The sequence below is a fragment of the Rhinolophus hipposideros genome (genome assembly GCF_964194185.1).
Source record: "Rhinolophus hipposideros genome assembly, chromosome: 9".
Taxonomy (NCBI): Eukaryota; Metazoa; Chordata; class Mammalia; order Chiroptera; family Rhinolophidae; genus Rhinolophus; species Rhinolophus hipposideros.
In genome coordinates this window covers 54,230,930-54,298,896 of record NC_138055.1, presented here as the reverse complement: position 1 = coordinate 54,298,896, position 67,967 = coordinate 54,230,930, and the positions used below count along the sequence as shown (strand labels likewise).

Below are 67,967 nucleotides of genomic sequence, written 5' to 3'. Positions count from 1 at the left end.
GAGGTCGGATTTATACAGGAGGGTAACACGAGGGGATTTTTTTTAGAATTTATTTTTTTTCTCCTACTGGCTAAACAAACGTCATTCACTTTTTTTCTCTTTTTGTAATTTTCCCTCTTTTTTTCCTTTTTAAGATGGGATTGGAACACGGACGGTGCTAAACATAAATATAAATACAGAGACCACAAATACAGCTAAAAATATTCACACAGAAACGGTCACAGTTTGTAATATGCCATAATGACCCCCAGGATTCTTTAAATACAATTCGCCTGGGCTGGGCATTTGTTGGGGCAGAGGGGCCGGGCAGGGGCTGCGGGGAGGCCCTGGGGGTTGCTGTGGGGCCACGACGCGCCCTCCTTGGGCCTCCCGCCCTCCCCGGCAGCCAGGCCGGGCCCTGAGGCCCCGGAGCAGAGGCCCCGGGCCCGGGAGCCGGCTCTCTGCGCGGGGGCAGGGGTAGGGGGCACAGAGGAGGTGGGAGGCCAAGTCCTCTTTTGCAGAAAGATCTGTGGACAGTGAAGCGAGGTTCAGGGCCGGAGCCCCCAAGGCCTGGGCGGGGAAAGGGCCTGCAGATCAGCCGAGCACGAGCTAGCGAGGGAGCAAGGAGGAGGAGACGCTTGGTGAGAGAGTTTGTGCGGTGAGGGGTGGGGGGTCCAGAGTTGAATTTCAGGTCCATATCTGACTCCCTAATTTTGTCTTAGGGAGTCAAAACACACCAATTGTGCCAGTGATAAATACAGAGTGTGTGATTAGGAGGGAGTTGGGGGAGCGAGGGAGAAGGAGAGAGAGGGGTGGCAGGGACAGTCCTGGTCACTCTTTCTGCTTCTCCTCTTCTGTCTCTTCCCGCTTTTCCTCTTTTCCTCCCAGGCTATCGGCTGCGGCCCCTCCGCCGCCCCCTGAGAGCGTAGACGTGAGATTAGATTCCTTTTTCCACTTCATCCGGCGGTTCTGGAACCAGATTTTGATCTGTCGCTCGGTCAGGCAGAGCGCGTTGGCGATCTCGATACGCCGGCGCCGCGTTAGGTAGCGGTTGAAGTGAAATTCCTTCTCCAGTTCCAGGGTCTGGTACCGCGAGTAGATCTGGCGACCGCGCCTCCGGTCTGCTCCATAGCCGACCCCTAGAGATCCAGGCACAAAACACACTAAAAACAATCAGCAAGGCTTCCTCCGCAGACGATTTAGTCTAGCAAAGTCCTGACCCTCCCAACTTGGCCAGCAGCTCAGGGCCCCCTCGAGCTCCAGCCTTCTCCCCTTTGCCCTGCCCCACCCCCTCTGGGGGTACAGCCAGGATCCCAACTTGGTTCAGTTTCCCCCATAGGTTGGGAGGTGTGTGTCCCAAAGAATGGTGTGTGTGTATGGGGGGGAGGGGGGCCAAGAATCAGGCAGTAAAGCTCTAATTCTAAAAGCTGGTTCTTGAAAAATCCCAAACATTGGGGATGAGGGCCCCATCCCTCAACGACTGGGCTTCCCCACCTCCCCAAGCACCTTAGCTTCTTGGAAACTTCTCCCCACTTCTCTGCCTCCTCCTCTCCCCCTCCCTTCTCCTCAGCCTGACTCGACTTTGGGGGTTCCCCTACCCCCTGTCCCCTCCCCTCATCCCCTGCCCTGTTCCTGCCCCCTCGGCTCGTCTTGGAGCCCTCCAATCCGTCAGGGGCCGAGGGGGCCAGGCCCCTGCGAGCAAGCGGGAGGCGAGCAGAGGGGGCAGAAGAGGGGGCCCTGTCTCGGCGTCGGCGAGGAGACGAGCGTGATTGTTTTTATGGGGCCATAAAAAACTCTCTCCGCCCGTTCTTCTAGGGAAGCCGGTCATAAAGCCAGTTCAGTTTATTTAATTTATATCTTGGAGCTGTAAAACTCACCACTGTGCGAATTCATTCGCTGCATCCAGGGGTAAATCTGGATACTGGCTTTCTGGTCCTGGGGCGCAGTCCTGCCCTGCTCAGAACTAAAATCCTGAGCGATTGAGGTCTGTGTGTTATGTCCTAAGGTGTTTTGTCTGCAGTTTGAGAGCATGTCTTTCTCCTGGTAAAAGGAATTAGATCCATAGTCATACGGCCCCCGGCTGGAACTGAACACGACATTCTCCTGTGGCGAATAAAAGGGAGTCGAGTAGATCCGGTTCTGGGCAACAGCCGCTCCATAGGTCGAGAAATGCCTCACTGGATCATAGGCGGTGGAATTGAGGGCGACGTTGGGGAGGACGTCCTGGCCCCCGGCGAGGTGGCAGGATAAGGAAGGGTTAGTGAAGTAGGAATTCATCCCTTTGCCTTTACCTGGTCGGGCTATGATTTCTTTAATATTTATTTCTGTCTCCAGTTTGTACTCGGAACTAGATGGTTATAGGGACGGCTCCAATCCAGGACAGACAAAATGACAAAGTCAGCTGACCCCCTTCCAGCCAATCGCAAGCCAGATGTCAAGAAGGGGGAAAAAAATCGCTTCTGCTTCTGTTGATTCCCTAGTTGAGACTAAGTGTGTGCTTTGAAAGTACGACTTGGATTTCTTTAAAATATATATACGTAAGGGAACTGATTTGGAGGTGAAGGAAGGGTGAATGTCCGTGAGCAGGGCCTTGGGGCCCAGGGAAGGAGAGCTGCACTCCAAGGAAATCCCTCAGCCCCAGCTAACTTTGCTGTGCAGTGGCCAGAGCCAGAACTGGAGAAATCCCTGTATTTTCAATCTGATTTCATCTTTTATATCTGCCCCCTTCTAAAATTACATCCTGATTTCTCAATGGGAGGAGCTCCCTCCCAGCTCAGGGGGGATCCCCAGAAATCCTACAGGAAATCCTGGTTTGACACTCCATGAAGTGAGTCCTCATCACCAAACGAGTACATTTTCCCCCCAATTTTTTAAAAAAATCAAAAGTAGGAAGAAATTGCAGAAAACATGATGTTCAGAGGAAGGAGAGTGTGACTGAGAGTCTTAAATGTAGGGGGAATGTGGGGAGCAAGGGGGAATGTAGGGGCATCAAGGAGTAAGGGTGAGACTTCAAGATAGATTGGCAGAGCTGAGGTGGGCAAAGGGGCCAGGCATCTGCTTTGCTGTTCCTCCTAGCCCCTCTCTGCCTCCTCCTCAGGACTCCCTTTTTGGGGGAACTCTTGCAGCATTTTTCCCTAAAAGGGAGAATATATAAAAATACAATAGAAAAGGGAGAGAAAGAAGCAAAAGGTGGGAGAGAGAAAAAGGAAGGAAGAAAGGAAGAAGAAAGAACTCGGAGAGTCTTTCTAGACACATCAACTCCTGTTTATGTTGGTGAGAATTTATGATTTGGAGCCAGCGAGGGCTGGTAGGATAATTCACATAAGATCCAACCAGAAAGAGAAGGTTAGTGGGGCTCTGATAGACAGTTAGCGTCTAGCAGGCTAAAGCCCGTGCACAGGTCAGAAGCCCCCTGCCCCCCTCCGGACTCTGCCCTGCCAAGAGAGGTGCCCGTGGACCTGAGCTCTGGGGCTTGGAGATTCCAGCAAAGGGCTCCTAAGGAGCTCTCACCCAAGGGCCACTCACACCTGGTGGGGCCCAGCCTCTCAGCAGCCCCCACCCCCATTTCTTTCCATCTTGGGGCTGGAAAAAAGAAGAGAAGGTTAGGAAAAGGCAGCTGAGTTCGAGGCTTCTGAGGAAGCCGGCAGTGGGTGAACTGAAGCAGCGGAAGGTGTGCAGATGGGGTTTTTCTCCTGATTAATCCAAACTTAATTTAATATGGTAACATAGGCTGAACATGCTTTGAGTTGACAAAGAAGGGGCAGTGGGGCAAGCGAAGGGAGCAGTGGAAGCTCATATTTTTCCCTCATCATTTTTTTGGGGGGGTGGCTATAACAAGGACCCGGATGTCGCTGGATTTTATGATCTTTTCCTTCTGTGTAACAAAGCGGAGTAATCAATGGGTAGCAATAAAGCCATAAACGGGACTACGCTGGGAAAAAACTCGTTTATTCATCTTCTGTAACGTTAAGGTTTCCCTGGAGTGTCGCTAGGGGGGAAAAATAAAGTTTCAAACCCAAAAGCAGACAGTGTGTATGAGCTGGTGGAGACAACATGTTAGTTAATACATGAACCTCGTTAGGGATTGAAGAGTCTTCCTGCCAGACAATTTGTGTTGGCTTTTTAAAAATACAGTCCCAATCCTTCAGAAAGGAAGGTAATTTGTTTGTATTTAGAAGGGTAGGGGAAAGACCCCTATAATTACAAAGATCTCCCCTCTTGGACCGTACTTTCTTCTCCTCAAGGAAATGAAGATGAAAGGATAGAGGAAGTTTCTTAAATTAAGAAAGAAATTTTGAGATGAGTTGTCTCATTTTGGGGTGACATGGCAGGTACACAAATACAGACACCAGCGTGAATTGCTTCCTGCTCTAGAATCCAGCTGTCCTCAAATTCATGGCATGCCTGGACAGAGGTTTCCAACAGCTGGCTGGGGCTCCAGGCCCCCTGGAGGGCAAAAGAGAGAGAGAGAGAGAGAGAGAGAGAGAGAGAGAGAGAGAGAGAGAGAGAGAGAGAACTAGGGGCGGGGAGACCCAGGGGGCTGAGCTAAGGAACAAGTCAGTGCACCCCTGGACACAAATAGCCACTCTCAGAGTTCCTAGCCTCATTTCTGCCCTAAGGGTAGTAGTGTAACACGTAGAATAGGCCAAAGAAAGAGTAAATTCCACCCCCTCCATCTCAGAGAGAGATTGCTAGAGGGATAAATCATGTCAGTGATATTTCCTTCAAGATATTAAATTGTTGCAATGTACAACAAATTGAATGATGGAAGATAGGATGTCTTAATGAGGTTTCGCTTTCAATGAGTGTTGATTTTCTATGTATTTTTAAATCTCTTTTATGGGTGGGTGCGGGAAGGAAGGACCTTGGAAGAAAGAAGGGGCTTCTGGGGAAGCATGTGCTGCAGCTCCCCAGCAAGGATGCCTGGGTTTCCTTGAGCCCCTCCTAAACCAAGTCTGGAGGGGAAAGGGGCCCCAAAGTTGGGGAGAGTCTCCTTTGGTGCCTAAAGGCGGTGGGCGCTGGGGGTGGGCGACTTGAGGAGTAGAATGTAAGTCTCAGCCCCGGAAAGTTAAGTGTTTTATTACGTCCCTAAACAGAGGGCAGAGACTGAAAGGTCTCGCCGATTTATAATGAACAGAAACCAGCTGCTGGGGGAAAAAGACAGAAATGCTGGAAGGGGGACAGAAGAGGAAGCAGAAACACAAATAATTTCCCCCCAAATTAATTTCCAACACACTCTCTTCCAATCACCTTCCATTCCTGAGGAAAGAAGCCTCCTTCTTTTAGTTAGATATTTAATTATGCAGCTGAAATTTGCTGGAAGGATTCGCTCCAAGGGGGGAGAGCAGGTCAGATGAACCCGATCTTCCCTCCATTGGATTAAATTTTCCTTTTCTCATTTCATGTTAATTTTATTTTATTTTATTTTTTTTGCGAAAGAACGACTGTCTATGGGGGGAAAGCTGGGACTTGGGTTTTTCTAAATATATTTATATTTTCCTGTTAAATTTGTCTGAAAACAATTATGGAAACTCATCAACAGAAGCAAGAACAGATGTTTTATTAAAACTGCAGTTGAGCTCTGTAAATATGCACAAGTGCTAGGAAGGGTGGGGGAGAACTTGTTCTTTGTTTCTATAAAACAAGCCTAGAGAATCAGAGAACACCCCCCATCAGGCCAGTAGGTCTCGGAGTCGCTCTGCCCCTTCCGCCTCCGGAATCAAGCATTCCGAAGGGGTTTGTCGGGCTAGAGCAGATTTTCGCTTTGGGAGCTGTAATTAGTGGATTCAAAAACAGAATTCAAAAAACACAGAACAAGAATAAAGGGGGAAAGTTGCCGCTCACAGCTCCAGTCCCCCCCAACCCAAAACACATGCTTTTCATGAGTGCTAATTATAGGAGGCGAACTTACTGCAGGCGTCCCATAGGCCTGAGTGGGAGGCAGTCACTGGCCTGGAGCCCCCAAGGATAAGGGTCGCATTGGAGGCTGGGCACTTGAGGGTTTCCCAGGGTGAGTCAAGCACTCCTACTGCAGCCTTACCCTGCTCCAGGCCACGGGCTAGGGGCCTGTGGACCTCTGAACTGGGAAGAGGGCGGGTGGGACTGGACTTTGGTCAGTGTTCGTGGGCAGGCTTCACCTTGCTTGCCTTTGCTTTCCATTCTGCTCTGGGAAATATATTAATTTCTTGGAGAAGGGTATCTGAAGTGAGAGGGATAAGATCCGGAATTTTTATTTGGGGACAATCTTTTCCAGAGGTCCTGCTTAGTTTGTGTTCTGCCGATCCTCTCTCTCTCCTCAGATCCCACAACTCTGCGCGGATGTCTGTGACCCACCCAGCCTTGCACACAGATACACATACTCCATTCCTGGCTGCCGGCACCACCAACTACAGCTTGGAGCCTACGGAGGCTGCTCAGGGACCTGGACATTAGAGCTGTAGGACTCAGGGCTCGGTCTGGGCACTGGACTGCCTGGAAGCCACTGCAGCTGCCCGACCCCCCTCCCCAATTCTGGATTTCCAGAGCGTGAGAGGAGCGGTTGCCCTACCGGCCCCTTTTGTGCCACTGGGCGAGGGCTGAAATCCCTCTTGCAGAGAAAGCCGAGTTTCAATAATTGTTCAGCTTACCTCACAATCGCACTGTTTGGTTAAGGCTTTGCTGTTCTAGAGCGACTGCTCAGTTGGCCCGACTGGCTTATGATTAGATTTTTTTATTTAAAAATTAAAAGAATAAATCCTGCTCTAAATGATTAGTGTTTTGTGCATAAAAAGGAACTTATGTTCCTTTGATCTCCACAGAATCCGGAGTAAAAAGGATTGCAGAGTCTCTCAATCCGCCAGAGAACCTGAACGCAGGGAACTGGGTCTGCTTGGGGACACTAAAGAATAGCTCGGCCTAGGAGCCCCCAGTTTCTCATAGTGGGGGAAGTTGTCTGAGCATGTACCTCCCCATACGCACATTGCATTCCCCGAAAGAATGCTCCTTCTCCTTTCAAAGTTCAGGCATGGAGACACTTGGAGAAAAGTGAAATTTGACACATCCAACCCGGAAATGGAATCCATTTGGGGGTACTGATATTCTGGGGACAGGGCCCAGGCTGGCCAGCTGAATGAAGTTGGGGGTCTGCAAAGGGGGGGGAAGGAGGAAGAGGCCAGATGGGGCATGTCAAACGCCTAAGAACTGCCCCAAACACTCCGAGGCCTGGGCTGGCGACTTCTCTTTCGAGCCAGGAGGTTTAGAGGCTGCCCAAGCTGCTTTTGTTTTATTTGCCATTAAACAGAGAAGAAAGGTACACGGAGGGCTTTGCTAACTCACATCATATTTTCTCTCCTCCCTCTCTCTTTCCAGACTGCTGCCTGACCTTTCCTTACTACCACTCCACTTAATGCTACTACCATCAGCAGACACCAACTCCCACTCCGGCATTTGTTTGGCTTCTCAATTCACTTTTCTGGCTGAAGGTTTTTAAAGTAAAATAGGTGCCCCATCACACTCAGTCCTGAGCCCCTGTTGGTTCCCTCTGGAAGAAATCATTTCTGACTTGGCCCCCAGGCCTCCCACTTCTATCCCAAGCAGCTGATTATCAGCTGAGGAGGGAGAATGCAGAGAGCCCTCGGACACAGTATCTCATCCCCACTGGGAATGGGGAGAGAACTCAGACCCCAGTGACATTTCAGGGAGGTAAAGCAAGTGGTCCTGCTTCATCCAGGAGGAAAAATTAAAAACTAGAATGTTCAGAAGATTTTTGGCCCCCAGAATGAGGCCAAAGGATCCCCAACCTCCTGGCTTCTCTTACACCCTTCCATACTGAGCAAGGACTGCTTAGACCCATGTTGGAGGTTTATGAGAATTGTAAAATTCAAGAACGCGGCATTTATGACGTCACAGTGAGTTGTCATGAGGAAATTGTAAGTGTCATAAAAGTTATATATAGCAGGAGTGTTTTGTGTTGGTGCTCTGCCTCCTCTCACTTGTTTTTCCTTTTCCCCTTCTTCTTCCCCTGGTCTAAGTTCTCCCACTTGCAAATAAAATGTTATTATGTTCTGGAACAATAAGCCAACAATGAAACATAGTCCTCATTTCCCTATAAATAATTTTATCCTTTATTGTTTGCAGATCTGAAAGAACCATTTAATCTGTACTGGTGAAAAGAGGGAAAGAGATGGGGAGGGAGAAATTAATTTCAGAAATGAGAATATTACTTACTTCGATGATACTCTTTTAGATTTGATAGCCAGGAGCAAAATTAGAAGCGAACAGCGGCCTCTCTGACTCTATACCTGGAGGCATTGGAGATTTATAGGATCTTTAGCAAAGGGGCAATTTAATTTTGTAGGATTTGCTTAAATTCACTGCTATTTTGGGGGGCTGAAAAGGGAGGGTGAGGGGAGAGCGACATGCTTTATCTGCCTCCATGAATCCGCCAACATTATCCTGATTTAAAATCCAACAACCTGTGTCTCAGGGAAAATTCCTGCAGAAACGAGTGGGGAGCGGGATGAGGAGGGCTCAACTTTCTCCGTGACTATGGCCCCCTTAACCAAGCAGTTGCCAGGGGGAAGGAAGAAAAGCTGAAGGCAAGGGGAGGGCTCCAAGTCTCTCCACCACCAGGACACTGGAGCTTTATGATGTCCCCATAATTCCCCTGACCCTATAAACAGCTGCCTTATTTTAGGACAATTTCTGCTTCCTCCCTTCAGAAAGGGAGAGTGAGGGAAGAGGTAATGGCGGGAGCAGGGTGCCGGAAAGGGGAGGGAGTTCGGGATAGCGCTGCACTTTGTTCTCCTCGTTGAGTTTGCTGGTTTGGCGGGTTTCTGACGCAGGGTGGCAGCAGACAAAACAAGTAAACAACTCACAGACACAATAAACAGGGGCGGCTACAGCACCATGGCAGAGGCCAGAGGCCAGGGGAGGAGCACAATTTGGGGGTAATGTCAGTCCAGCACCCCAGGGTGCCCTAGGCCCAAAAACCTGAGGCTGCTCTTGGTGCCAGTGGAGAGAAGGTAGAAGAAAGCTGCATGCCTCGGCACCCGCAGCATGTCTGGACAAGAAAGTCTTGGGAGGAACTTGATCGCCTAGGGAATGGAGGAAAACCCTGCCAGCCCCTCTCCTGTCCTTACTTTCTTTTGTGTTTTTTTCCACAGATATTTATATTTGCCCCATTGCTCTGTCTTTTCATGGCCCCACAAGGGAGAAAGGCTAGGAAAAGAGGCTGGTTGCTTCCCAGCGCCTTCCCACACTTAATGCTCCAGGCCCACAGGCGGCCAGACCCAGCTTCTCTTCTGGTACTGCCCTGTTAGCCTTCTCCCTGGCGTAGGTAGCAGACAGGATTAAAACGAAGTCCCATTGATAATCAGATGTCGGTATTTGGGGAAATTGGAGAGCCACTAATCTGCCCTATAGACAATGCAGGCCAAATCTTGGGTCCCCGTAAGTGGACAGACTGAGCACGGCCACCGGAAAGATGTTCACTGCACACCTACCCATTCTGGCACCTTCTCCACTGGCCTTTCCAAATATCCTAGCCGGCAGCCACCTGAGACCACTGCCCACAGGACACCTTATTAACCACTCCAATCCCCTTCACTGTCCTAGCAAGGCTTCAAGCACCAGGGCCCAGTCAACTGTTCCCAGGGCGACCTTACCCACGAGTTTCCCACAGAACTCACTTTCAACATAACTGCGTTCCCCTGATAAAACAGTCTCTGAGCTGGGGAGGTTTGAAGGGAAGCAGAAGGGATCAGTATTTCCCCCAGCCCAGTTGCTTGGACAGCGACGACGACGACGACGGCAATAAGGTCTGAGAAAGCCTTTGTAGCATCCGTGGGTTACTGGAACCCGCATACTCCGATTCCAGCATGCACACATTTCCAACAGAGTATGCACAGAGCTTTCTTGTTGCACCCAATGTCTCCTTGAGCCCATGCCCATCTAGTGAGGGCTAACAAAATTTCGCATGCACATAAAATGGTATTCAAGCAAATATAGGCATGGTAATATACAATTAACCACCGAGGAAATATCAGTCTGTATATATTCATGCAAAAATCTGAGTCTGTAAATTTAAGCCTGTATATAATAAGCGTATAAAGCTACCAAGCCTGGTTTTGGAACACAACGGCCAACCCAACAAGGCCACCTTCTCCAAACAAGGTCTCATTCTTCGTGGGGATCACAACTGTCAGACCAGGAGAGAATGGGTTTTCTCTGCCCATTTCTCCCTGGCTAGGAACTGGCGAAGCAAATATAGCTCATGGCAGGGCTGACACAGCCTGTTAAGGGCAGGCTTGAGGTGCCCAAAGAGTGGTCTCAGAGGGGAATGCTGAGGGCCCTGGCTCCAGGGAGTGTTGCCAGATGCTGACCCCCAGATTCAGTGCCTCTGCCCAACCTTAACCCTGGGTGTGCAGAGTCCTTGAGCCAGATTCTATTCTCAGCCTCCCTGGCTAGTATTCGGTAATCACAGCAGTGCTCTCCTGCACTAAGAACCACGTCTACAGGGAATTTGGCCTGCAAGGAGACTGAGGGTTGCCACTGGTGGCCCCTCTTGTACGTCTGTTTGAGCGCCAGAGAGGAAGAGAAAGAAGGGAAAGAAAATCGAAAGTAAGGAGGAAAGGAGGGGGCTGGCGTTTGGGGCCGGGTTTATCCCCTGGCCTGACTAGAAAACTGGAAAACCAGGGCCAGTCACTGCTGCTATATTTTCTCTGCACCCTTCTGTCTCATGAAGCGGAGGCTAGAGGTGAAGGGCTTGGGGGCCTGCAGAACCCTAGCCAGGAAGAGACATTAAATTCATTGATAAAAATATTATATAAAAACATCTCAGGATGGGGCTGTTAACCCGTCAACCACGAGCCCTAACACCCTGAAATCTCGCCAACAACACATTCGGTTACATCCCTGTAGGCCGAGAGAAATACTCCAGCCGTGCCCAGGCCCATCCCTCCGAAGGGAGGGGGGCCCAATAATATCCCAGGTGAATCCCCACTTGCTTGAATGGCCTTCTCCAGAAACTGTTTCCCTGGGGGTTAACAAAGGAGACTTGTGCCTCCCCCCCACCCAATACAGTGCGGCCATCCGCAGGGGCTAGGGGCAAATACGGCGGGAGTAGACAAAATACAGGCGAAAGAGAAATAGAGGCCTCACCGGTCCGAGGTTCCCACATTACGCCAGGAGAAAGGCTCCCATTTTCAGGCCTCCAGCGCCCCTCCACTGGCCCACTGTTCTCCCCTTGCCCTTTCCAGGTTCCACAGACTCGGGGGCTTGGTGGCCAGGCCCTGGCTCCCAGGTCGGCAGTCCCTGGGCCGCGCTGGAGCGGCGGGAGAGCGCGCGACAGCCGGAGCAGGCGGCGGGCTGGGCCCATTTGGGGAGAGCCAAGCGCTTTTCTTGATCGTAAACAAGGAACGCGAAATTAGCCCCTCGGCAGACGCCTCTGCCGACACACAAGTCCTACTGGGGGGGGGGGAGAAGGGGGAGAGAAAATGCCATTTCTTCCCCCGGGAGAATACCTCAGAGGCCTTTATGTCGGCTGCGAAAGGGAAATTTTGGGGGGGCAGGAGAGGAAGGCAAGGGGATTGTGGGGGGAGGGGAGGGAAGATTCACCGTCAACTCGGACCCAAGGGGTTTGATTTGAATGCAGTCGAACTATATTTTTAAGAATTGATAAAAACAGATTCTCTACCCCCAACCCCCAGCGACCGGTCAGGGTTTAAACAGGAAATCGAGGAGCGATCCCCTCCCCCACTCGGGCCAGGCGGAGAAACCCAGTCGCGCCTCTGGGAGAGGATGGGGTGGGGGCCGGACTTCTGGCTGGGACTGAAGGTGAGTCGAGCCCCCAGACTCTCGACCCTCTTCAGGAATATGCTCCCCCCTCTCCCAGCAATGGGGTGTGTCTGCCTGGAGGTGTAAACATTGCGTGTACGTCGCCCTTTATAAACAGAACCTCACACATATAGTGGCCACCTCGGACCCAGGCCAGGGAGCAGGGCGGGGTCATATGTCAAACTGCAACACATTCAGGGCCACGTACATTTGGAAGAAATTAAGCCACTGTGTTATGAAACCATATGTGTCGGGTTAAGACTATACAACACGCCATTAGCACCAATTATTAGGAGGATCCCGAGCGCCCGAGACCCTCCGGGCCGCCCGATTCTGACGTCCCTACTTCAAGAGCCAGCTGCGCCTTGAGTCCTCACTGCCTCCACTCACCCAGAAGGCCCCGCCAGGGAGGCCTGGGCCTGTCCCCACCCAGCCTGGGGCCTCCCCAATTCCCATCTCCGCCCAGGCAGATCAAATCCTAGCCAAGAGCAGCCAGGCCGATGTGAGTGAAGCACTCCAGTGCGTATCCTGGGTGGGGTCGCCGCGGATAGGGGTGGGGGACGCCGCGCCGGGGGAGAGAAAGCAATCTGGCCCTTTTTCTCCAAGCACAAGATGGCTTTTGAGTACCGCGTCCCCCACCCCCACCCATCCACCCGCAGTGCAGAGCACCTCCCATCTTTCCATCCGCCTGAGTGGGGGCGGGAGCAGGGGGTGGGCAGACGCTCTCTCCTCCGCTGACGCGCACCAGCCACCAGCCTCCCCCCTAATTGCCAATTAACAGGCCCCGCCGCGCGCCAAGCAGCGCTCTCTTCCTGCTCCGCGGCCCGGCCCTGGGCCCGCACTGCGCATGTGTGAGCTGTAGCAGTCGCGCTCTCGGGGAGGGAGGAGGGTGCGGAGCAAGGAGGGGGCGCTGGAAAGTTTGTTTGGGGGTTGTGGGGGCCGACTCTGCTCAGGGGGCAATGGTTACAGCCTATAGGTTATCTCTCCTGCCCTGGAGTTTGAGCTTCCCGGCCCCCTCCGTCCAATTCCCATCAGCCTAGGGGCCGCAAATCTATATAACAGGTAAGAACACGGTGGGCATCAGGCAGCCGGTCGGTGCACTAGACCCCGGCTTTGAGCCCCACAGGCGCAGTCCTCTTGTCCCCTCCGCCCTCAACTTCGGCGCACAGTGACATCAGGACAACACACTTCCCCCACTACCATATTCCGGCTTAACCCAATGTCTCCCCCCTTCACTTTTCCTCCCCATAATTGCCCACGCGCCCACCCTCTCGCCAGCCCCCTCTCCTCTCTAACCAAGACCAGCCGCTGCTGTCCTTATCTTGAAACCGCCACCCAGCTACGGACCATTAGTTACATATTTGAACCAATAAGGAAACACTTACCGGGCGCTGCTGTCACTCTCCCTCTCCCTCTCTCTCTGCCTCTCTCTCCCACTCTCTCTCTTTCTCGTCTTCCCTCATTCTGTGCCGCTGCCGAGCCTGTCTCAGCTCCACACACACATATATACTTTATATAAATTTAAAAATAAAAAGAATAGTCCCAATAATCAAAAAGCCAAATGAAAATAAGGAGAGTTGCAAGAAGGGGGCAGGAAGGAGAGCCTGGGAGAGGGGAGGGGGGAGGCATTTGCAGCTCCAAATCTCAACTGTTCCCGAATTCCCTCTGCCCCTTGGGGGGCTGGAGGGTCGGGAAGGGAGAGGTGCCCTCAACTCCTGCCTCTCCCCCTCCCCTCTCCCCAGGTGCCCCCAGCTTCCGGCAACTCCATCTGGGAGGAAAAAAATTAAATGGGGGAGAAAATAATTATGAATCAGATTAATAAAAAAAAATACTGGTAATGAAGGGAGCGCCCAGCGCAGGTTTCCCTGGCAATGGTTAGGCTCTTACAGGGAGGACTGTTCTGCGGAGCGCTCCGAACGGACAAACCACAATAAAAAGTTCACGTTCATGGATGGAATCCACATGACTTCTTGTGGCCAATCCAACTTGTGAGTCGATCGTAAACTTTTATTACTCAGCTGTAAATTTTCTGCAAACAACCGGGAATGCGATGCATTTGTGTAGCGTGTGCAAATGGGCGCCGCGGTCGCCATGTTTACCCAATTCTCTTGGAGAGGGAGCATCCCCCGACCCCCACCGCACCCCCACCCGCTGCCCACTCCCCACGGGCAGAGCTGCCCCTGGCTGGCGTAGAAAGGGCAAAGGGGGACGCGAGAGGAGGGAAGGAAAGATTCTGGTGCTGAGTGGGCTGCTTCCCTTTGCTATGCTGAATTTTAAATATTTTCCTTAATAAATGGGGTATTAAGGTTGGATCTGGGGGAACCGAAGCTTTGCAAAGGTTTGTGGCATTGGGGCAGTGAGGGCTGGTGGGGTGAAGGGACAGAGAACAGATGCGCTCTTTACCCCTCCTTTTTTTCCCCCTGGGAAGAGAACAACATCCTTCCCCATGGGTGTCCCAGCCGCCCCCCACTCCATCCCAGACAGGAATGGGAGGGGCAGGCCGCTGGTATGAGGCTCATAACCAAGCCTGACCTGACCATGGTCTGCGTAGCCGAGAGGGTTTAGACTGGCCCTGGGCAGTCAGTCCTTCCCAAGCAGGAGGGGTGAGAATTGGGGGCAGCCTCCAGAACCCCCAAAGCACCCCTCATCCCCAGGTTCCTTTTTCAGAGAAATTTACATTTTCCCCCCCAAGACCATTCCTAGTGTCGGGTCTCCTCAATTTCGAGGTTCATTTCATATGGCAGCTTACTCCCAATCTTTTTAGAATTAAAAAGGAAATTAAGGCTCAAGATCTTGGTTCCCCCTTCTTTTCCCTCGTGGTGCAAGGCAGTTTGAAGCCTTTTCTGTCTTGTCAGGTGGCGCACACCTGCCTGTCTTTTTCAGAAAAATTCTGGTGTCCAGGCAGCTGAAACACATATTGGAGGCCCTGAAACCTTACCCTTCCCTAAATTCCACCTTCCGTGCTAAATTCTGAGCACCCAAGGCACCCCCACCTCCTCCAGACCCTGAATTTCCGAGATGTGTCCAGTGTGGGAGAGCCCAGAAATATTCCCCCATAGAGACTCTTTGTCAATCAGTCGCAGCCCAGCTATTCTTCCCACCAGCTGGAGATTTGAAGGCCCAAAGCACTCCCTTAGGTCCCACGTGGAGCTGGCATTGGGGACTTCCAAGGCTGGGTGCCCCACCCCAACCAACAGGGGTCCCTCATCTCCTCCCTAAACTTCCTCCACAGTAAGCGAAGCAGTTCCCTCAGCCGGATGCAGAGACTTCGTTTCTTTTACAAACCCACCCATAAATTTTATAACAGGTAGTTAAAAATTACGACAAGGAAGGGCTGGCCCAGCTTTTCACAATGGACCACAGGGAGAAGGGGACAGCGCTGCAGGCAGTTCACCGGAAATTTTACTTCTAGTCTGTGGCACAACCTGTCCTGAGTTCGCTCTAATTGGGGTAGGGTAACTTTCTCCAGCCAGCTCCTAGGTAGGGGCATCTCATTTGGAGAAGAGGAGGCTGGGGAGGGCAATCCACTCTCCCATCCGAGGGTCGGCCAAGGTGCCCGTTAGGACACTTACTACCTCCCTCACCCTTCATGTCCCCGGCAATCCCGCATCTCCCCTGTTTTCTGCAATGAAGTGGGGAGAGAGAGAAAATGCTGAGAATTAAAAAAAAAATCCAGAGAAACGAATTTGCCCCCCAACTTAATAGCTGCATTATCCCGTCTCTATGGTTGAGATTAGAATAATAAATTCAAGGCGGAATGAGGGAGATGCTTCAACTCAGCATTTTGAAAGATACTATTTTTCACAAATCACAAATAGCTTTCGGAAGCCACTTTGATTGGCTAATAAAAAAGTAAAGAATGGGAGAGAGTCCTATCTGCTGCAGCCGAATGGTCCCCATTCCGGTAATGGGACGGCGGGAGCATTTGGGAGGACGCGATTCTAAAGAGAGCGCATCCCGCTCGCAATTAAGTTCCCCCATAAAACGGGTTTTACCTCCTTTTCTCTGCAAACGAGAAAACGGAGGCGGTAGGCAGAAGGGGTGGAGGAGCGGGTGCTGCAAGAGGGGGCGGCTGGAGCTTTCTTAGTCTGGCCCACCCCATGCTTCGCATCTCAAGCGATGCCCGGCGCCAGACGCACCCCGCCCTCCGACGCCGGGCTCGGGGCCACGGGCATTGCTGAGCAGGGCCAGGGATGAATGGGACGTTTGGTGTGGGGAAAATTCGGCCAGGTCCTTTGGAGCTACTTAGTATATACAGTTCAACCCACTCGGCTACTGGACCAGCGATTTTATTAATAGCAATCACAATTACACGTTTAAAAATGAAACGGCTCTCTGCCGGCCCTCGGCCCGTGGGAAGGCCTGAGGTCGGAGCGAAATGCTTTCTTTTCGGGCCTCCCCGGCGGGTAGCTGGTGTCTCCCCCAACAAACGGGGTTACCTGGCTGACGCCTCTGTCCTTCGTAGGGACCCCAGGTTCGGAAAGATACACCTCAAAGCTGCTCAAAGCTGTTCCCGGCTGCCTCCAGTCTGTGCTTCCAACCCGCAGCCTCTCTCCGGCTGCAGGACTCCCCATCCACCATACCTGACCCAATCCTGTTTTCAGAACCACTTTATGTGGGAACCAGGGACCCAGATGCGGGTGAATTTACGCAAAACAAGAGTCGGCCTGGGCCTAAGTCTGGGAAAATCACTGACCAGGAGAGAGAAAGAGAGAGAGAGAGAGAGAGAGAGAGAGAGAGAGAGAGAGAGAGAGAGAGATCTGGCCTCAAAAATATTTCAGCCTTTGGGGATCTGGTTTTTAAGACCAGAAGATCCCATCCCCTCCCCTTTCCCCCACTCCTGACTGAGTCAGATGACTTGTATCTCTGGAATTTGGTATTATTTGACCAGAATCTTACTGTTATAAACAGATTTCTGTCTAGGACCCTCCAGGGAGGACTGAAAGACCCATTTGCCCCCTGAGTGCCTTAGCCTTCGACCCTTTATTTTTGGGAATGAGGAGTCCAATGAAGACTCTCCTTACCCTGCTGTGGCTGGGGTGGAGGGACTGTCCACTTAGCGAGCCTGTTCCCTCTTCTCCAGGCCAATAACCCGCACTATGAGGGCAGGGCAGGGTGCCCAATTGCCAAGGTGAAGCTGGGAGCAGGCTTGAAACAGCCAGAAGAGAGGCTAGAGCAGATGTCAGTGGGCTGGGTGACAGTGATGGCTCTATGCTGGCTGAAAGTGAATTTCAGAATGTGGACCCAGGCTGCTTGGTGTACCAGCTCACTCACCTTCCCCTTCTTCTCTCCTTTCCCCCCAGGCTTAAGCTTCCTCATCCCCTACCCATAGCCATTTTCCAGCCAAGTCCTTCCAGACTGCCTTGAGCCCCACATTATTCCCACCTTATTCACTGTTCTAGTGCTGGGTGCCCAAGGTTGGCCATGAGGGGCATATGGAGATCAGAAAGAATCCCACTGTCTCATCCTCAGCCTCAGGCCCTGGGAGAAAAAGGCCTAGATGCAGGAGGGGTATGGGGGGAGATTCTTTGTCTGGGCTCAGCCCAGGGCTGGGGAAGAGAAAGGTGAGTAAGTGGGGAGATGCTTTCTCCCCATTGGAATCCTGGCATCCAAAATCTCACTTTGGAGCCAAGCGTCTCCTAAGAGTATACTGCTCTTCTTCCTCCTCTTCCCCTCCCCCCTGTTTCACCTGCCCTCCCAGCCCAGCCTGCCCTCTCAACTCCACATTGAGTTTCTCCCACCCCAAAGTCAGATCAGTGGAGGAGACCTTTTCCAGAGTGTTGGGAAAGAAGGATAAGGAGGGTAGAGGGGGTAGAGAATAGGGGGAGCACTGGAGTAAAAACAAGTAATTCCAGCTTCAAATATTTTTTCTCTCTCTCTCTTTTTTTTTATTATGACTCACGTATACAATACAAAGTACTTGGACCAGGAACAGGGCTGCCGGGACACAAAAATCTACATTCATAGCTGGACATAAAGACAAATGACCAAAAATTATTATTATAGATATATTTTTAACGTTTTTTTCTTTCGAGCACATTGCATAAACAGAGAATTCAAGACAGAGTTAACTATACATTCAGTGCAATTTAGTTCTACTCTACTGGGGTTAGAAGCACAATAAAAGCGCACAGGACCGGCGAGCTAGGCAGTCTCAGTTGTTGGGTTTTTCTTAGTGAAATAAGCAGCAACAAACGACAACAAAACCGCATTACGAATACTCTCAAAGCAGGATTTCTTTCTATAGGTAGTGATAAAATACGCTGGAAGTTTCTTTATTTTTTTTTTATTTAAAATTTTTCTCTTTTTTTCTCCCGTATTAGGATTTTTAAAAATTTCTTTTTTATTTTTTTCAAGGTTATTGCAGGTTCCCTTTAGGTAGTATGTTAAAGATTTATTATCAGTATTATTATCATTATTATTATTTTCATGATTATGGTGATTTCTGAGCACTAACACTAATGCAGCTCAGAGGAAGCTGGGCCCAACAACAGAAATCAGACAGCGAAGAGGAGGAAGGCATGGGCCCAAGTGACCATGGGATGACTAGGTAGGATTTTAGCGGTGACTGCAGACTCCTCTCTAACCCTCTGGAAAAGGGGGAGGGGGAAAGATGGCAGAGACCCGCATCTCCTTCAGGTTTCCATCAGGTTCCTAGAGAAAGTCAAGGGGTCTTTTCTAATGGGGAGCCCCAGGGAGGGAGAGGGAATATTCCTTGCTATCAAAATTTTTAAATTTCTTTTAACATTTTCCCTCTCCTTTCCTTCCTTCACTTTTTCTTTACTTTCCTTTGAAAAGGTGTAAATCTAATACACTAATTGTAGCATAAAAACAAAGCCACGAGTCTTCTTCCACATCTTAAGGGGGCTCCCCTCTAAAATAAATACCAGAGAAGCAGGGAGGTGGCAGTGTGGCAAGAAGGGGCTGAGAGAGGGGGCAAAGAGGCCAGGTCTCAGACCTTAAAATCCAGGCAGGACTCCAAAGGGTGGGGGTAGGGACAAGTGTGTGTGTCGGGGCAAGGACTGAGACAGAGACTCCGAACTTTCCACTGTGTCTCGGTCACCCCCTTTCAGTCCCCGAACAAATAAAGATCGGGGGAAGTCCAAAGGTAATAAAACCAGAGCTGCAAGTATCTGACAGGTAGTTAGAGTTGTGAGTGTCATTCTATTCTCTATAAAAGCAAATGACAGTCGTAAACTTCTCAATTTATCCGCTACCATAAAATGAAACTTCAAGGGAGTTGCTAAAGGGGTGGGGGGAATCTCTCTTTTTTGCTTAGTCCTTGTTTTCTTCCTTTTCCTCCTCTTCTTTCTCCTCTTCCTCATTTCCTTCTTCCTCCACCTTCTCCTCATCTCGGGCTCCGGGCAGTTTATCCTTGTTGTTCTCCTTTTTCCACTTCATCCTTCGGTTCTGGAACCAGATCTTCACTTGTCTCTCAGTCAGTCCCAGGGCGTGAGAGACTTCAATCCGGCGCTTTCGTGTCAAATAAGGATTAAAGAGAAACTCCTTTTCTAGTTCCAAGGTCTGATACCGGCTGTAAGTTTGCCTTCCGCTGCGCCGCCCAGGAGCTGGACAGAACAGAACCCCAGTCTTGTTATGTTTGGGTGGGGGCTCGGCTTTACCTTGTCACTCTTCCTCCCCTAAAGTCCCCCACCTCTGATCTCCCCAGCTTCCCCTCCCTCCTGCAGAAAAGGCAAGAGTGGAAAGCAGGCTACAGCAGGAAAGTTTGCGGGCTTGTTTTGGTTTGGTTTCACCTTGGGAGGTGGGGTGGAGGTGGGGGCAGGAACTGGGGTCTTTCTGGAAACTGGGGAATGGCAGGGGCCAGGGGAGCACTGCAGAGTCCCGTACTCCCCCCTCCCCCACCCGTCTGCAGTCCCAGGAAACTGGCCCTTGCAGCTTTGTTTACAAGTGCAGAGTGGCATTTGGTGAACAGGGTTGGGGACAGTCTGTTTCCAAAAGAAAGGAAAAAGGTCTGGGGGTAAAGAAGAGGGGCTTTGCTCGCTGCTCCCTCCTCAAATCTCTCTGCCTAATGCTTTGCCAGGAAGAAAAATAATTGATCTCCTGGAATGTATCACTGTTTGGCCTGATTGCTAACTGGAGACCAGCAAATAAATCACGGGCCATCCCCGCTGGAACTTGTCGCTTTCTCGCTTCCCCTTTTACTTCGAAATTGGGCCATGAGGGGCCACCCTTTGAGGGGCTCATGACCTGAGCCACTCTGAGGGTCTCAGGGAGACCCCACAAGCCTTTGAGTGGGGACAGTTTGGTTAGGGTCCCCAGGACCTCACAGCTCTCTAATCTGAATGGCCTCTCTCTTTTCCAGCACTCTTTTTTCTCTCTGGCTTCTTCTCTTCTCTCCAACTGAGGGAAGTACAGCAAAGTTGAGGCAATGGCCCTAAGGTTAGTTCTCTGAAAGGAGGCAATGGGTGTTCCAGAGAGCCAGAGCACCTGTTTTTGGGGTCTCACTGCCCTCTGACCCAGCTAGGAGAGGGAAACAGGGATCTCCCTTTCCTCCCAAGACAGCCTGGCCACTGTCCTGAACTAAGACTCTGTGCCTTATGGAGACACTGGTTTGCTCCAAAGGCTGATAACCCGTCCTCAGGCCCATTCCCAGCCACCTCCCCAACTCTGACTTTAGAGATGGCAAGAGGAAGAGACAGACAAACAGAAGTGGAGGAAATGATTTTTTAACCCTTTGCACCCAGACACCACCTTTCCCCCCACCTTCACCCCAGTCCCCAAAATATTCCAGGCGAGCCCCGTGCCCCATCCCCAGCTAAACCTCCCAACCTTGAGAAACCCACTCAGGCACAGAGGTGGGGCTGGGGAGACCCCAAAGCCAGGAGGGAAAGCCAGGGCAGACAAAAAGGAGGCAAGGGAGGGGGGGAAGACCCCGGAGCGCGGGAGACCAAGGGGGAAAGAGAAAAGACTTCTCACCGTGGGGTCTCATCCATGGAAACATGAGGCTGGGAGACGAGTTTTGATTTAAGTGGCCTTGTCCTTCGCTACTGTTAGTGTTGGCGGAGGATTTACAGTCGGGATATTGCACCACGCTCGCCTCTTGCTGAGCCCCATAAAGGGACTGTCTGGGGAGCGCCTCGTAGCCATAGAATTTGGAGGCGTCTCCGTGGCAGCTCAGCGAGCACGGGTTCTGCTGGTAGCCCGAGTTGGAGATGCCCGAGGTGCCGTGGTGGAAGAAGTCTTGGACGTGGTGCGAGGCGTGCTGGAAGCCCGGCGCCGAGCCGCCGGGCCCGTACACCAGCGCATGGCTCCTGCCCACGCTCTGGGGGAACCGGCAGTCGTAATAGGCCGGTTCCAGGGACTCGCCGCCTTTGTATTTGGAGAACAGGGGGTTGACGAAGTAGGAGCTCATGCTGGGCACATGAAAACCCGCCGCCCCCTCCCCTCTGGCTCGCGACTCCCCCGCCCGGTACCCCCGAAACTCCCCTCCCCCCGGGAGCGAACCCCCGGCCGGCTGGCTCCCCGGGGCTGGGCCGGGCTGGGCGGGTGGGGGGCGCCGGGTGCCGGCCGGCCGGCTCACGCAGCTCCCGGGCTGGGCGGGCGGCGGCGGCGGCAGCGGGCGCGGCGGCGGCGGCGGCTCTCTTCACTGTCGGTAGGTAGAGCTCGCGCTCCCTCACTTAGCTCTTTCCTTTAACAGCCCAGGCGAATTCCTCAGACTCCCGGCGGTGGCGGCGCTTACACGCGATTCGCGTTCATCAATCCACGACATGAAGACAGGCGAGAGAGAGAGCGAGAGAGAGAGAGCGAGAGAGAGAGAGAGAGAGAGAGAGAGAGAGAGAGAGAGAGAGATGGCGGGGGGTTGAGGGGTTCAGGACTGGGGGGACCTAGAGGAGGGGGAGAGGAGGAAGGGGTGGGATAGTGGGATGGGGGTGTGGTATATATGTGTGTGGGGGGGTGGCGAGCCAGCCCCAGCTAATGGCTGGGGCCAGTTTTTCCAAGGTGCGCACATTCAGATCTGAAGGTGTCTCTTCCCCCACTTCTTTTTTCCTTCTTCTCAGATAGAGATACCTGAGCCAGCAGGTCAACTCAGGTTACCTCAACAGGTATAAGAAACCCCCCAAGGGGGTTGAATGCCAGCAAGGGAGAGCAGATCCCCTAACCCAAAATATGGGATCCCAGGGGCGTCCTTAAGTCTAGGGACTTTGAGGAGGAACAAGCACATCATATCCCCAAATACTTCAGGCATCAGAACTCTCCACTGCCTGTTGCCCCTCTCCAGTGTGGGAAGCTGCCCTGTCTTCCCTAGGTCCTTAAGGCTCTCTTGCCTGCCTGCTGTGGGGTAGAGAAGAGGACCAGAGGTGGGGGGCACTGCATATACCCAGTCAGGGCTGCACTGTCCCTTCAGACACCAGCTCCTGCCTGAGGCACAAAGCCTAGGCAATGGCCAGGAGCTTGGCTGGGGGCTCTGAGAGCAAAGCTGCTTGTGGGACAGAGGAGAAGGCAGCTGGTGGGTTCCTGGCTCCTGGCAGAGCTGATTCAGGATGTTTCCTTTTAGGAGACTACCTGTATTTGGGTTGGAGGAGACTAGAGCAGGCCTCTTATGTGTTACCCTAACCCCATAGGAAATGCCAGCTTGGCCTCGAGGGGCCCCCTGGCTTCACCACACCCCTCACTTCTGCCGGCAGGCTGCCCAGGCCAGAATGTGTATGGGAACTGTCAACAGACACTCTTTAAATATTTACCCACACTTTCTCCGGGGGGTTCCCCCATCCCCAAGACTGGGTAAATTCAAGTTAATTCTAATGGATGAAAGAACCTTAGTCCATCAGCACCTTTCTCTGGCCATATGTGTGTACAGTTATGTGGGCTGAACAGACAGAGAGAAAAGGCAGAACGTGAAGAGTTGTGGATATGTGTGCTGTGTGCATACATGAATAAAAAAGAGGAATAAGAATGATTTTTCTGGTGAGGTCGTTACACGTAGGCAACACTGAGGCACACTCGGGATACACACACAGTATATGTGCTACCTTCCACCCTGAAAAACATCAGATGTGTGTTCACTAAACTATCACGCATGCCTGTCACCTCACAGACACTGCACACACGTGCACACCCAGGCACACAAGAAAATAATACTTGACAAACACATATGAAAAATTTGCTGCCCATTTTCCTTCCGTATCCTGGAGTTTCAGGGTTGGATAAGGAAGGAGGTGGTTAGAAACCAGATCTTCTTCTTCCCCATCGGGAGCCTAGCTCTGGGAATGGAGGAAGGAATGGCAGTGCAGGGGAGGATGGTGTTGATAGAATGAGCCCCCTCACACGCCCGGATCCCTCTATTATCTAAATAATTGCTGGGGAAATGGCCACCCTCAGCCAAATTCTCAAAGGAGATTCACTGGCGCCCCATCAAGAGACGCTTCTTCAATCCCCTGAATTTGGAGGAATGCACCTCCATCTGAGTTAGGGACTGCCCACTCTGCAAAACCCAGAACACGGGCCCTGGCGCAGCAGGAAGGGAGAAACAGAGGAGGGCTGTGCCAGGGCTGTAGGTCTCCCTAGGGTCCAGGATAGTGGGGAACACGATAGGGATCTCCTGCATTACCAGAGCATGCTCCAGCCTTGGTTCCAGCACTGCCTCCTCTGAGCCTGCTCTGCAGGTATCGAGTTGAACGAGATAGACTCTGGGTTCCCAGCATCGGGGTCACTGAAGACTGTCATAAATACTTTCCCTTCCCTGCCTGGAAAAAGGAGGCTCGGCAGGCCGGATCCGCTCTGGGGCCTGTGCCTTATCTTTTAGAGGGTAGGGGATATCTCGACAGTTTATGGTCCAACGAAAACCCTGCCACACAGCTATTCTTCCGGGCCTTTGTGTCTTGGAATGCGACTGTCCCGAGTGTGCCGCCACCACCGCCTGCTTGGAAAGCCCACCAGTACTGAAACCCCTGGCTGGACTTGGTTTCACCTTTTGGGGGTCCCTCGCCTTTTCTTTCTTTTAATTGTTTTTTTCTTTTACACGTATCTGGTTGATTTCGCTCCCGAAGCCTGGGAATAAAGGAACCGCCAGCATCCATCCTCGCTGGGGCGTCTCTGTCCCTCACCCCGAGGCCTGCACCTCCCTCCTAGGTACCACGGATTTATGTTCGTTTGTCCGGGTCATTCTGCCTTTTTGTGTTAATTACGAGCTGTCTGCTTCGTGCTTATCTCCTCCGCAAAGCGATTATTTTTGACGCCCGCCATCCTGAGCCTCCTGAGCCTGCTGCCAGAGCGAGGGCCCATCTCCAACCGCCGCTCACGATTTATTTACACCTTGCAGGTGAGATAATTGATTTGCTGAGAGCCAGTGGGGCCGGGCTGGGCAGGGGCGCGGGGTCTTCTCGCCACTACTCCTCGGAGCCCGGCCTTAAATGTCAGTGCGGCCAGGAGGACCGGGGACTACACTACCGCCTCTAACATTGAGCAACAGCGCCACCTCGCGTCCACTTGCTCCAATGCAGTCCGGCCGGGAAAAAAGTCAACAGACAGCAAGCAGGTCCCAGGCTTGGCCCAAAGGTGGGAAATGGGAGGAAGGAGTTTCCAAATGGGTGCGAGATGGGGGGGGAATCCCCGGAAGGGAGTTTCCCCAGGACCTCTGTTCTTTTGTTTTGTAAGTTCTCGAAATGCACTCTGTCAAAAGTTTTACACTATTTTCTCTTTTTGTCACCCTCTCTTCCCGCATTAAGAGAGACTGTACAAAGGAACTGCCGCGATCTGCCCCCCATTCAGGCGCATTCTGGACCGAAAACACCTCCACGCACGCAGATGCACGCTCCGAAGCCCCGGCGACCGCCTGCCCGCGGCGCGCTCCCTAAACTACTCGCTCCTCTTACCCTGCTGCTGATTCCGCACCGCCTATTCCGCCGCCGCCCGCAGGACTTTGGGGTGGGACTCTGACTTCTACCGGCTGTTTGCCCCCCGGTTTGTAGCCCATCCCTCTCTCTCATGCGTGCTCTCTCCACCTCTCCCTCCCAACCAGTGAGGTCCTGTTCTCCGTGGGCCATAGACAAAACATTCCTATAATCCGATTTCAAAGGAAAGAGTGTCCACCTTATTTAAACCATAAAACAATTAAGCCCAGACGTCTAGCCAGCTCCGCGCTGATGTTTTGTTCGGCCCCATTCAGAATCCAGAGCAGGGAGACAAACAGCACCATAAAAGTGGCATTTCGGGGCTGCGGAAATGTACCTATCCGCTGCCTTCCCAAGTGGAACAACCTTTGGGGTTTTGTGATTCTGACAAAGGAGCAGAGGTGGGAGGGGAAGATTAGGGCGGGAGGGCGTTTGCTAGCCTCTCTTTCCTCCCAGCTTTCGTTTCTTTCCCCAGATGTGCGTTGTGTTGTTGTGGTTTTAATTCACAAATTATAATAAATAAAAATCAAATCCAAACCTGACCTGCAGGCTGGAGCCTGAGCTGGCACTGAACAGTGGGCCTACCCTGGATCCCACACTCTCGTCAGGGACCTCGAGCCCTGCGGCCCTCCTTCCTGCCGGTATTAAGGCCAGCTCCGGGCAGGCTGCAGGAAGCAGGCCGCTCTGACAGACGAGGGAGGCCACTGGGCCTTGGAACAGGGGCGGGGTGGAAGTCCGGAAGGGCCGCTGAGCCCGGCTGGGAGAGAAGCCTGAGTCCCTGCCGTCAGGACGGAGGCACATGGGTGCCTTGTCCTGCACTGGCTTCGGAACTGAGGCCACGGTCGCAGAACAGCAAAATGGCCAAGGGGAGGAGTGAGGAAGGGAGAAAAGAGAGAAAACCACAAGCAAAGCACCTTTCAAAAAGACCAAGAGACACTCGCTTCTGGAACTGGGGAGGAGGTCTCTTAAGCGGGAAAGAGGAGAGGGTGCTTCAGCGACTGGGAAAACCACACCGTTGTTTGCGAGTTTTGTTTGTCCTTCTGAAAATATTAAACAAACAAAATGTTCACCCCTTCCTACCTTCTTCCAGACCCCCAAATTGGAGTGATTAATGGAAGGAGAGGGTAGGAGATTCAAATGATGGGGAGGGGCTGGTCCCTACAAGTGCCTCGTCAGTCCTGTAAGGCAATGCGATGAGGGGAGCTGCACATGGCCTGAAGTCCCCAATTATTTTCTTTTATGGTGGTATTCCCCAAGTATTCAGAGCAACACCCGGCACCCTCTCCAGCCTGAGATATTAAAGGACTATATTTCAGGCAGTCTGAGTTTAATAGTTTCCAGATTGGGGGATTTCCGAGAAAGGGGGCGCCCGGGTAGAGGCATACCCGGCAGCTTGTGTCTGCTTCTGATTAGCAGATGAAAACTGCCAGTTCTGGGGAAGGCGCTCTGGGGTACAGTGCAGCTGACCAGCTCCATAGGGCTATTATACACACCTCCTTACACCCTTGTGCCTGAGGTCCCGGAACCACCAGAGAACACCCCACTCTTGGCTAATCTCTGACCAGCTTCCTTGGGCCCTGGCCATGCCATCCCCCAGAAATGCTGCAACCAAACAGCGTAACCCCGTCACCCCCAGAGCAACATTCAAACTAAACATCAAAGAGAGAGAGATTGAGAAGGAAAAAGAGAACTAAGAGATAGAGAGAGAGATAGAGAAGCTGAGAATGCATTGGGAAGTAGACCTAAATCTAATTCTGATTGTATTGGCTTTGCCATCTTTCACCTCCCTTCCTTCCTTCTTTTCCTTCTTCCCTCCCTACTTCCTCCTTCCCTCTCTCTCCCCCCTCCCCACATCTTCCTTTTACTCTCCACACGGTCCCCAGTGCCTGTTCTGCTCCCCAAGGCCTGTTGGCTTTCCTCCTGCTCACCACACACCCTCCCTACCTGCCCCCCTCAGCCATCCCTCGAAGCACCAATGCAGCCAGGCAAGAATCCAGCCTGGGCCCTCACCCAGCACCCAACTTTCATCTTCACCTATCTCTTCCCTCCGATCTCATGTACTCATAAATTATTGCAATTAATTACAGCCAGGGAAAACCATTCATGCTGTGCCCCCACCCCTTGGACTCCATCGAGCTACCAGGAAACTCACAGGCAGTCAGCTGAGCAGGCACAAGCTATACCCTGGCCAAAGCAGCCTCCACCCCACCCCTGGAGACCTCATCCCCATCCCACCCTGCCTGGAGAGAAGTGGCAGGGCACTTGCCCTTCCGAGGTTGAGGGAACCCCTTCCTGGCTGCAGCCTCCCCCAAAGGATTTGAGCACTTGCCTCCTCCACGACAGCAGCCTGGGAGCCACAGGGAGGAGAAATAACGAGAACTGGATGCAGTTGGGTTTCTGGTTTTTTAAGTGACTTCGATATATTAACACAGAGCTGTTCTACCATAACAAACAGAAGCACATTACAGGACGGACGCTGGGGATGAGAGGAAACACTGCTATGTACACACCCGAGGCGCCGGCCTGCGCCAACGGACCCAGCCTGCGCCGTCCGGCTCTTGCCCCTCAGCTCCTGGGCTGGGAATCGTTATTGTGTATGTGTGTGTGTCTTTTTTGTACAAAATCTGCACGCAGAGCACCCAGGCCTGGGGAGGGATGGCCCGGACCAAATAAAACACAGGAAAAAAATCAGAAATATAGCGATTCAAGTACTGGCTTCTCTGAAGAAAGGAGGGGGAAAAATCACATTTGTGTGTGTCATTTATTTCAGTTGCGCTGGGAGAAGAGAACACGGCTTCTCTCCCCGCCTCCTGCTCCTCGATGGGTAGAACTAACTCTAAAACACCAATTTCTCAACACTGAACCCTCCCAAATCGCAAGTTTTCCTTTTCCCCTTCCTTTTTTTCCTTTTTAAGCTGATTGGCTTTTCTCTATCTTGCTTTTTCCTTTTCTTTTTCGTGCTCTCTCCCGCCTGGGTTAGGGTTTTTGTGGGGTTTTTTGTTTATCCCTTGGCTGTGCCGAGGCAGCAGGCCGGGGCAGGGTTTAGGATTGCTCCTTGTCGGTTTTCTCTTTATTCATCTTTTTCATCTTCATCCTCCGGTTCTGAAACCAGATTTTGACCTGCCGCTCGGTGAGGTTGAGAACCCGGGCCACCTCATACCGACGGTCCCTGGTTAAATACATATTGAAGAGAAACTCCTTCTCCAGTTCCAGCGTCTGGTACTTAGTGTAGGGGCAGCGCTTCTTCCTTGTGGAGCGGGCGTGGATCCAGTTGGCCACGGGGTTGCCTGGAGGGCCAGACACAAGCAGAGGTCAGTGGAGCCCCTTTCCAGCCCAGGATCCCAACCACCCCATCACCCAGGCTTAGCCAGGATCCCCAAACCCAATAATTGAACCTGAATTTGGACACGTTTTGCTTTAGGAATTTTCCTAAACACATACTCCTTTTGCGTTCTGCCCCCTCCCCATCCTCCCCCCTTCAGTTTCCAGCATCTAAAACTATAGGAAATCGAAGCTATCAAAGACCCTACAGTCTGGTCCTCAGCTTCAAGAGTAGTAATTCGAGAATATCCTCATAAAAAGTCCAAATTCCCGACCGTTTCATAGGCCCATAAACGCTTCTCTCTCTTGTTTTTTATTTTTATAGCGAGGTCTCTCTCCTCCCCACTTCCCTCCTCCTTTGCCCCCTCCCATCCTTCCAGCCCACAACCAAGTCCTGAAATTTCAGCAGTTCTGCTTCCTGACCCTGAGAGTACCTAAGCCCGTCACTACCCTCTCCAGTGCCTGTCTCCGCTGTATGAGTTCAACCCTGCTGAGGCGAATTCTCAGGGTGATTCTGGGCTGGGGAAAAGCCTTTTTCCTCTCCCTAGAGAGCTGCTGGCCTTGGGAACAGGCCCCCCTATATCTTAGCTTCCCTGTTTGGCTTCCAGTGCCCCCCTCCTGCCAGCCCCAGGACAGGCTCTGCAGGAGCCAAGCCTCCAATTTCAGGTTTATGGGAGTAGCTGAGGGCAAGGAGGGAAGGCTCAGAGAGGTATAATTAGGCCCTGGCCCCTTATGGGGCTGGAGGAAAGGATTTCCTGGAGCCCCCTCCTGGGACTCCCCCAGACACTTCCTCACACCCAGGGGGCTGCGCCCCCTCCCCTGCTGTTTCCCTTCTTTCTCCTTTCTCTGGCCCTGCAGCTCCCACCTGCCCCCCCCCCACCTACCCCTGCTCTTCTCTGCAACACTTAGAAGGCTCTCATCTCCCTGATTGGAGTGTGTGTGTGTGTGTGTGTGTGTGTGTGTGTGTGTGTGTAGTTCTCTAATCTGGGGACATGCCTCTCCCCATTCCTCAGCCCTGAACCTCCATTCTCAACCCTCTATCCTGCAGACCCTCAGAAAAGGGCTTTCAAGTTTAAAGAGACTGGGACCCCACTTCTCTCCCCCAAGTCTGAAGGTCCTGATCTCTCCAAGTTCCTAGGCTGTGAAATCCCCCAGACCCGTCACTCAGTGCTCCTGGGAGAGAGCCTTATGAATCTCTAGTGGGGTGAGGAGCCCCATGCTAGCTGGGAGGTAGTGGGGATTTTTCTCCCTGGGGTATCTCCTCTCTGCCCCCAGTGTCCTCCTCATCTCTACCCCATCCCACCTCAAACCATAAAATGAACCTCGCCCCCACCCCAATCCCTGGCCCTGTCTGCATTTCTGCATTTCTTCGAAAGTAGCGACTGAGCCAAAAAGCCTGGGCTGGGGATGTGGGGGTGGGGGTCTCTTATCAAAGCCAGCTCCTGGGAGAGGAGCCCCCTCAGCCCTCTCCCAACCTGGCTCCTTGGGCCCCCTTCTCAGACCTTCCTGCCCCTAAAAGCTCCCCAAGGTAATTCGCTTTTATTGAGTCCTCGCCCCCTCGCCCTCGCCCCTCTCCCGCGCTCCCTGCGCCGCTCCGAGGGGCTGTAATCTGGCTCCCCCCGCCTGGCCTCCCCTCCCCTCCCGCGCTGGTTGTAAAGGAAAATTGCTCCCAACTTACTGGGGTCCAGGTCGGCCTTCTCCTCTTTGTGCTTGCTGCCGGCGAGGGCGTCCGCCTCGGGCGAGGGCAGGGTCTGCGGGGCGCGGTCGCGCAGCTCCCCGGGCGAGCCGTACATGTAGTCCGGGTAGCTGCGGCCGTCTCCCGGGCCGCAGTCGGCGCGGCGCCCGGGGTAGGCGTCCGGCTTGAGGGCGTAGTGACGACCCCCGGCCGGGAAGCTGGGGAAGGAGACGGCGCCGGACAGCGGCTCGAGCCAAGTCCGCATGTAGCGCGTGTCGGCGCCGAGGTGGGGCTGGGGGCCGTACGGGTGGTACACCACGGACGACTGCGAGGGCACGGGTGCCCACGACGTGCTGAACACGGCCGGCTTGGGCGCGAAGCTACAGGACGGAAAATCGCTACAGTCCGGCACCAAGCCGCTGGGTCTGGCGGCGGCGGGGTGAGCCCCGGTGGCCGGAAACCTGGACGCTAGGAGGTCTTCATTGTCGTGAGAGATGAGCGAGTCCACGTAATAGTTACTGATGGGCCCCGTCGCCGACATCGTAACGGGGTTTTACATACATAAGATTATTGTATGAACTGTATATGTACTTTTTATCTGCTCACAGAACAATCAAGGCAGGTAATTATTTTTCCAGCCTTTTCCCCGCAGCTCATTGGCTCCCCGGCCCCCACGTGATCGTATTTACCCAAAAATACGGCGCGGATCAATGCGCAGGGGCTTTTTTTTTTTTCTTCCTTTCCACCCCCCCTTCTCCCACCCCCTTCTCTGCTGATCCCCGCGACCTGCGTTTTCCTGGGGGTCCAGAACTCTGGACCCAAGGCATCGGCCACCCCCTCAAGACAACTCGTATCTCATCAGAGAACCCCCTTGCCCATGTCCACCATAAGCTGATGGACTCCCGCCCCCAACCCCAGGAGGATTTCTTAATGGGGTGAAAATGCCAGTCCCCGAAGCCAGGGTTCCCGGACCCCCAGGGCTGAGCTGGGCGCGGGAGCCCCGCAGGGGTGCAGAGGCCGCCGAGGTAGGTGGAGGAACTATTTCTTGACGTAATCCGTCTCTGTCGGCCCCAACGCTCCCGCAGTCTCTGCGCGAGCCGAGATCAGCGATTGTCAGTTCGGAACGTGGCTTTTAAAAATGCGTTTTTAAATAGTGTGTATGTATGTATTTCTTTCCGGAGCAGCAGCAGCGGTGAGGGAGGGAGGGTGGGAGGGGACTGGGGAAGCTGTGAGGTGGAGGGAGGGAATGAGGAAAAGGGGAGAGTCCTTCTGCCACTGGCCAATTCAGCCCCCCAAATCTGGGGTAGGAGAAGCTTAGGGAAGGTGGTCCTCGGGTGGGAGGGGTAGGACCTCTGGACCTCATACACCTTTATCATCAGAAGTCTTCTCTTTGCTTTGGCACAGATAGTCAAGCGTCTTTATTTTAAATTTATTGTCTATCTATCTTTCTTTGCCAGCTTGAAGAAGTGGAAGAGATATCTACACAACTTAAGTGGGGCACCCCATCCCATCTTCCTGCTCACCCTCCTTTGGCCCCAACTCCATTTCTGCGACACTGCCCCCCCAAAAAAGAAGTCACCCCTGGGTTCAGTCTGCAGAGAGCCAGGGTGAAAGCGGGCAAGGCAAGAGAGCGACCTCGGTCGTGGGCAAGTAGCTTGTTTTTACGTCCTTCAATAAAATTTTTATGAGGATCATTTGATTGTTCATAAATGTGTCTTTCATTAAATAAAATTGTAGGCTGTTTTTGGAACGGGAAAAAAAGCAACTGAGGGATGGGAGAAAGCAGTTTCTTTGGGGTCGGATACAAGAATTCTGGAGGAGCAGTGTGATTGTAAGGAAGATCAGACAATTTGGATTCCTCCCCCAATAAGTTGGTTGCTACCCTCCTTCTTGAATTTGGGGTTCTGTGTCCAGCCCTCTGCTTTCCCTCAGACTGTCCCATTGGTGGTTTAGTAAAGGTGAGCTTTAGGCAAGCAGGAAATTCTCAGTGTGGGTGCAAGAGAGGGGGCAGGGAGGTTGGCTGGAAGGGTGAGGGGGAGGGCAGGTGATGTCCCTAGAGGGAGATGCATCCTAGGCATAGCAGAGTGAGTTCGAAGGAGGGGTGCAATTTCAGGGTCAGAAAGGAAGAATCCCAGTTTGCACTAGAGGAAACAAGCAGGAGCTGAGGCTGAGACAGGCTCTGAGGCAGCAGGGAAGGATGAGGCTTCCCAGACCCGAGATGCCTGCCCTTCTTTCCCACTTTTATCCCCAGAAGGGGACCAAATGCCAAGGGTGGGAACCCAGACTGGTTTTCTCCTGCACCTATGTGGACCTGTCTCTTCAGGCGTGGAGAAGGGCTAGAGAGAGGTGTCCCAGAGAGTGTAGTATGTGTGTGTGAGGGTGGAAAGTTGAGGGGGGAAGGGTAGATCTGAAGCCCGCAGCACTGACCCCAGCTTTCCAGGCCCCCTCCCCAATCCCTGCTCCTCCCCCTCTCTAGTTCTTTCCTTTTCGGTCAAGCGGGGCTGGGATTTCGACATACTGAGGGATGTGAGAAGTGCCTGGCTGGGGAAAGGAGACGCGGGGCCTCAGCCTCCTCACCCTCGGCTCCGATTATCTTCCCTTCTCTTAGGGAAAGGGAAGATTCCCTTTCCCTTGCTGTAAAATCCAAATTACAGCAAGAAACAGAATATCTCTTTGGCCTTGATGGAGTCGGGTTAGCTGTCAATCAAAAATTCTCCCTCACTAGTTCAAGGAAAAGACAGGAGGTTCCCGTTCCCCTGCCGAGGCTTTCTCCAAATCCCCAGCACCTTCAGCACCTCCGGCTGGGGACCCTGCCCAGCTCTTTGGCAGGCCTGGGGCAGACTGCAACCAACAGGACATCAGGGTACAGAGCCTGAGGGAGACTGAGCCCGAGGCAGCCTGAGATAGAAAAACTGAAACACAGCGCCAGGCCCATAGAGGGAAGGAAGGAAGGAAGGAAGGAAGGGAGGGAGGGAGGGAGGGAGGAAGGAAGGAAGGAAGGAAGGAAGGAAGGAAAGAAGGAAGGAAGGAAATGGAGGATTAGGATAAAAAGGAGAGAGGGGAGAATTAAAGAAAAGAAGGGAGGCAAGATGAAAAGAGGAGAGCAGGGAAAGGAAAGCATGCAGAGAGGAGATGGAGGAAGGGCGGTGATAGGCAGGCAGGACGGGGTAGGGTGAGAGCTGGCGGAGCAGTCGTGGCATTGTGCAGTCCGCTGCTTGCTGGGCCTTTGCCGGGGACCGGCTCAGGCGCAGCGGCCACTTCTGTCCGGACACAAAGGAGGAAGAGGCCTCCTCGCTTGCCCCTCCCGGGCAACCTGCTCCTGTGGGTACACTAGGCCTCAGGGGTGTAGAACCCCATCTCAGCCCAGGCAGCCATCCAGCAGCTGGGACTGAGCCATGCTCTAGTCAAAGAGCAAAGAAGACACGACTGAAGGAGAAGGTTTTATGTCCTGCTCCACTTTTAAGTCTTCCCCAGGCAACAGGGCCCATCTGCCCCAGTCATAGTTTTACTAGAAGAAAGATACCCCTTAAAGACCCTCTTCTATGGGCCTCTACTATTTGGGAGAGCCCCTCAGACACAGTGACTGTAAAGAGATGCCCCTTTCTCTCCTTTGGTCACTGCCTTCTTTTCAACTCTTGAGCAGCCTGCCCACTCGGTCTGCCCACCCAGCAGAGGCAACAGCAGCAGGGCAGCCAGTATCACTCAGCCCACACTCCCTGCTGCCATCAAATTCTCCGTGAAACTGAGGGGAGATTGTCACCTTCATTTCAGAGGGTGAACTCAGACCCTCCCCACCCCAGCACAGGCACAGCTGTGGATCAGGAAGTAGGCCTCGCCCACAATCCCCTCCCCATCCATGCCCCATTTTGCCAAGGCCTTGCTGAGAGAGGCGGCCTTGGGGAGGGGGGCTAGAAGAGGCTGGGAGCCCTTGAGTTCAGCAGGCCAAGGTCCCTGGGGTTCCACAACTACATGTGGTTTGTACCCCCATTCTCTGCATTTGGAGGTGGGGTAACAGGTCAGGGCTCTGAAGCAGACCTTCAGGCTCCCCCCAGATCCGGCCCTGTATGTATGGGGGCGCACGGATGTGGAGGCACCGAGGTACACCTTGTCTTCCCAGGTTCAGTTACTCCTGCTGACTCTCCCGCCACATTTCGAGACTCCCTCTCAGCCCCACCACTTCCTTCAATTTTCCTCAGCGAGGATTGGGAAAACCGGAGAGACTAGAGGCCACTGGGAGCCCCTGTTAGGAAGGGGGGAGCCCCAGTTTTAGCTAGCAGCTCTGCATTTACTCTGGTTCTTAGAGCTCCCCTCCACCCCCAAAAGATTTCACTGGGCACAGGAGAGCCCCCTAAAGGAGAGGAACACCCTTACTCCATCACCTCAAACCTGGGCAGCTGTGACCATTACCAAGCTAGCACCACCATGGGAAGGACAGACAGAAAGACTGACAGGTTACAGTCATCCCCTCCCCTTGCCCCGCGCCTCCTTTTTAGTGATTTAAATTCCCTTCGGTTCAATCCACACCGTCAAGTTCGGATTAAATTTAAAACAGGCTTTCCCGGGTGCCCCCAGTGGGCCATCCCAGCCGCCGCAGGCAGGGAGCCCGCTCCGGGGCTCGTCTGCACCCGCCCGCGCGGAGGAGGCCGTGCTCCATTTGCTTTCATTTTCCTTCTCCCCCTGAAATGGGCTCATTTCACCCCTCCGCTGCCCTCTCCCCCTCCCCGCCCCCTCCCCGGTTCCCCTCTACTTTCCCCCCTTCTCTCTCCTGATCCCTCTTTGTTGGGAAAAACACACCCACACACAACTCCTCCTTGCAAAGGCCTGCGCTGGAAGCAGAAACTGAATTCTCCTGGCCTGCCGCGAGGAGACCCGCGTCCTGCCCCCACCCCAGGTGGGTATCCGGGATCCCTATACACCAGGAGTCAGGCCCCTAAGCCCAGCAGGAGTGAAACCCCTAGGGCCTGTGAACGTGGCCCTCTCAACGCCACGGCCTGCATTCCCGCCGACCCCCTGCCCTGCCGCCCGGCAGCAAACGGGGCTATTTCCGGCTCCCCCAACCGGTCTTGTTTCCCAGCCTGGGGAGTGGCTGGAGGGGGAGGGCCCCAGAGCTAGGGGTGCTCTTTGCATGGAGCCCCCATGGCCCTGGGCGCCTTATTACCTGATCTTTGTGTGTTGTGTGTGTCGCAAGGAAATTTGCAGTGACTTTGGAGCCCAGACTGAGGAAGCGGAGGTGGCGAAAGGAGAGACAATAAGGTTCCGAAGTACAATTAAGGAGCCAGAGCCGCTAGTCTCTCCCCCGCCCTCCTTGCGCGACTGGAAGCTGTCTGGCCTCCAACCTCAGGGCAACCCGCGAACCTGGAGCGGGAACTCAGCCCATGGCGGAGGAAATCAGAATCAGTCTTCCAGGAGGCTGGAGCCAAGCTACCTTCCAACTTGGGGGCGCAGCAACCAGCCCCGCTGAGTTGCATAGAAGCCAATGAATGAAAGTGCACATTCCGACGAATTTTCTCGATTTTTAAAAGCCTTTGGAAGGAGAGCTTAGGGTTTGGGACGTCTCAGACAGACAGACAGACAGACAGACAGGAAACCGCATCTCTAGAGGCAGACTCACAACATGAGTGTGAGCCTGAAATCAAACACAGGTTCAACATTCCCCGAGGCCTCTCTGCCAAGCCGGCGGGCGCGGATCTCCCTACCTTCTCTCCCCTCCAAGGCGTTGGGCAGAGACCCGGAAGACTCGGTCCCTCTGGCTTGGTCCAATCCCGCCTCGGGAAGCGCCTTCATTACCTGCTCCTCGGCTCCCCACGGCCACAGATGCAGGGCAGCCGCCTCCCTCCGGGGGAGGGAAGCCCCGGCCACCGCAGCCGCCGCTGCCCGCCCTCCTTCCCTCCCTCCCTCTGTCTCACCCTCCCTCCCTCTCTCCCTCCCTCGCGCGCTGCCGCTCGCGGGGCCCTCCCGCGGGCAACCTGTTCTGGACCAAATCCAGGTATCTCCGAAAAAAGAAAGGATCTCTTATGTGGAAAAGAAAGAAAGACCTTTAACTGCTTTTCTTTTTCATGCTCTGAGCCTGGGTGGGCCTCGCTTCCCACGTCCTGGCCTCGGCTCTGCCCCTGCAGAGGTGTGCGGGGCCTGTCGCCTCGCCCACGCGGACCGCCGCGCCCCGCGCACTGCATGCTGCACACTCTGGGCCGTCACCCCCGGCGGCCCAAACACCACTCAGACTCAAGGTCCTTCCTACAGACTCAACATCCGGTTGCCCGCCACGCTGCGGGCCTCCGCCCGCAGCCCGCTCGGCTCCGCCCGCAACCAAAGTCCACAGGCAATCCACCTTGTCCGTGCTCTCGTGCCCGGCCCGGACACCCCTACCCGCCAAGGCGCCCGCCGGGCCACACTCGGGTTGCGGTCCTGCCGGGGGCTACCAACCTCCTCCCCAGCATGGAACCCACACAAAGCCCCGTGCCCTGACACTCCCACCCGCAGCCCCAAGTCCCCGCCGCCGCTGCCCTTCACCTGTTCCTGAGAAGGGCTGCATCTCCGTGCCGAGGCCAGGCCGTGGGCCCAGGAGGAGGGTGCTGGGGAGCCGAGCTCCCAGGGAGGCCATAGAACCTTAGAAGATTGGCCGGTTTCAGCCGGAGCCCCCGCAGCCGGCGAGATATCTCAGAGACCAAGGCTCCCCTTGGCGAGCTCTTGCCTTTTCCTCCTTCTCCCACAAGTCTTAAACACTCACACGCCGAGAGTTCAGCTCTATAAATCCTGCTCCTCTTTCTCTCATATCATAATTAAAAAAAACCAGTAGGGGAGGTTTTAACTTTTATTGCGATTTCTGGAGTTGGGCTGCGGAGCATATATTAAGTTTACGCTTATGCGCTCTCGGCGGGGAGGGTCCTTTAAGAAATAAAAATCCATCTTAATATCCACAGACGAGAGAGATAATTTTTCCCTCCTCTTCACGCTGTTTCTTTTGAAGACTCCCTTCCAGCGAAGCGAATAAATAATCACCACTGCCTTTGCTATGATCCGTGGCCCCAGAACCCCAGGGTGGACGCTGGCCACCAGACTGGCCCTCACCTTGGCCCTATGAGAATTCGCCCCATTCCCCAGGGTTTGGGGGGGACACCCAGACCCATGGCTCTGTGGACACCCCCCTCCCATAAGCTCTCGGGCTCTGAAAAGGAAATGGGGGCAGAGAGACCCAAAGAGCAGAAGTCGTTCATTGGTGAATTTCGGCCCACCAGGGACCCTGTCTCCAAGCCAGGCACTTCTAAGCACCCCGCCCCTGCCTGGGACTCCCTTCACTCCAACTGGCCCCTTGCTTCTGATAGCATTAAAACTCAGAGACTGCAAGGGGCTCCAAAACCTGGGGGTGCCCCTGCCTGTCTTGCACCAGCTGGCCTTCTTCTCTGAAAACCTCTCCATTTTCTGGGGAGCCATAGAAAGATATGAGAACTTCCATTGAAAGGAAGAGATTTTTTTTCCCCTACAAAAGGATGAGGGACAGACAGAAAGACAAACTGACAAATTCAACTGGGAGAAAAGCTCTATTCCCATTTTCTCCTCTAGCCTCCTTGGAGGCAAAAGAAATCTCTTTATGTAAAAGAGAGAAAAATAAATGAGTACGGGGGCAAATACATACAGGGGATTTGAGAGATACTGGAGGAAACAGAGATGTAGAAATAGAGAGCCATACTCATACAAGGTTACATATAGCCCCCAGTAGACAACTGTAAGAACATAGAACTCGATGTATATATTTTGTTACATGATTTTATTTCCTTGTCTGAAAGTTTATAATGTTTTAATAATCATAATGATTCCATAGAGAATCAAGAACCTGTCCTCCTTTTGGCTTTCTCTTTCCCAGTCTCTCTGAGAACAGAGGTGTATCTCCCAACTCTCCTTGACACCCCCCTGCCCCCCACTTTTCTCCGCAGGCAGAGAAACCTCTTTTGAGAGCTTTTCCCTAACAACCAGGGCCAGAATTGAGGGACCAGGGGGTGGGGAAGGAGAGGAAGAAGCTTTGCAAATTTTCACATTGCTCATATTTCTCCTCACCCCATTATCATTCCCTCCTCCCCCCGGCATCAGCCAACAACCATCCCAACAATATGGTAGTGGTGAGCGCTGGCAGCCTCAATTCACCCAGACATTTCCACATTGCGCAAAGACAAGCAGCTGCCTGACAGCCACAGACACAACAGACCAAGGCCTATGGGCCACAGACAGCTAGACAGAGACCAGAGCCAGGTTCTTGCCTTGATGTTTCCCAGTAGGGTGTGTGTGGGGTGGTGGTATTTCTACTTGGACTTGATGGCTTTCCTCTAACCTACTAACACCATAAATATGCCCTTCTCCTGGGGATGGAGCTATAGAAGGGGAAGGGGATGTGGCTGAGCTGGAACTCAGAGTTCCCTAACTCATGGGAACCCCAGGCACCCCACTTTTCTAAGGGAAAGCTTCAGCCTCAGCCGTCTGGAGGCATAGTTTTTCCTTGGAGGTGGCAGGTGAGAGAAACCAACGCTTCCAGAGATTCCCTTATCTTTCTGTGCTCTTCTTTCTCCAAATGATCCTGCCCCACCCTGGCCGGCCAGGCCACCTCTTACACAAATTCCTGAATTTCCTTGGAATTGGCTAGAGACCTTCTTTGTCTGTCTCCATCAGCTGAGTTCAGGAAACAATGGCTGTAGGAGAAACTCCTCTCCCAGAGCCATAGCGAGTAGGACAGGCTGAGGAGTGGACAGTACAAAGAGGGTTTCTCCAGACTTGTCCTATGGCCCCACTCACAGCTTGCCCTCCTCACTCTGTACCCACTGTGCCCTATCGGGAAGGGGGCTGTGGGGCAGTCCCACTGTGGAGGGACATAGCAGGAGAGGTGGGTTGGGGCCCTCGACGAAAACCGACTGATGTAACTCAGGCAGTTTCTTGTTGCCGAGTTCAAAACTCAATCCCAACAACATGAAACTACCTAAGCCACAGATCAGCTGAGCAAGCAGGGCGGGAGATTCGGCTTTGCATCTATCGGGAGGAGAAGGGAAAGGGGTTGGTGAAGGAAGAAATTCAGCCCCGTCCCCCTTTCCACCCCCACAACCTCCCTAAGGACTAGAGAGTAGATTTTGGGTGGCTGGGTGGGTAGGGGTTCTGACTGCCTCTTCAGCTTCTGGTCTAAGCAAATTGCTCAGGAAAACTCTGGTGAAATGGGACCTCCAGCCGCCAACCCCCCGCCCCGCCCCCCAGCACCGCAGTGGACTTATTCCCCTGCCTCTGGCCCTGGGCGAAGCTGAAGTGTCCTTCCACTCTTGAGCTGGGTCCTCTGTCCTATCCAGCTGGCTCTCTTGCACTCCTCCTAGATTCCCTCTGCTCCTTTCCCTCTCTCAGCTCGACTCCGGCTTCCCTGCGTCTATGGGTGGCCGAACCGCAGAGCCTGAGCTTCAGAGCCTCTTCCAGTCAGGCCACTTGCCTGGTAAAGCCCCACAGCCAGGGAGCATGGGGACCAAGAACCTGGATAAGGCTTGCATCCAAACTAGCAGAAAGCAGAAAAACCTAAGCTTCAAGCTCCAACCCTCTCGAACCCACCCTCCCTCTGCTCCCCCAGGCAGACAACCAGACTAAGCAACAACTAGACCCATGTGTCAACGTCGAGGCGACCCTAAGAGCCCGTGTAGAGAAAGAAGCCAAAAACCACCAATTTACCCTTTTAATCGCCAAACCCCACGGCAACGGGCCGATGAGGGGAGGAGAGGGAGCTCACAGCCACTGCCCTCCACTGCGAGCGGCCACAGGCAAGCCTGGGCTCTCAGCAAGCTCCCATGTCCAAAACACCTTCCTTCCTGTTCTGCCCGCTGCGCCGCCGGGCACCTGGGGACGCCGCTACTCCCCACTCTGCCGCCAAGAGAAGAACAAGAAACCGCTTCTCTTACCTTGTCGCCGCTGCCTCCTCCTGCCACTGCCCGCGCTTCTGCTGCTGCTGTTCAGGGGAGGTGGCTGAGCTCCTCGTCCCCCTCCGGTGGTTAAGTTTATTCCTCTCTTTGGATAGGTGGGGAGCTCTTGGGGTTCCCCCCAGCAGTGGTGGGGGTGCGCCTGGCCCAGCACCCCAGGCAATCAGATCCGTCTGCTCCTCAAGATTGCAGTTTGCTCTCTGCCTCTTTCCCTCCTCCAGTCACCTTTAAATGCATCTTTTACTGCAGCACCACATTATATTTGCAGATCATAAAATCCACCTCTCGCGCGCACCAAGACCGTCCTGACATTACTGTTTTATGACCTTGACTTATTGTGGTCACCTGGATAATATTTAAATCAACGTTATGGTCTCTCACTTACATTAAACCCGCCAAGAGACGTTCTAGAAAGGCTCTAGGAGATGAGTCAAACACAAAACACACACATCCACACACTCAGCCTCTTGGGGGGTGGTGTCGCTAAAAAACACTAAAAACAAAAAACCACCCATTTGAGGATTATGATTTTGGAAATTTATTAGGATTTTTTTTCTCCATTAAGGAAGCTACATGCAAAAGATACAACATACAGAATATCTTTAAATAACACAACTGCCAGACAGGAACAGGATGATATTGGGGGTGGGGGTCTGTCTTTGCTGCACTATGTTCTATTTTTAATTTTAATTTTTTAGTTCCTCTGGATGGAATTTCTGAGATGTCAGTGAATGGGGGTGTGGGGGTGCTGGGAGGTTGGGAGAAAAGCAGAAAGCAGTACAAATACGAGACTTCAAGCAGATTCTTAGAGCAACTGGGAGGTGAAGACACGGAGAGGGTTTGGTTCGAGGCGCTGGGCGCTACGACAAACACACAAACACTAGCCGAACTTTCCAAAACGTCTATTTTTCTAAGGAGGAAATGTAGCAAGGAAGAAGTATTCTGACTGTGCTCTGCGAGATTACAGACCTACTCTGGTTGATTTTTATCCTCTTTTTCCCCCCTGTAATCGGGTGGATTCAACCTTAACTTTGCATGGAGAACAGGGTGTTGTGAATGAGTGCCTGCGTGAGTGAAGGGTTGACACACACACCAGCCATACTCCCACCCTTGTCTATGAGAGCACACCACACCCAAACTCCGGCACCCCATTTCTCATGCTTTAGGTGGACGCATCTTCGCAGCATGAGCCATTGGTCCCTTGGAAGGAGAGTATGAGGTCTTTGCCTTTTTTTTGCAGGCGCGTTGCATTTATACTCAGGGAGGAAAAAATATATACCACCAGGCACAAAGGGAGGAGGGGCGGGGAAAGGAAGGAGGGGGAGAGAGGTGAGGGGGAGGGGAAACCCCGCGCTCAGGTGAAATTAAAATTGGAGGTCAGTTCCCGGATCCGATTCTCTCGGTTCATTTTCTTGAGTTTCATTCTGCGATTTTGAAACCAGATTTTGACTTGTCTGTCTGTAAGGTTAATGGTCTTGCTAATCTCCAGGCGGCGCTCTCGCGTCAAATACATATTGAACAGAAATTCTTTCTCCAATTCCAGCGTCTGGTGTTTAGTATAGGGGCACCTCTTCTTCCTTCCGCTCTTTGCTGTCAGCCAATTTCCTGTGGTGTTTTCTGCCTTTATCTCCTCTGTTAAAAATAACATTATTTACATAAGTATCGCTGAAGAGGCAAACCCTCCAGCTTGCTGCAGCCTTTGCTAGCCTGCTGTTGGGAGGCTGACCCAGCACAGGGGAGCTGCTCTCGCCCCCACAGGCCTCGCTCGTGGGGGTCCTCTCGGGCTCAGGGCTCTTAGAACTCTTTGGGGTCTAGACTTACAGGGGAGAAGGACAGAAGGTTGTTGCTTCCAAAGCATTATTAAACTGAAATTACCCCAATCCACCTTGACCTAGCAGATTCTAAGTACTCCCTGCTCTCCCTCAGCTTGCTGACCCTGGTGGGCACTCAAAACCTCACCAGGCCCTCCCAACTTTCTGCTCCATTGCAGTTTTGGAAAACTCCAGAGGAAACGCATTTTCCAGGCCCCAGACTGGGTTGCAGAGTCCGCCCCGCTGTCTAGAGCAATTCCCAGAGAGCTCTGACTTCTTTCAACTCAGTGGAGGGATGCCGCCCCGGTCTCTGCAGCCAGAGGGCCATTGCAGTTGTCCCTGCACCAGATCTCCAGCCCTTGCTCACACCTGAAGTGCCACAGAGCAACACTACCCCCTTATCTCCCATAGCCAGCTCTTTCTCATTGCCACTTCCCCCAAGTGTGAGTAGCTGAGGTAGGGGAGCTTGTGCAAGCAGCAGAGGTCAGTGGCAACAGCTGAGCGGTCCTCAGACATCTGCCCTAGCCATAATACCGAAGGTCAAGGGAGAGAGATCTCCTGAGGAAATGGAGGAATTTTCCTTTGGGAAATTTCCTGCCTAGTCTATGTAGACATGTATGCCTGCATGTATGCGTGTATTCTTGCGGATGCACGCTCCTACACACGGGCACACACAGATAGATATGCACACGTTTATATAAGGATATAAGTATAGTGTGTGTTTCCCATTATCTTATTGACAGTTTCTCTCCCTGGACCACATTCTTGCTGAAATGGACCAGTCTTGCTCCTTAAGCAGCAGAAGAGACCTTGGCCGTCTTTTCTAAGGAAAAACCCCAGAGTCCAGAGACCGGAGAGGGGCATCCAGCAAAGAACTCTGCTGATGGCTCTGTGCTCTATCTCCCTCCTGTGCCAAATGAAACTTCCAGGTTCCTGGATCTTATTTTGAGGAATGGGATGGGGGCTCTAGGGGAACCAAGAAGCACAAGAAAAATGCAAACTTGAGTCCGCAGTTTAAAACATCCAAATGTCCTTAATTCTGCTCTCACCTCTGCACCTGCAGCCTCCTGCCAAATTGCTTAAAGGCTGTCCACATCTAACTGTAACTCTGTCTCATTTATTTTCTTATTAGGGTTTTAGGTTTTGGGGGAAAGGAGAAATTACACCTGAGGAAGCCTGGCCTGGTGGAGACACCAAAATGGGAGAGGGGGAGGCAAGAAGGGCACAGGCAAAGTGCAGACTGAGAGGGATTAGTTGGGGGTGGGAAGGCTTAGGTTGTTGTGGGGAGGGCATGAGAGAAAGGGGAGCCTACCATGGGGGGCAGCAGATCAGTTAGGAGGTAGACTTGTTAACCTTGACTTTGCTTTGGTGGGGCTTTTCCTACCCTAAATCTGCACCCTAACCAAGCCCAGGGTCTGGGGAAAGGGCATAAAATTAAACTTTCATGTTGCACCTATGCCATAATGAAGGCTTTGTGGTTTTGTGTGCCTTACTCTCTCCCTCACCCTTATGAACACACCTCATCTTCTGGCTAGGGTCTCCATGAGCTGATTTGCCAAGGCCAACTTTGCAGAGGAGATCCAAGAGGGTGAGGCTCTGCCCTTGCCCGCCAAAAGAATGCATGTGCATGTGTGAGTGGGCATATGCGAGTGTGCGCAGAGCATGTAAGAGAGGTGTGTGTGAGTGTGACACAGGTCGCTGCCAGGCATGCGTGTGCCCGCATCCATATACAAAGCACCAAAGACCCAGGCTGCCCCCAGTCCTCTCAGCTCTCACTAGTCCATCTGCCTCTATATCCACTGAGCCCCTCTCAGATACAGCTTCCAGTAGCCAGTGCCAAGGGGAGCAGCTTTATTCTTCCCCTTTTCTGATGTTTTTGGCTCCAACTTTTCAGGGAAAGTCAGTCCCCCTCAGCTTCAGTCCAGTCACTCCTGTTTCCTCCACATTATTTCTCCAGGTGTCAGAGAGAGGTATTGAAGGCCCCCAGTTCCTCCAGCAGAAATGAATCTTGAACCCTGAGCTTGAATTCTGGTTAGGTTTTCTCTCTCCAACCAAAATCACAATCAAATCCAATTAAAGCCACACTCCGGTTCAGGAGAAAACCGCTTGCCATGCACACAGAAATTTCCCAACCACTCATTTGTAAGCTGCTTTTGGAAACCAACGAAAAAAACATTTTAAAAAATTTAATTAGAAAAAAAAGAAAAGAAAAAAATGTTTAAAGGGAGACAAAAAAAACTTACAACATTTCCAAATGCCCCTTTCCAACGCCATACCCAAGCTAGGCGTCTTAGGGAGGGAGGGACGTGGCGGGCAACCCTTCACCTCCACCTCTTCCGGCCCCTGCCCCGCAGCCTGAGGCCCCTGGCCAAGCCAAAAACCGCAGGAGCCCAAACCAAACGCACAAATAAGACCCACAAACAACAAATCGCGCTTTGCAGGAAACAATTTCAACTGGGAGAATGCAGTAAAGCGAAATTTCCTTTTTCCGCAGCCTTCCCTGGTCCCTGGCCCAAGATCGCCATTTTAAGCTTTTTTCAAGCTTCGAACCTGAGCGGGGGACATCAGCCCCCCAGGACAACAGCGTAGAGCAAGCAAACCAAGGCCAGCACGCGCCCAGGAGCGGTCACCCGCCCTGGACAGCACAAGGCGCCTGCAGGCTGTCCGCGGTGCGCACCGCCCCCGGATCTCGGCGCCCACGGCTGCAGCCTGCCCCGCACCTCCACTTCGCCGCTTACCTTCCCTAGCCCAATAACGCTGCACCAGCCTGGCGCTCAGCAGACACGAGACGCAAGCAGCGGTTGCATTCCCAGGACAGTCCAGGCCTCCTCGGCCCAACCCTCTCCCTTCCCCCGCCCCGGCCAGGAAGACCCAGCCGGGCCACGGCCCAGGCGGCCTTACCTTTCGCTTCGGTATCGGAGGTGTCTGGGCTGCAGTCGGTGGTTTTGGCCCGCTCCTTTTCACTCTCCAAGGGGCTGCCTTTTGGGCCCGCCAGGCTCTGCTCGGTCTTGATTTCACTGGGGCTGGGAGTCTGGCTGTCGGACTTGGGGGTCTCAGGGAAACTCACTTTGCCACCGAGCTGGGGCGACTCCAGATGTTCTGCGCGCGGGTTGAGACTGGCCCGCTGCTCAAAAGGGGCTTCGAAGTCGTTGGCCCCGGCACAGTGGGGAGGCTTATCCAGAGCGGAGTAGCTTGGGCTGGCGCGGTAGTAGCTGGGCACCGGCACCTCGTGCTCCCCGAGGCAGGACTCTTGCAGGGGGTGGGAGTAGAGAGCTGCCTCGGGGCCACTTTTCGCCCGCTTCTCTGCGCTGTACATGCAGCAGACATTCTCCTCCTTGACACTAGGTGGGTAGGAGCAGGAGGACAGCGGCCTGCCAACAGGTTGTTCCAGACGGTAGGCGGCTTTGGGGTCGCCCCAGGAGTCCAGCTGCGAGAGGTAGGACGGGTAGGTGTTGAGGGTGAGATTGGGGCTGCTGCCCTCGTCCCTCTTGGAGAGCGAGGGCGCGAGCCCGCAGCCCCTCATCACCCCGCAGTTGAAGTCACTCCCAGACTGCATATACATGCCTGCGCTCCGACTATAGCGCTCTCCTCCGCCCGGCGCAGCCAAGGGCTCCGCGTAGGAGTTCGGAGTTACATTGCGAGGGCATGTCATTTTCAGAGAGAGGGGTTTTTAAGGAGCAATACTACATCGGAGGAGCTGACATCTTTTTTTTCCCCATCCGGGGGGGGGGGCGGTTGGAGGGGCGGGAGGGAGAAGAAGGGGAGGGGGGAAATATCAGCTCCATAATTATCCGCGCATTCAGTCCTCACCATGTGACGGCTAGACCAATGGGATTTGAAAATGGCCTTGATGATTCAGACGGCCGTGACGTCAGCGGGGTCAAGTTGTCGGCAGGCGGAGCGCGCAGCGTGGAGTAACAGCGCCACCTAGCAGCCACCTCGGGGTAGGGGCGCCAGAGCCCTTCCCTGCGAACAAAGGAAGCGCCCCAGGGGCGGCAGGGGCGGCAGGGGCAGGAGGGAGGTGGAGAGGGATGGAGGTGGGGAGTTATAGGGAGAATGGGGTTTGTTTATCTGAGAACCAGACTGTAACTCCTGGGGAGAGGGGCCTAGAGAGGGGGAAAATGCGAGAGAGAGGGAGAGAGAGAGGCAACTCGGGGCTCAAAACAGTCAAATTCAAATTAAAAGGTCAAGAGACGATTCAGGTACTTCTTCCCCTCTCCTCATCTCCCCTTTACTCTCCTTGGCCCTCGCCCTCGCTTCTTCCCTTGGGTTGGGAGTGGGGTAAGGTTTGAAGGGGAGGGCTCCCGTGGGCAGAGGAGGGAAGAAAAGTTAAGGAATCCCAAACAGAACTAAAGTTTCTACTCTCCTGCGTCCTCGTTCGTTCGTCAGGCTTGGCCCTTGGGGCTGAGAGCTCAGTTCGGGGACGCCGGTCATGGAAGTTAGTTGAATTGCAAGTTCCCTGTGGCGGTTAACGGGGTGGGGGGCGGAATATCCAGTGTATGGTGTGGGCCAAGGAGGGGGTCAGGATCACTTCAGGGCTGCTGGGGGAAAGGAGGTTCTGAGGGGATCTAGGGGTCAGGAGAGGAGGAAGCCAGCGACCAGAGGCACGGGTTCCCCGACCTGGGAGTGCAGCCTGGGCCTGGTTGGGGGGGGGGGTCCTGGGTTACTATCTCAGGATCAGGAAGGCTTTGGCCTTGGGGTCCATTCAGCTACTTTGCTCCAGGCCCTAGTGGCCCTTGCTTCCCAATTGACCTTGCTCCCACTAAAACAGGTAATATTCCCAGAGAAAAAGAGGGAACCCGCTGGGCCTCAGCCGATTTGGGGGAGTCACGTATCATACGGGAAACCAGGACACCATACGCGACAAAATCTGGCCCAGAGAACTTACAGAATGAATGAGTTGGGGGCATTGTTGAAAGGAGAAAAGGGACGAGTCTATTTTTGTGGTTATTTTCTAATAAAGGGAAACGAGAAATAAGAAGCAAGGTATGTCTCAAATAGTTCTTTCCATTTCTCCATCGCCTTTCTCCCAAAGCGAACTAAACTCTCCACGCCTTCCTTAGGAAACGGAATTAGGAGAATAACTTGTTTTTCCGGTCGCCCCACATTTTCCCCTGGATGAAGCCTCGGTTTTGACTTTCGGAAGGGCTGAAGCATGGCGGGCAAAGGGCTGGAGCTCCGGGCGCCCTGGCGTGGAGGAGTGAAGAGGCTGGATCGCTTCTAGGAAGGCCCGCGGCTGCTAGAAGGGGACTTCAGAAAGAAATCCGCCGGATTCTCTAATGCAGGGGGCCAGAGAGAAGGAACAGAGGTCCCCGAACCCCGGAAAAACTGGAAGAACATCTGTAATGTGTGACTTTCTTGCCGGGCCAGCCAGGGGAGATTTGAAATGGTTTTGTGTTTTCATTTGCAGGGGTCGCCGTGGGCTCGGCACAGGGGTTGGCCCAGGCAAGGTTAGGCTGTTTAGGCCCCAGAGGAGACTTGGGACAGCCTGGGCAGCAGTCAATCCAGGGAGCCATTTGTCCCACCGCCCACCCGAGAGACTTTATGGCCACTCTGTTTGTATTATCTGCATAAGTCTTCCCCCACCAGTTTGATCGAAATTGTTCGCTTTTACGAGGACCAACGAAAATTCTTCGTCATATTTATCAGTCGGGGATAAAAATTTAGTATGGGAACTGATATTTCCTCATTTATGGGGCGATGAAATTAAAGACCAAAGCAATTGAGAATTATATGGCTTAGGGGGGTTCCCTCCCCCTTTCACATCTCTTATTTTCCTGCTTGGTGTGCCTGTCCCTGGAGTTAGGCGTCCCAGTCCCCTGCCCTTGCCCCCTGTTTTGGGGTCTGCTGGGCCCTCTCCCCCATGCCCAGGTGCCCCTGGGTCACCAGCCTTTCCTGGTTTTTCTCTCAGTGTTAGTAGTTGGGGGCCAGGACAGCGCTACCAGAGCCTCTGTCAGGTCAGACTTGGATCTGGCTGGGGCGGCAGAAAGATTTCGAAGAGACTCACAGAGGAAGGGTCGGAGCGCAGCCTGGGGGTGTGTGAGGGAGGCAGAGGCAGAGGGTGAAGGAGACAAACTCCAGATTACCTCTCAAAACCAGCGAGCCCCTAGGCTTAACCTGGGGGAACCTGCGGGAGCGGAGTGGAGGCGCTGGCCTTAGGACCTGTCTCCTCATACCAGCCTGACCCCCATCCCAAACTCACTCCTTACCTCAGACGTGGGAGGGAAATGGAGATGCTTCAGAATCCTTGCCATTATTAATGGAAGTAATCCTCGAGGGAGAAGAAACCTCCCGCCTCGACTCCCACTTCCTCACAAGAACGAATAGTGTTTAAAGTTGAAATAATTAGAAGTATGATAAACACGGCCCATTAATGAAAAAAGAAACCGAATTCATCAGCCTAAGTGGGACCCCCGGTGGGACAAATGTTTGCCTTTAATTACGCAATATAAACGCAAACCCGGAGCTGTTAAACAAGAGCCTGTGCGGACGCAGACTTGCATCACTTGTTGGGTTTTTGCAGACTTTGGGATTCTGCCCCAGTGGGGGCGAAGAAGAAAACTATGCGAGGGTGAGGACGGGGCAAAGGGAGCATTTGTGCGGGTCCGGGAAAGTACAGTCGGAGGTGGGTCCCAGCCCTGCCCCCTTGGGCTCGGTCGTTCCCGAGGCCAGGAGCAAAGGCTGTTTCTGTCTTATTGTTCGGGCCTGGCGTTCAAAGGCACTCGAGCTGCCACGGCCGTCCCGCCTGCTGCCGCTGCCAGGCGCCCACCAGCCCTGCTTCACAGGGCCAAGATCCTCAGGCCTATGCCCCTGGGGAACTACACTGGGGTCCAAGAAAAGTCTATGGCTAGAATCGCCCTGTGAAGCCATTTCACCAACTTTCTGGGAGTGCCGAGAGACCTGAACCTATGCCTGACTCGGGGGCTCCCCCTTTTTGCCTTAACTAGGGGATGTGAAAATCCAGAGGCTGCAGGCCAGAGGGCGACTCAGACTATGCCCACGTCTAGACAAATCCCACCTACCCCAAGAGCCCTTGCCTCTTGTGCCCTTCTTCCCGGTACCCAGAGCCTGGAATGGCAGCAGGGATAGGCGGCTGGGCCTCCTGCCATCCCGGGGGACTGTGAGCTCGGCGATGGAGGAAAATGCTCCTTACATACTCCAGCACGAGCGGGTGGGCTCCAGAGGGCAGGCGGAGGGCTGGGGAACTGGGGGCTCCCATGTGAAAACAGAAGGAAAATGGAGTGCTCAACAAACAGAAAGGAATCTCGGCTGTTTGCTGGGCTCTAGCCCTGGAAAACGCCCCAGAAACACTCTAATTTCTCCAAGGAAAATTAGCGAAGTTTCCCCCAAGAGGTTAGAGGAGTCCTGGGGCAATTCCAAAGGTGAAGAGAAAAAAGGAAGAGTGTCTCTCCCTTTGGGGTAAAATAATAAAGTGTGTGTATTGAAATCTCATCAAACGAAATGGAAAACAAAATCACACAAACAAGAAAATTGCAGGCTCTTTTCCTCTTATGTTGGAGGCTGAGATCAATCATTCTCTTTTCAAAACTTAAAGGAAAAAATTTGCTTTTCTTTTCGCTAACATCGGGCTCTGCCCTGTTTAATTGGGAGCAGGGAAGTCCCAGACAAAATGCAAAATTCCCAGAAGCCCAGAAAAGAGCTTTTCAGACAGGTACGAGAGCGAGGTGGAAGACCAAGGACGCTTGGAGGGGCCTCTGGTTTCCTCGGGTCTCGCAGCCACCCCGGCAGCCCAGCTGTCAGAGTCGATCTCCCGTCTGGACGATGTACACAGATTTGCACCCAGATGCTATGAAGTATACCATCTACACCCATGTCTAAATTGTGCTTAATTGTGTGTACAGAGCCACAAATATTCACCTTTACCCCAAAAGTGCTCCCTGCGATCCCTGCATCCCGAAGTCTGATAACCTGAGCCAGCACAACTGCTTTCTTGCCTTTTGGAAGCCGACCAGTTATTTAACTTTGCCTCCTGAATCGAAACCAGAGACCAAATACATCTGAGAGAAGCTTTGGGAGGAGGAGATGGATGGGAGGATGTCTTAGGGGGAAGGCCTTGCTCCCCACTTTAATGGTTTTCTTCCAAGTTGCCCCAGTAGGTCAGATTTCCAGCCAGAGCCAGGGCTGTAGTTGGGCCGGCTTACTCGTGAGAAAACGCCCGCTCCTTCCTTACCGGCTAAATTCTTTTTCCAAGAGCTCTGTTTTCCACCGGTCTTTCTCTCTTTCATTCTCCTTCCTTCCTTCCTTTTCTCCTTTCTTCCCTCTCTTTATTTGCTCATTTCTCTTTTTCTCTCCTTCTCTTTTTTCTGCAATTTATTTTTCCTTCTCTTTTTCTGATCCTTTCTCTTTCGTCCTTAATTCGTTACCTTCATTTCCCCTTTTCCTTCTTTCTTTCCGTATTACACAGTTTATTCCTTGCTTTTTTCTTTCCTCCTCAATCCTTTCCTTCCCCCTTGACCTTCTTCCCTAGCCTTTCTTGTTTGTCTCTGTTGAGCTATTCTCAGTGAGGGGAGAGCACCAGGCTCGGTCGCATCCCTCCCCAGTCCAGCTGCTCAGGCTTGGAGTTGACCTTCTTCCGCCTTCTGTCTTAACTCGGCTCCTCACAAGGCGAAGTGTAGGACTGCCAACAGCCAGAGACCAGGCCTCAGCAGTCGCCATTAGAAAAGGAGTAGCAGGCGCTGGGGCACGTCTCTACTGACTCGGATAGCTCCCTGCAGTGCCGGTTCCAGAGCTCAGGTATTTTCATTTCCATCGCTCCAAAGGACCTGTGTCCACCAGGCCATCTTTGGAAAAGTCACTCCATCCAGACCTCCAGAGCTGAACATTAAAATAGCCCCAATTTGAGCTCTATTGATTTCTCCAAGGCTGGAGTCATGGGAAATAAAGGAGACGGGTTCTGTTAGTTTCAGGTGGGGGGCAGATCCAATGGGTCAGCGGTGGGCTTAGCAGCCCAAGGCCATGTCCCCATTTGGGCACCTTTGTTCTCCGAGCTCCAGGACCACAGCTCTGCTTGCCGTCCTTCTCCTTTGGTCCTCCAACCACTGCAAACTCTGGGCAGGAATTTCTTGGCGTTTAGAATTCTGTCTTTCTTCAAACCCATTGTGGACTTTGCAAAAGGCAGAGATCCAGGGCTGTGTGTGCAGCGACCCTCTCAAATCTCAAGTTAGCGGTCTGAGTCAAGGTTATGGGTCTCCACTTTATGCAGTGGGTTGAGGGTTTGTACAGGGTTTTGTGTGTGTGTGTGTGTGTGTGTGTGTGTGTGTGAGAGAGAGAGAGAGAGAGAGAGAGAGAGAGAGAGAGAGAGAGAGAGAGAACGGTGCCTGCATGCAGGAGAACAAGGGGGCGTGATGGGGGAGGTCTCCTGCTGACATTGTCTAAACTTTGGGGGTCTTTAAGGGTGTATCTCAAGATTATAGTGGACAGGTCTCTCCTGGAGACCTGCAGTCTCTGTTGACTAGCAGCCCCCAAAGCTGGGTCCAACGAGGGCTTCAGGAAGGATTGACCCCAAACTCTACGCCTTGTTTTGCCTTAGGTAAGTGAGGCAGCTCCAGACACCCCCCCCTACACAGAGACCCCAGAGCCTCTCTCCCTCCAGCCAACCTACCCAAAATCCTAAGATTTCATTCCATGGCAAAATAAAAACTTTAAGTTTTTTAAAAAGGGAGGAGGAATCTTGTAAAATTTTTATGCCAAACAAAGTTATAAAAACTTCCCAGGCGTTGCCTTTTCCAAAGGTTTATATGAATAATAAAGAGTGTAGTCGCGTGCACGGGGCTCGGGCAGACTCTGAGAAGGGAGGGTTCAACAAACAGTATTAGCCAGCCCTGGGGCACTAGGAAACCCCAGGGGCTGCCCCCTTGAGGAAATATTGGCCCAGAAGCGAATTGCCCTACAGATTCCTGAAAGGGGCGGGGAGAGGGAAGGGGTGGCGCCCTTGACTTCCTTGAAGTTCAAAGTTCTTTGCCTTGGTAGGAAAAGCCCTCTCTGCCTTCAGCCCACTCGAGAAATTATTCCAAGGTAGTTCCTCCCTCTCATGTTAAAAACTAGCTCCAGGTATCCCCAATTCTGTTCACCTTTCAGACATCTGATTTGCACCTTTCTTGTTCCCCCAAAGCAGAGCTTCCCATCCTCTCCACCTGGGACGCCTAGCACCTATGGGCTTTCTCTCAGGGGTGCTTGATAGGGCTTGTGTGAATCATCTTCCAAGGGACCCTTGCATTGCCATTCCCCAGCAACCTAGAGGCCTGAGTGACAAAGAAACCCCAAATTCAAGGCTGGCCCCAACCCATTTCTCCTTTCAAGTCCCCCAGGTTCACCCTGCACCCCCAAAACCCATAGTAGGAGGGGGAGGGGCCCAGAATGCTCTCTCTCTCTCTCAGCCCACACCACTTAATACCCTTGTAAACTCCCACGTGCGCTATAAACTTGGATTTTTACAACCAACATTCCTCCTTAGCTCCGGGAAACTTTGAACTCGGCCTCGGGTTTATTTACTGGGGTGGGGGGGAGACGGGAGGCGGGAAAGGGGGTTGGGGAGCAGGGAGCTGAGAAAAGCTAGAGAAGAGGGGAAAATGAGGAGCAAGGGGGTGATAGAGTTGGGGTCTGGGGAGTGTTGGGGGTGCCAAGACAGTCCACTGCAGGTTTGTTTACTATTTAGGGCGGAAGCGTTTTCGAACACAGGCCAGACTGGGTCGTTAAGAGCGAAATGAAACTGGGTTTAGAGGCACGCGGGGGGGTTGGGGGGCGCTTTATGGCGGCGTCTAGACCAGGATCTTTTGTTCCCGGGCAGTACCACGGCTGGAGGGGATTACCCGGAGAGGTTGAGCCCCGAATGCCCCTGACCGGCGAAGAGGGTTGGATATACTCAGGGGCCCAAAGGTGGGTTTGTTTGGGGGACAGAGACCCCTTTTTTCTCATTTTAGAGGGTCAACAAAGACTGGCAGGTTCCTGGGCCTGGGTCACAGAAATCTTTGTTTTTCTTTCACTATGACCACCCCTCAACCCATCTTTCAAAATTCCCTTCTGGAGCTGGGGATCTTTTCTGGGCCGCACATTGCAGGGAAAGTGGTAGCTGTGGATTTAAAATATTTTTCTTCGAAATCAGGAACCATTTGGAGATTAATATTTTGCTTTATAACAGGGTCATTATACAGAGTTATCTTCATCTTATTTTATTGGAAACATGGCCGGCAGGCAAATATTCTTTGATATGACTGATGGATAAACATCACATATCTAGAGAAGTCTCGCACACATACATGCACACACACACACACAATCACACACACAGAGGACCCTCAGTTGCATTTCTGCCAACATTGAACACTACTAGTGGTTACACACCACAGAGAACACAAGCCCTAAATGTGCAAGTGGTCAGGTTTACTCCATACAACAGGAAAAGCTTACAAGTAATATTCCTTATCATGTCACCATAGGCACACTGACTTAAAGAAAACATTTGTGTGGGCACATGGTGAAACTGTGGGGCTGCACATACAGCTCCGTTTGCAAATTTTGTCTCAAAACCACATTTACAAGTTCGAGGTTCAGATACCTAAGCTACAGGGATTTTTGTCATCAGAAACAATGACGGAGCCTAGATACAGTAGTCCATGGTCTTTCCTCCAACAGAATTGTATTGACAAAAAACCATTTTCTTTGAATTACATAAGAACAGTTCCAAAGAGAGGGGAAAGATGAGATAATTAACCCCAAATCTCTGCCCCCAAATAACGAATTTGGATCAGAGACTGCCAAAATGGTCTCACTGAAAGCGCAGAAAAGGCTATAGTTATCTTTCTAGAGAAGAAACATGCAACAAATATTGATGGGTGTGGTGACTGTCCCCACAGGTCATCTTCTTCCTCGGTGCCCCACCCCATGCCAACCTCTTAGAGAACAAATCTCTGGGGCTTTCTCCTCTGGGACACACAGTGTATAAACATCAGGGTGGCCCCAGCCTAAGGTCTTGTTGTGTCTGGAGGAGCCAAGCCATTTGTGCTTGAGGAGGGGGCCCAGCCCCACCTTCCCACCCTCCAGTATGGCCAAGATGAGGAAAGGGAGGGGGCTAGTTTTTCCTCCTCTCCCCTCCCACCTTCAAAATTGTATATTAAAATTCCAATACAGTCTTCTCATAGAGAAAAAAACGAAAGTCCTACCCTCAATCCTACACATTTAACTGCAACAGACGGAGACATCTGGCGGGAGGGCGGCGGAGCCAAGAAAATTCCTATAAATTTAAATTCGATGATGGTTACAATTAACTCCATAACAAACGTGTACTTAAACGGAAAGCATTGCTGGGTGTTTGGACGCAGCTTGGGCTGCACGTGAGAAAGGAGAGCTTTAAGAGGAGACTTAGAATGTCCTCAGCTTGAGAGCAGGAGGAAGCTATCGCCACACTCTTGCCCCTGCCAGTGGAGTGGGGGTGCAGGCCCACAAGCTCTGGTCTACCTCACCTTCATGCACCCCCTGTGCTCTGCCCATCTGCCTCCTCCTCTGCCTTGGGAGCATTGAGTGTTTTAAGAAGAGAGGGGCTAATAAAAAGGTCAAATAAAATAATAATATTGAACAGAATGAAATATCTTTATTTGCCACCAAAAAAAAATTTCACAGCAATCCCTCTGGGACAGGAGTACGGTGGGGATTGCACATGTACACGCACTCACGCACATGGAGAGATGGGTGACTCGAATCTCATTCCAGGCGAGGACTCCCCCCATCCCCTCCAGGTAAAAAGAAACGCTTGTGAAATTTATTTACAAAAATTCAGGCCCCAGCATGGGGGAGGCGCCCAATCCCATCTCCCTACTGCCTCATCCATCCCAATCTTTTTTTTTTCCTTAAAAAAAAAAAAGGGAGGTAACAACTGCAAAGACGATAGCTGTAAATCCATAGAGTGGGTCACGACTTGGAAAAAGGTTGAGAAACCTCAATGCACCAGTTAAGAAATTTCAAATGAGGGCTCTACACATTCAAGAACGAACAGCTAGGCTCGGGCAGCGCCTGGGCACAGACGGAGGTAGGACACGGACTTTGCACACCTAACACCAGGTCGAAGGGACAGAAATTTCACAGCAAGGCAGGATCACATTTAGCTGCCCCCTAGCAGTGGGGCAGGTGGGGTAGGGGAGGGGAGCCCGCGAAGTCTCCCCTCGCAGACATGGTGTCTTAGCAGATCTTTTCACTTGGGCAAGGGAAAGCTTTTAGTTCGAGGATTGTTCGGCTCAGGCGCCCACGACTCTCGCCCCTCCCCCACCCAATCCGAGCAGCAAGACATTGTCGCGAGGTGTGTTTTCTTTTAAATAAACAGTCTTGGCCTCGGCGCCAACGGAATCCACTCACTGTGGGTCAGACATTTCCCTTTACCCTCCCCCCCTTGCAGGCCCGGTGCCTATCCCACAGTGAGAGTCAGACCGAAGGTGAAGGAGGTTCCGGAGAGAAGTTCGGGCAACGGCAGTGGGGGCCAGCCCTGGCCACAGTCCAGTTTTCCACCCGCGGAAAGAAGGCGAGTTAGGAAATAAAAAATTAAAATAAAATAAAATAATTTCCCCCTTTTCCCCCTCCCCCCAAAGGGCCCGGTCTGCGGTTACAGCAGAGGATTTCCCGAGAAATACTGCAGCCGGTCTCTGCTTAGTTTTTTTTCTTTCATCCTTCTGTTCTGAAACCAAATTTTCACTTGTCGGTCAGTCAGGTTCAGCATCCGGGACAGCTGCAGCCGCTTCTCTTTGTTGATATATACGTTGAAGAAAAACTCTCGCTCCAGTTCCCGGATCTGGAATTTCGAATAAGGGCAGCGCTTCTTGCGGGTGCGGGGGGCGTCTGGAGGGGAGGGGGGCAAGTGCGAGGAGGGGGGGGAAAGAGACACGTGAGACCCGGGCGACCCCTGCCCGCTGAGCGCTCAGCGGTCCTTCCCGCAGACCCACAGCCCTCCCGCCAGGCCGGCCGGCGTCTCGGCGCGGGCCGCAGCGCGGGGGCCAGCCACGAATTCCCTGCCAGGTCTAGCTCGTCCCAATCCCAGGCCAACGCAGGACCCGCTCCCCTCAGGCGAGAACCCTAGTTGATGGAGTCTGGAGAAGAAGGAAGCCAGCCGGGGCCAAGTGCGTCCCCGCCGCCCCCTCCCCCGCTTGCTCAGCCGCCGGCCTCTGCCCTTGCTCGCGGCCCTCCTAGTGGCTCTGGAAACCCACCACCCTTCCCCCAGAAATCAGGGGGTAACCACGGAAAACAAGCGCGCAGAAGATAGCAGGCGAGAGCAGGGGGAGGAGGGGAGGAAGCGAGCGAGCAGGCACCAGAGACACCCGAGAGCCGTTTCCGGGGGCCCTGGCGCCCCGGGACGCCCGGAGGGCCGCGCTTTCCCTGCCGCCGGGCTAGGCCGGCGCCGAGGCCGCGGAGCGCAGAGAAACGCCGAGACTCAGGCCTGGAGCAGAGTGGCGTCCCGAGCCGCCTCTCTCCAACCCCCCGTCGCTGCTGACCCCGGGTTCTGCTCAAGGACCCAAGTTCTGCTCAAGGACCCGCGAACACACTAGTTTGAACATTTCAAAAATAGTTTTTAAAAGAAGCAGAGCGGCCCTGGCTGGCCTCTCGGATCTGAGGTTCTGCTCCATTGCCTCTCTCCCCCACCACTCCCCCTCTCTGAGTTTCTCCCTGTCTTTTCCTCGCCCTCCCCTTTCTCCCCCTCCACCCCTCCCCTCCCTCCCACCCCCCAGCAGCCCGGTTCCCCATCCTTCCTTAAATGCTTCTCTAAGTTCACGATCAAAGTTAATATCGCCCGCGATGGTGGCGCTTTTAAAAATTTCACAGACAGAGGGAGATAACGGGGAGGGGGGTTCACCCAGCTTTTGCAAAGAGCCCTTTTCCCTCCCTCCCCACCCCTTCTCCATCGTAAAAAGTCGAGTCGTTGGGAGAGAGGGCTTTGTAGGTTATAATAAAATCCTTTGAATGCTTATAAAACTCCACATAAAATCGGACTGACCCAAAACACGAGGCCGTCCGCGCTCCTCTCGCCTCCCCCCTACTCTCGCCCTCCCTCTCTCGCTCCCTCCCTCGCTGCCCGCGGGTTTCCCCGCCGCTGCTACCTACTGGGGGCGGCTCCCTTGGCCGTCTCCTTGGCCGCGGAGTGGGCTGAACCGGACGAGCTGGGATTTGTGTTTTCCTCCTCCGCCTCGGCCTCGGCACCCGCCTCAGCCCGGGACGCTAGTCCCGAGGCCGGGGGCGCCTCGGGCTCCCCCTTGGCCTCACCCTTGCCTGGGCAGGGGGGCTCGGCAGGCGCGTCGCCACCACCGCAGTAGGCGTTGTCGAAGAAGCGGTCGAAGGCTTGAGGCAGGACGCTGTTCTTGTTGACTGAGGAGTAGAAGCCGGCAGGGGCTGCGTGCGGGGCGCTGGGGTGGTGGTGGCCGCCGTAGGAGCCTTCGTTTTTCATGAGGATCTCGGTGACGGTGGAAGGAGGCAGGCACTCCCGGTGCATAAGCTCGTCGGCCGCCGCATAGCAGGAGGAGTAGCTGTTCCGGTGGTGCCACTTGCCGGATGGCTCCAGGCCGTAGGAGACCTCTCGGACCGGGGGCACTTGGGCCGAGTAGGGATAGGAGATCTGACGAGAGGGGGCCTGGGGCAGGAAGGAGGAGACCGTGGAGAATTCGGGCACGTAGTAAGTGCAACTGGGCAGATAGAGGTTGGAGGCACAGCTCCCTCGCTCGCCGAAATCAGCGCCTCTCTCCTTGCGCGACGGCGAGCAGAAGTTGCCCAGGTTGACCGAGTTAAACATCGTTCTCTTCTCCTGCCGGCTCCAGATGGAGGTTTTGGACCCGGTCTAGCGAGGGGGGAAAATTTGGGAAGGCGAGATGACGCGTTATCCGTCTTAGTCTCTCTCCCCGAGCACGTGATCCAAAGTAGATATTGTCATATATCAGTTCGGAGCACTTCGCAGACGTAGGAGGGGTTCTCTCTTAGGTAAGATGGGGACGTTCAGGCGATTGGTTTGCAAACACCGCAGAAACATTATGAAAATCAATTGCAGATTTGTATTCGTTTTTCTCTCGTCACTCCCCTCCTCTCCATTCCACAGAGCGAGCAAAGGAGGAGAGAGAGAGTTGGGGTGGGGTGGTTGGTGGGATGGGCGGGGGCGGTGGCGGTGGCTGGGAGGGGGTAATTGTATTTTTTTTAGCTGCCGCTTTCTTTTTCCCCAGGATTGGGTGAAGGAGGAGGGCTCTCAAGTGTGGGGAGGGGGGTCTTGCCTCCTCCCCGTGATCAGCCCGAGACTAGGGTGGGGACGAAGACCTCTTTCCCCACTGCCTGATTTGCCAGAGAAGTGAATCCTTTTCCCCAACTCTCAGAGTGTCTTACCCAGGCAACCCGCAGAGGGGCCAGCGCCTGTTTAGAAGAGTTTGAAGAAGTCTATTCTTTTCCTGGCCAGGGCTGGGTGTCACGACTCCCTTGCGCCTTTGGAGAGACTCCTGGGAAGAGTATCTCAAGTTTCCCAAAGGTGAAGCAGCCCAGTAGTCAGTCAGTGTCCCAACTTTGGCTTGCTGTGCTGCCGGCGGCTAGGGACTCAGATTAGTCATAAACGAGTGGTAAGCAGTGCGCCAGCCGCCCAGCCGGTGCCTGGTGAAGTCTGGGAAAAACCTTCTCTAATGTCGTGTTAAATATTTAGTATGAGAGAGTGGCCCTGGGTGAATATTTCATGCCTGCCTTTATTGTCAATCAATGCACAGAAAGCTTCATCCACCTTGGATTTTTAAATCTCAAACCCCAAAGAAACAAGTTGGAATGAGAGCCATGTATCTTCTCTTTGTGTTGGGGGCCCAGCCTCAGCGTGGGGGCTGAAAAGCCCAGTGTCAGGGTCCTGGAAGGATATGGTGGGGGGTTGGATATGGGGCTTCTATCCTTAGATGATTTGGGGGGCTGTGAGGTGGGTGATGGGGCCAGGCATAGGTCTCCAGAACAGACCAGCAGGGCTGTGAAAAGGAGCTGAGGAACCTGGTCGGGCAGGGCAGGACCAGGGGCCACGCCCTAGTGGAAGCCCCCAGCCTAGCACCTGGGTGCTGCAGCCAGGCCTTGGTACCTCCTTCCTCTTTCTCTTCCACATCTGCCACCCTTCTGGATGGCTGTGGCCCAACCGGTGGACTCTGTGGTTCTGCTCTCCCTTGCCCATTCCTCTGGGCACCACAGGACACATTTGGGCAGTTGAAAATCACTTTATTAAAAGGTTCTGGACTGAGTCCAAGGGACCAGAGCAACTGCCACAAGCAGAGAGCAACCTTGGATCCAAGGAGGAGCTGCTGGGGCACCATTTGTTCCGGTAGGAGGAGAGGAACTGAAGCGCCCAAAGAACTGAAGAGCCCATTGCACTCTCAGGGAAAGCCAGAGGGGCCCAATTCTCTTTACACCTTACCTCTTGGTTAAAATTGGTTTCCACTTTTAAAATATCATTTGGATTTGATTTTCCTTGCAGAACACGATGAGGTACTGAGACCCAAAATCAGATGTGAAAGACACAATTTGCCTTGTCCCCAAATACAACCTCCCAAATCCATTCCTTTTCAACCCTCCTGCCTCCCCAAAATTGATCTACCTTTAGAGCAATACCTGCGGGGTGTGGGGCAGCCGCTGCCACCATGGGTCCCTTTCTTGGGTGGCTCTGGAACACCCAGAGATAGGCCTCCGGCACCCCTCTCCCCGTTCATCCATCGCTGGGTGCTGCTTCCCAATCCCTTCTTTAGTCCTGACCAGATCTTAACTGAGGGCAAAGAGGAACCACATTGGGGCTTTGCTAAAGTGTGGGTCCACTCCATCGGTAAGGGACTACAAAAGAAAAATCTGTTACTTTTCCTCCTTTCTCTACCCTTTTTTTATAGAGTGAGCTGGGGCCAGCGCTTTTAATTATAATGATGGGGAACTATGGACTATGGCTTTTATGGGGTTCATACTGACCTCATTAAACTCGAGTTTATAGGAGGCAAAATGCTCCCCAAACAGTGATAGGAACCTGCAGGAGGGAGGTGAAAGGTACCACTATCCTTTGCAGAGGTGTGGATGAGGGCTCAGAGTCTCAGCTCAGGCTTTCCCCACTTTCCCCGAAGGCCCTGCTTCCTTTCCCATCCTGGCCTCCAGGGCGAGGTGGGGCCCAAGCCCCAAAGGCGAATTCAGCTCCGCCAGGGCCGACAGTGGGGAGGGGGTGCGCTTCCTGTGAGGAGACAGCTGTGGGCCTGAGCACTTGAATTTGACCACCAAAGTTTATTCCAGGGCCACCATAAAAGTGAGCCAGGCGGCTGTGAGGAGCTGCTGGCGGCTTTATTTCCTTAAAACAAAAAAAGAAAAGAAAGACTGTCTAAGGAGTTCATGTCCAGGAAACTCTAGGGTCTCCCAACAGAGGCTTCTTCTCCCTAAAAATAAGGCACCAAGTTCCATTTTTTCCCCCTAGTTTTGGTCTGACATTTAATTTTTCAACAACTTTTAAAAATCCTAGCAACTGGAGGTTGCTGCTGGGGCCAAGGAGAGAAGGCCCTGGCCGCTGAGGTCAGCGAGGCTTTGGTTGGGAAAAATGCCCATGGTGTGGCTGCCAGCCTCCTTGCCTGGCCCCAGATCCAGGCTACCCTAAAGCGTAGGTTAAGCTGCCTGCCCCAGGCTACACCCCAGGGCATCAGTGCCTCCTTCAACGTGGTGACACCCATCTGTGGCCCCAAATCGTTTTCCAAGAGCCTGGCAAGCCCCACTCCCTTCCTCATCTCATTGGCGGTGCCTGTGATCCCTCTACCATCAGAGTCCCAGCTTTCACATGAAATCCTCTTGGGCAGGACCACCCTGTCTGCCCCACGGCTCTTGGTTGGCCTCAGCAAGTACTGCCTACCCGCCTGGCTGCTAGCAGGCAGCTGCGGTCTGGGCAGCTACCGCGGCGGTACTCTGGCCAGGGCCACGGACAGACTCCAGCATACTTCTCTTCCACACATGGACGCACCAAAGGTGGCTTCAGACGGGGGCACTATCTGCCAAATTCCAGCTTGGTAGACCCCAGCACAGCATCCTCCACACAGCCCTGGCCGTCCTGCAGCTTGACCACCCCCTCCTGCTGCTCTGGACTCTAGAGTAGATTGTGGTAGGGAAAAGCGCCCACCCCACAAACCATGAACTGGTAGGAAAACCCATGGAGGCGAAAGAGGGCCGTTAGAGCTCTGGGGGGCTTGGTGAAAACTCAGTCCTGGGTGGAATCAATAAAAAGATTAACAATAAGCACATGGACACCCTCAGCACTTCCAAGGCTGGGATGACAAGGATGCATGCTCTGTTTAGAAATCAGCTGGTATCCTTGGGCACGTGCTTACTTATCTTAGAGCAATACCGTGTTTAATAATTCCTTTAGCATGCTAGGGAACTAGAAGGGGGTGGGACTGCCCATTCTCAGTCCCTACCTCTCCTCAGCCCTGGCCATCTCCCCAAGCCCAAAGCCCCAAATCAGGCCACCTAAGCAGATGGGTGCTGCTCTGAGGCTCCTGGATGGGATGTGGGGGGAGAAAGGCAGCTCCTCTGCCCCGCAGCCCCACCCACCTTCCTGAGTAGAGGGATTGTCCCAGGAGCCTAGCAATGCGACCCCATTTCTCCCCATAAAAGTCCCATTTTACGAGCCAGTTTCACTGGCCCCCCTCACCAAATGCTCTGAAATGAAGGAAATGTCTTAAAAGCAGTCTGGAAATGGAGCCGTTACGTTTGGACTTTGGTTTCCAAATTCAGTTGCAGCAACACAGAAAATGCTTTTTCTGGGCAGGATTGCCCCGCTGGGTCACCAGGATCTCCAGGCTCCTGGTGAAGCCGAGGCCAGGCTGGCCTGGACGCCATTCCCCGACTTTAGCGCCTACTTAGGCTCGGACCCAGTTCACGCAGATCAAAGTGAGCTCACGGCATTTTTATGAGATCTACTTCAGTGGCTCTTTACTTGTAATCAGATGCCTGGGTCGAAAATTGCGGGAACAGCTCATCAATCCAAAACGGAAAAGGGGAGAGAGAAAAAGAGAGAGAGAGGAGTAAGGTGAAAAATTTTAGGCGACACATAGCAAGAAGATTCCGGTCACCAACAAAAAAGACTCTCTGCCTACAGCAAGAATGGTTCGTGGGTCTGTCCCAGCCTCCAGGCTCTGCCATCTGCCTGCACATTTTGCCCCATTTCCGGGAGCCAGGGAAGCCTGACTTGCTTGTGTTCTGAAGCTTAATGCGAAAGCTTCCACAATGTGGACAGGCCACATGGGGCAAGTGTGGCCGCCTGCACTCCCTGGCCCCAGCGGGGAAGTTGCCTTCTGCTCACAATGCAAAAGTCTCTCCCATTTTTCTGCTTTCCTCTCTGTGGTCTCGGTGGTTCACTCGTCATTACAGTCAGAAGTTGAGTTACAGGAAGATTCACCAGAGATTTATTGCCTGGTCCCAAACTTGGAGAGCTTCGTTGTCATAAACAGCCATCTATTGTCTAGACTTTTATCTCTGGGTATGAATCGTGCATTATTGAGGCTCAGGAGACATGGGCCTGGCTCTGTGGGGTGTGTGTGTGCAGTTGAGTGCTTGCCCCCCCCACAAGGGTTTCTGTGGATAGATTTAGAAGAGTGAACAAATTTGTGTGTGCTGGGCAGATACACTTACGTGTTCATGGGTGAAGACCAAGATGTGGAAGGTCTCTGTGCCTGGGAACATTCTGGTGCATGCACTTGTGTGTTGGGTGAGAATTTGTCACGGTATGCTTTGTTTCTGGAGCATTTTAAGTGTTCCTGTCTGGGCTTTTGGGGTTTTATTAACCTGCATCCGCTTGGCCTGTTTATGTCCCTTCAAAGCAGATCATCTGGTGTTTTTCAATATTGGGGCCCATTGTGTATGTATGTTTGCTTTCTCTGGGCTTGGGTGGTAACTTTTTAGTCTTGTTCTCTCAGATTCCTCCATCTATCCTCAGTCATACCTCAGCTTCTGCCTTCACCAGAGAGTCTGGCCCTGCTGCACTCTCTGAAAGTCCTTAAGTCTCCCAAGCAGCTACCAATTTTCTGTCACAGACATGAAACACATTTTTTTTTCCTTCAGGATGAGGTCTGGCTATCTCTGTCTTTCCCACACTAGGCGGAAATGTCCCAGCTCATAAATGCCCTCATTTCCTGGAGCTCTCCTTACCCAAGCTGAGGGGGACATCAGAAACAGCCTCCCCAGTCCATTTTGACCTTTTAAAACACTCTCCACACCAAAGAGGACCTGCCACTCCCTCCCTGGGGCTTCCTGGCAGCAAATGTCTTCACCCTGGCCACCCCTCAGCCCCTTGAGCCCAGGCAGTAGGATGTTTGCCCAGATTAAATGTCTGTGGGAGAGACAATTATCACTTAGATCTCAGAGTCAGACGCTGTTTTCAAAAGCCAAGATACTTTAACACCAGCAGAAATAATCAAATCTCCCCTCCTTGTTTTCCATTATTAGAACAGAGTGGGAGGGCTCCAGACATTGAGGCCTAGAAGCTCCACTGACCACCCCTACTGCTCCTGGCTGTTCTCAACCTGGGCCCCAAGCCTCACTCCAGGTCCCTAATAGCCCTTGGGCACCCCCAACGAGGTAAGTTAAGTAGGAAGGGACCCATCCCAGAGGTTGATTTTCCAGTTGAGAAGGGTGGAGGTGACAACAGTTAGGAGTTTGCAGAACATCAGATTTAACCAGAAGCACCCACCGTGGCTTTCTGGGCATCCTTCCTTTCCTTTGCCTCTTAAAAAGCAATGGTTAGGCCTAAAAAGAGCCCCATGGGCACAGAGAAGGGGAAAATAAGGTGTGAGGTCCAGGAAAAAGGAGGTGAGCCCTTCACAGACACCCGCACACCATAGTATTCATACTCATGTTCTATCTATCTATCTATCTATCTATCTATCTATCTATCTATCTATCTATCTATCTATCATCTATCCACCTACCTATCTATCACCTATCATCTCAGCCTTAGTACTACCTTGGAAGGAAAGGATCAAGAATTCCACTCAGGTTCTTTTTCTCTGCTTTTGGCCGAGCCCGGTGCTGACGCCGCTCCGGAACTCACTTTCCCTCTGGCCGCGGGCTGTGCCCTCGCCTTACTCAGTCTCTCCCTGCTTTCCTCCATCCCTGCCTCTCCCCCACCTCTCAAACCAACAAATACCTAATATACTTGTTTCTCCCGCGCCCAAGGCCTAAGCTGAGAGGGCTTGGCGCTGGGGTAGCGGGGATCGCGGCCGCAGTACCCGGTCTTTGCACGGACGCGCTTTGCTCTGCACCCCACCGGCATCAGCCTCCTGTTTTGTTAGTTGCCGGGTTAAAGCGCTTCTCCCGAGCTTTCCTGCTTCTCGCCCTTTCTTCCCACCTCTGGATCTGATAAACAAATAAATCCAAGACTCCTACCTCATCAGCCCTCCCCTCCCCCAACTCGTGTTGCCTCACTTCTCCTCCTTACCGAGTGTACCGCCTTGTTTTCGGAAGGAAATCTTAATAGACATTTAAGCTGTAATGAACTTTTCTTTGTGATGGCTAATTTTCTCTCCAGTTCTTTCGCCTTGATCCGCTTCGTGGTGGAATGGAACAGATTTAGAAGTCTGCTGTAAGGGAAAGGGGGAGTGGAGAGAGACGGAGCCCACAGTTACAGACAGTGTCGAGAGATACCAAGGACCGAGAGATACAGAGAGGAAAGAGGAGTCGGGGTGGGGAGAGGAGAGGGAGGGAAGAAGGGAGGGAGAGAGGGAGGGAGGGGGCCCCAGCTGGCGGGAGCGGAGCCAGAGAAAGAGAAAAGGAGAGAAAAGTTTCCCATAGTCTTCATTAGTTGACTTCTCTGTCCGCTGCTTCCCCCAGCCAGCGCAGCTCACCCCCAATAAAGGAAGGAGAGGGGTCTTTTTTTTTTTTAAGGCCCCAAAGAGTCCAGTGTTTACAAGACCAGAAATGCCACGGCCACGTCTTGGCAGAAAGAAAGGGTGAAATGGAGGACCAACGCCTTCCTTATAAGGTATGATGCTAACTTGACCTTCACTTTGTCGCAGCGCCCCCCGCCCACCCAGACTGCTGCAGGCGGCCGGGCAGAGCCAGAGCCACGGCGGACCCTGGCCTCTGCCTCCCTCCTTCCTTTCTTCATCTTTCATATCCCTCTCTTCTTTCCTTTTTTAAAAATTCCCCTCCTTTTCCTTTCTGCCTTTTTCTTCTCTTTATCTACCGTTTCTTTTTTATTTTCTTCCTTCTTGCCCCTCCCTACCTCTTTTCTTTCACTCATTTCTTTTACTCTTGCCTGCCGGTTAGACGGTTTCCCTTGATTATCTCTTGCCTGGCTCTCTACCGCAAACTCTCTCTCTCTCTCTCTCTCTCTCTCTCTCTCTCTCTCTCTCTCTCTCTCTCTCTCCACCCCCCCCTCTGTTTTTCTCTCCAGCCTTCTGATCTTCTGAATCCCAGAAACAAGAAAAATATTTTTAGTTCTTTCCCTTTCCCCACCCCACCCCAACTGATCTGCACAGCTTTATCCTGGTTTCTGCCCCCCCCATCCAGGTGTCCATGGGGAAGAGGGTCCAGGAAAGAAAGCCAATTTAGGATCAAGCGGGGCTTCACTCTGGGCTCAGTGCCCAATTGGGGATGACCATGAACTTGGTTTTGGTAAGACCCTGCTTTCTTCTCACTGGCCTCACCTGCCAAGTCTCTGTCATCCTAGTGGTCTTGAACTGAGGGCAAAGCCCTTGATTGTGTGTGTGTGTGTGGGGGGGGGATGGGGAGAACAGAGACCACTGCTTCTGATACAAAATGGGAGATTTAAGTACAAATCATTGTTTGCCCTTCTCTGAGCTCTCGGCCCCTAAAATCCTAAAGTTTTCCCTTAAGACATCTGGTGGAGGGAATTTAGAGAATTAAGGACTTCTGGAGATTCACACACATAAAAATAAGAAAGAGACTATCGGGGCCTCTCTACCTCGCCTTTTGCTGCCTCCAAGGCTCCAATAGAATCTCCAACGTTAACTCTAATCATATCGTGTGAGGCTATAAAATAAATATTATCAACACCTCTATAATTGTCTACTATTCACTTACTTGTGATAATTACAGTACTATATGTGGCATTTTTATGCAGATAAAGTAAAGGCAAGCAAATGTGCTAGAAAATGAAGCTGGATCACTGAGGACTTCAAAATTTCTTGTCCCTTCTTGAACATGCTCCAGAATCTGTAAGCTTCTGCCTAAGACCTCCTTGGTTTAGCAGTAGCCATCTTGTAAGGGATAGGGTGATATTGGGAGACCCTACCACCTCCTTTTCCTTTATATCTCATACACCCCCATCCCTGCTCAGACGCCAGAGAGGATCAGACAATAAAAGGAAAATGCTTTCTCTCTCTCCCCCTACAATTATCCGGATAATTGCATGAATTCTTCTTTGAATGCTGCTGTGTAGTTAGGGTTGGGATTTCAGCAGGAAGTGCAGGAAACAGGATTCCAAATGGAGGAAGCTGAGAGAGCCCTATGTTCCTACATTCCCAGACTTTATAGTTCTGTCTAGTGTTACATTGTTTCTTCAGGCAAAGATCTTTGTCCGCCTTCAGTCATATTTCTCCCTTCCCCCTCTTTTTCTTTCTCTCTCCCTCCCCTCTATTTTAGTCCCTTTAAAGGAGACTCAGATCATCTTCTGCTTTTAATAGATGACCATAAAAGTAAAATTAATTCCCCCCTGCCCTTTAATATCAATATCTCTCCATTAAGTATGCACATTGGTGAGAATAAACAGAATTAAGTGCTGCAACCCAAACCAGCAATTACATCCAAGGGTTACCCCCCAGTGGGTCTGGCTTATCTAGGGGTGTTCATGCTGCTGCAAGATAACCAGGAGGTATTTTTTTATTTTTTTTTTACAAGCTCCTTGGGTCCTGAGTCAGCAGCAACCCTGTTGAAAAAGCAACCATGCAGCAGAAAGAGAGAGAGAGCCACAGGAGGGAAGCGAGTACCAAACCAGACGGAGTCGAAAGTGAACCAGAAGGAGAATGCAGAAAAAGGAGGAGCCGGCAGGTCCGGGAACAAACGTGGCAGAGGGGAAGACAGGAACTCACGGACAGAGGTTTATGTATTTTTATTTAAAGAAATTTTTCTTTTTAAATTTGGGGTTTGATGATTGAAAGGGGAAATGCAGGGAAGGGGAGAGGAGAGGGAATTATCAGAGTCAGGGCACGAACGCCCCAGAAGGGGAGAACGTTGGCTAAACATTAGCGGGCACCCAGAACAGCACCGGTCTGCCGCTGCCCTACAGACTGCTGGGCTGGGCCCTCGAAGAAGCCCCCCTTCGCGGCCACCAGGGCTTCTTTGCTCTTCTTATCATCTTCATCTTTATGACGACGCTTGTTAACAAGACCAGTGAGCTGGCCATGCACATCTATCTCAGCCGCTCATGCTCAGTGAAGCAGCGGCCAGCGGGACTGGCGAGGCACTAATTAATTGATTCTTTTGGACAGTAAAATATGGCCGCGTCTACACAGAACCCATTGCCTCATAAACAATATCTCTGCTGGGTGTGAGTGCATTGTCTCTCAAAGAATTTTTCCATAGGCATGTGTCATGCAGTCCTGGATTTTTCACGCTAAAGAAAGACTCAAATGGGACTAAATTTTAGGAGCCAAATATCAGTGCCAGATAATGCTTTAAGTTACTACTGCCTTGAAAATATTGGGAGTAGTTTTTGTTGATAAAAGCTTGGATTATAAGATACCCTCTCCCTGTTGCTTGTGTAGTCCCAGCCAAGGTTAAGGATGGGAAGCAGAGCTAAGAAGCTGGGTAGGCCAGAATGCTCTCCCTGTTGGCTGGGAGGAAGTGGGGCTGCTGCAGGATTTGAGAGGGGCATAGAAGATGAGGTCCAGCATTTACTTCATGCTACTCCGTAGACTTGAGATTTAAAGATAAAAATTTAAAATTTGAACAAACTTTCACTTTCGGGAGGCCTCAAGTGCCCAGCACACACTCAGAACCTGCCTGTTACACATCTCACCAGGCAACTGCATTTCCTCCTTCCCCCGTTTCCTAACTGGCAGCCCAGAGCAACTCTATAATATATTTATATTAGGACTAGAAGAATGTGTCCTGAGACACAGGGGGTAACCTAATTATGTAATTCTAATTCCATACAGGCTGATTATGCAGTCAGACCATGATAAAAACAGGACTTAGAGCTCTAAATATAGACCTTGGCTTCAGACAAAAGATGCAATAGGGAAATAGAGATGGGAGACCACTTATATAAATAATCCACATAGATATAGAAAGGGTTTAGAAAAGATAGAAATACGGAAGGACAGAAAAGAGGCTAGCCAATGGAGATTGTTGTTGCCAATGCCCGAGCTTCCTCCCACTACTGTTTAATATTGCCAGAGAAATGTGTATTTCAAATACAATGATATGTAAACCCAAAGGACATGCTTCAATTGTATTTGGTACACACAGTTGGAATGCAAAATATATTTTTGTAGAATATATTTTTCATACATTGGGTAGACATGCACTTTGTGAATATATAACAATACGATGTATTTTTAATGCAGTTTTTTCACGTGGATATGTAAATATATGGATGCATTTTCTATACACTGAT

General features: G+C 52.6%; 5 protein-coding genes across 5 annotated transcripts in view; all 5 read right to left on the bottom strand.

Annotated features, from left to right (window-relative positions):
- HOXC6 (homeobox C6) overlaps positions 1-3,784 on the bottom strand; it is a 3,834-nt gene extending 50 nt beyond the window's left edge. Inside the window, exons 1-2 of the mRNA XM_081059579.1 lie at positions 1,857-3,784; positions 1-1,118 (exon numbers count right to left, since the gene is read on the bottom strand). The exon at positions 1-1,118 is cut by the window's left edge and continues 50 nt beyond it. Of these exons, the coding sequence (XP_080915705.1) occupies positions 811-1,118; positions 1,857-2,256 (708 nt within the window). The 5' untranslated portion in view covers positions 2,257-3,784 and the 3' untranslated portion in view covers positions 1-810. The remainder of the gene's footprint in view (positions 1,119-1,856) is intronic.
- Positions 3,785-17,686: 13,902 nt separating this feature from the next.
- Positions 17,687-21,262, bottom strand: HOXC8 (homeobox C8). The gene is made up of 2 exons (XM_081059257.1): positions 20,731-21,262; positions 17,687-19,361 (listed from the first exon to the last, which is right to left on the bottom strand). The coding sequence occupies exons 1-2, from the start codon at positions 21,164-21,166 to the stop codon at positions 19,069-19,071; spliced, it is 729 nt and encodes a 242-aa protein (XP_080915383.1). The 5' UTR covers positions 21,167-21,262; the 3' UTR covers positions 17,687-19,068.
- Positions 21,263-23,777: 2,515 nt separating this feature from the next.
- Positions 23,778-31,312, bottom strand: HOXC9 (homeobox C9). Its single transcript, XM_081059578.1, has 2 exons — positions 29,644-31,312; positions 23,778-27,931 (listed from the first exon to the last, which is right to left on the bottom strand). The coding sequence occupies exons 1-2, from the start codon at positions 30,179-30,181 to the stop codon at positions 27,687-27,689; spliced, it is 783 nt and encodes a 260-aa protein (XP_080915704.1). The 5' UTR covers positions 30,182-31,312; the 3' UTR covers positions 23,778-27,686.
- An 8,777-nt stretch (positions 31,313-40,089) lies between these two features.
- Positions 40,090-45,041, bottom strand: HOXC10 (homeobox C10). Its single transcript, XM_081059594.1, has 2 exons — positions 44,285-45,041; positions 40,090-41,204 (listed from the first exon to the last, which is right to left on the bottom strand). Exons 1-2 carry the CDS (start codon positions 45,033-45,035, stop codon positions 40,927-40,929), a joined length of 1,029 nt encoding a protein of 342 aa, XP_080915720.1. The 5' UTR covers positions 45,036-45,041; the 3' UTR covers positions 40,090-40,926.
- Positions 45,042-54,992: 9,951 nt separating this feature from the next.
- HOXC11 (homeobox C11) lies at positions 54,993-57,164 on the bottom strand (the record flags this gene model as incomplete). Its single annotated transcript, XM_081059625.1, has 2 exons — positions 54,993-55,225; positions 56,483-57,164. The coding sequence occupies 2 exons, from the start codon at positions 57,162-57,164 to the stop codon at positions 54,993-54,995; spliced, it is 915 nt and encodes a 304-aa protein (XP_080915751.1).
- Positions 57,165-67,967: the final 10,803 nt, after the last annotated feature.

Coding starts and splice junctions, on each gene's coding strand:
- HOXC9 (XM_081059578.1), bottom strand. CDS start 30,181: ATGTCGGCGACGGGGCCCATCAGTAACTATTACGTGGACTCGCTCATC. Junction 27,932..29,643: donor GAAGGCCGACCTGGACCCCA/GTAAGTTGGGAG, acceptor CTGGCCCTCCAG/GCAACCCCGTGGCCAACTGG.
- HOXC10 (XM_081059594.1), bottom strand. CDS start 45,035: ATGACATGCCCTCGCAATGTAACTCCGAACTCCTACGCGGAGCCCTTG. Junction 41,205..44,284: donor CTCCGATACCGAAGCGAAAG/GTAAGGCCGCCT, acceptor TATTTTTAACAG/AGGAGATAAAGGCAGAAAAC.
- HOXC8 (XM_081059257.1), bottom strand. CDS start 21,166: ATGAGCTCCTACTTCGTCAACCCCCTGTTCTCCAAATACAAAGGCGGC. Junction 19,362..20,730: donor TCCATGGATGAGACCCCACG/GTGAGAAGTCTT, acceptor TGTTCTGTCCAG/CTCCTGGGCGGCGCAGCGGA.